The 72,089-nt window shown below is 42.6% G+C and overlaps 2 protein-coding genes across 6 annotated transcripts in view; both read right to left on the bottom strand.

The window, feature by feature from the left end:
• Positions 1-49,106: 49,106 nt before the first annotated feature.
• LOC131705059 (tetraspanin-1-like) lies at positions 49,107-62,427 on the bottom strand. 3 transcript variants are annotated; one of them, XM_059007180.1, is made up of 8 exons: positions 62,162-62,330; positions 57,503-57,601; positions 55,521-55,718; positions 55,288-55,362; positions 54,460-54,567; positions 54,031-54,183; positions 50,663-50,746; positions 49,107-49,847 (listed from the first exon to the last, which is right to left on the bottom strand). In XM_059007180.1, exons 2-8 carry the CDS (start codon positions 57,569-57,571, stop codon positions 49,782-49,784), a joined length of 753 nt encoding a protein of 250 aa, XP_058863163.1. In that variant the 5' UTR covers positions 57,572-57,601; positions 62,162-62,330; the 3' UTR covers positions 49,107-49,781. The 3 variants fall into 3 exon arrangements, 1 of the variants encoding a protein (XP_058863163.1); XR_009310148.1 differs by lacking the exon at positions 57,503-57,601 and having other exon boundaries at positions 62,162-62,427; XR_009310149.1 differs by lacking the exons at positions 55,521-55,718; positions 57,503-57,601 and having other exon boundaries at positions 62,162-62,323.
• A 4,524-nt stretch (positions 62,428-66,951) lies between these two features.
• The window catches only part of LOC117962674 (tetraspanin-1-like), a 10,201-nt gene continuing 5,063 nt past the window's right edge, over positions 66,952-72,089 (bottom strand). For 2 of the 3 annotated variants that reach the window (XM_059007181.1, XM_059007182.1), the window contains 5 exons: positions 71,204-71,278; positions 70,173-70,280; positions 69,562-69,714; positions 68,813-68,896; positions 66,952-67,783 (listed from right to left, as the gene is read on the bottom strand). In XM_059007181.1, coding sequence (XP_058863164.1) covers positions 67,718-67,783; positions 68,813-68,896; positions 69,562-69,714; positions 70,173-70,280; positions 71,204-71,278 — 486 coding nt within the window. In that variant the 3' untranslated portion in view covers positions 66,952-67,717. The remainder of the gene's footprint in view (positions 67,784-68,812; positions 68,897-69,561; positions 69,715-70,172; positions 70,281-71,203; positions 71,279-72,089) is intronic. The other variant, XM_034913657.2, reaches the window with a different exon arrangement.

The following is a 72,089-nucleotide window of genomic DNA, read 5'->3' as shown; positions in this document are numbered from 1 at the left end:
TATTATAAAGAATACAATACAAATGAGATTGTACACAACATTATTATTATTATTATTATTATTATTATTATTATTATTATTATTATTATTATTATTATTATTGCTGTACTAGTGTATTCCCATTTTAACTGCTGGTTATAATTTTATTTTTGTAATGTTAATATTGAAATCTATAATTTACCGATATAAGTAATTACAGATTCCAATGTATAGCTATTCATTTAAGATATAAGTATAGAACATTCACATTAAAACGTGTGCTTATTTTAAAATATAATTTATTTTCAGTTTTGTAAAAGACAACTATAGGATTGTTTTATGACAAAAACAGCTGGGCTCAATGTTGAAGCGTGTAAACTTTTTTTTTCTGAAAAACAACATCAATATTAAACTGAAATGACTTGGGTAAAATAAGCTGGAAGATTAACCATTTCCTTACGGAAAACAGGCCCCTCAGAAATAATAAGAGCAAGGAGAGCGCATTGAAATTCGGATAGCCTGTATCGGCGCCCCTAGGATCCATTTCACCTCCACTTCGACGTGCAATACCAAAACACAAAACCAAACTATACTGAGGAGAGCAGCTGCGCCATTGAACCATTCCCTATTCTGTGAAGCCAAATTAGTCTTCTTTCCATGCTATGAAAACACGTGTTACCAGGCAGCAAAACACCGAGCATAAACACAACTATACACCGAATGTTTACGAAATGAACAAAAAGGTTATGCACCCGTTTCGGTATATATTTTATACATATGTTTTTACATTGCGGCGTTTATTTAGATGTGTTTAAAAGTCTGTGAAACAATCTGAAGAAATATCTGTCGCGTAAGACTGAGGCTTAATTTTTACAATTAATTAATAAGAACATATATCGCTGACGTCGCATTTTTCATGTATTCACTGGGCAGGTGTTTTCTGTCTTGTTTGCTTCGTCCACCTTTATAAAACTTTATTTCTGTTTGTGTGTGTGTGTATATATAACTTGCCTTTGAAGTATTTCGGACGTCTCGGTGTGTGAAGGGATTTGGAACCCAACCGACCCCGACAGCAAGAACACAGCGCCGGGAATGAAAGCAAGCACGTACCGCAATAATGAATCAGGTCAGACCAACACAACGGTTATTGTTAAAAAATGATGATGATAAAAAAAAATAATAATAAAAAAAAAAACACTAAAGTTTTGGACGGACCCTCGTGTTCTCAGTCCAGGAACCGCACGAGCTGTGTTATACTGCATAACAATCCTGCAAATGGGGTTTTTATTTGAAATTATTTTTGTTGCATCTTAGTGAAACCTTTACCCTTTTTTTCCTTGTGAATATGTGCGTTTTTGTTTAATTTCATAGCACACACACGAACAAGAATATAAACATCTATTGGGACTTTCTTTTGTAATTCCCTGCTATGTATTCAGCCAGGCGTTGACAGTCTGATAAGGAGCGCTCGGTCGGCAGGGGCTTTCATATTCAATACTGTATACATGACAGTTATTTCTAAGAGACTTTTCTACAGATTTTCTACCACTTACTCCTCTGAAGGAATTAGAGGCTGCTAGTCACTGGGAATTGATTACCCCGGTAAACACAATGCAGCTGCGGCCCCAGCCTCAAACAAACCCCGTGCGGATCTGCAGGCTCTGCCCGGCACCCCATTGACAATGCGATGGCAGCGCTTCTGTGTGTGTGTGAGCGTGCCTTGTTCATTTTCCCATCTGTGTTTCATAATGCATGTTTTTTTGTTTCTTTTTTAATGTCGGTTTTGGCAGGGTAACATCTCATACCCCAATAGTTCACATAAAAACGCGATTGAAGGGGCTGTTTTGAAATTAGATTGGCTCTTGTTATGCTGAATTCTGCATTTGCCGATTACCCATAATTCTGTATTGTTCTCACCTTGACTTGAAAGCTGCTTATAACATTCAATGCCATTATTTTGGAGGTACACAAAAGGTGCACATAATGAATATGCATTTAATAAATTATTTTAATCGCTTAAACCTTGTGTGTGTGGTTAGGGCTCTGGACTCTTGACCGGAGGGTCGTGGTTTCAATCCCAGGTGGGGGGCACTGCTGCTGTACCCTTGAGCAAGGTACTTTACCTAGATTGCTCCAGTAAAAAACCCAACTGTATGAATGGGTAATTGTATGTAAAAATAATGTGTAAAAAATAATATAATTGTATGTAAAAAATAATGTGATATCTTGCAACAATTGTAAGTCGCCCTGGATAAGGGCGTCTGCTAAGAAAAAATATATATTATTATTAGTATTAGTTTATTTAGCAGACGCGTTCATCCAAGGCGATTTACAGAGACTAGGGTGTGTGAACTATGCATCAGCTGCAGAGTCACTTACAACTACGTCTCACCCGAAAGACGGAGCACAAGGAGGTTAAGTGACTTGCTCAGGGTCACACAATGAGTCAGTGGCTGAGGTGGGATTTGAACCGGGGACCTCCTGGTTACAAGCCCTTGTCTTTAACCACTGGACCACACAGCCTCCTATATATACTTGCAGGTGTTGCAGGGCAGTACAGGATTACAATGCAAAATCATGTTGAAGTACAGTAGTTTACAGTAAGCGCAAATTACACTACTAAAATGAGATCAGATAGGATGCAACAAGTTACGATTGAAACAAGTTATATCTACAATGACATGTTAGTAGTGCAATAGCGCAAGGAGAGAGCATCAGCTGAGGATCCGGTATTAGTGACGTGTGCTGACGTCATGTGAATATGAGGTGTAGATCTGCAAGTGCAGTCTGAACACGTGAGTCTTGAGGAGGAAGGCAGTGATGTCATTTGCTGTCTAGTTATTGATGCAACGATCTGCTATTCCTTATTTAAACCTTTATCCATCATGGTATTGAGTCTATGTATCCGTTCATGGATTTCAATAGAAATAAGTGAGTGTGGTTGCCATGGCAGCCAAAGCCTATCAATACCTCCGCTGTTTGTTTTCAAACACACTTTCCCGTGACACAGGTGTGTTAAACACACCGAAACGCTGGGAAGTTGGCTTTTGAGCAAAAACTATATCTATATAATAAACGCAGCTCGCTGTAGGATATAGCTTTATACACACACACAAAAAAATATAATTGTATGTAAAAAATAATGTGATATCTTGTAACAATTGTAAGTCGCCCTGGATAAGAGCATATGCTAATAAATAAATAAATAAATAAATAAATAAATAAATAAATAATAATAATAATAATAATAATAATAATAATAATAATAATAATAACAACATACATAAATACCCACATATATAGAACGATATTAATTTATGATTGTAACGGAGCGCTCGTTTGGAACAGACACGCGTCAGCTGTTACGTCAGCGTTCTTCGGTGTGTGTTTATCACGTTCCCGTTTCCATCAGACCTCTTAAAACAATGCGAGCTCTGAAGCACGGTTCAGTTTCACAATACCAAACCGTTCACAGACCTCCTTTTACTGCACCGTGCCATTACGCGTGAGAAAAGCTGAACAGGGTTTTTCCATGCAGTTTTACTGTTTTTTTTAATATGCTTTCCATGCCTCTTGAATTGCTTTGCCATGCTTGAGTTTCACTGTTTTATTACATTGTGCTATGCTTTTAGCACGGTGAACTTTTACAACAGTCTGTTTAGTTTCCATTTAAAACATGTATGTTTTAAACTTCTTATAGGAGACATACTCATCAGGGACCAACACCTTTCATCAGTTTATGAATGTATTATATAAAATAAAAACACGAGGGGTTATTGAATGTGTGAATGTGATAAGGCCTAGTTGGTGTGTTGACTTCTGCAGTAGTCTGCTGTTTACCTCTGAGCGCTAATATCTTTTCATTTCTGTAGTTTGTGTGTGTCTGTGTTTGGTTAACGTTTAGGTCTACTTTACCTGACTGAAAAACGCGCCAATTTTTTTATTTTCTTTTTTTTTTCTCAGCAAAAAAGACCACCAACATGATCCAGTTTTGGGCGCGTTTTCCTGCGGCTTACACCGGAAATACCTGGGCTGTCCAGCTTTTAAAAAACGCTAAACAAATTTAACCCTTCAGTAGCCTCGCCACAGACCTGCAATAAGTTTTGAAAACAACAAAACAATTGTCATAACACAGAGTAAGTAATGGATACAACATTTTTAACGGGTCTTTTTTTCTCTTTTTGTATTTTTGTTGCTGCAGTTGAATTGTAACTTTTAATAAACTATTATTTTGAAATAACAGTCGTCAAAAAGCTGTCTTTCGCGTTGTTTGTTTGTATTGATTTCGTCTCCAATGGACCGGTAACAGCGGGTAACGAGTCACTGGGAGTATTCAACACTGCTTACAAATTAAATACAATTAAGAAACATACAGGTGATATTTTGGTAGGCCGTTTCTAAAAAAAATAAAAAATAAAAATGGTATAATTATTTTCTTTTCTAAAATGTTTTATTGGTTGTGTTTATTATTATTATTATTATTATTATTATTATTATTATTATTATTATTATTATTTGATACTAAATCTTCATGTCCCCATTTTCCAACACCAGACGTCAATGGCGGTGCAGCGACTTCATAGCTTGCCTGATTAATAGGGAATTGATTGATTCATTTGTTTCCATGGTGACCTGTGTTTTGACTGTACGGGCAGCAGTGTGGAGTAGTAGTCAGGGCTCTGGACTCTTGACCGGAGGGTCGTGGGTTCAATCCCAGGTGGGGCACTGCTGCTGTACCCTTGAGCAAGGTACTTTACCTATAAATGGGTAATTGTATGTAAAAATAATGTGGTATCTTGTAACAATTGTAAGTCGCCTTGGATAAGGGCGTCGGCTAAGAAATACATAATAATAATACTGACACCTGTAATGTCAGTGTTTTATTTATATATTTTTAAATATCACAGCCAAGCTGGTCACAGTAGACTACAATCCACCGTCGCGTTTAATAGGAGTTGATATAAAACAGAACTGATAAATTACTGTGTGGAAAAATATTCAAAAGGAAACCAATGCACGAATCACGTCTGAAACACACAACACGCGTTCTGCTGTACAGGAGAGAGAGCTGAAACCAGTTATGCAGCCGATAAGTGAACTTATTTTGTACATTTTGTGGGGCATTTTTAACTGGCATCGTCTGCCTGTTATTTTAATTTTCATATCAAATCAAATTACAGAAACACAGCCTGTGTTCGCATTTGTTTCAAAAGGTACTAACGGGTCGTTCGACAGGGTAGCACGTTTATTTTATTGTAACGTGAGACAAATAATTACTTTGTTTTCCAGCGGTTTGTAATTTGCTTGGATAGTGATTTTCAATTTGAAAGGGGTATTGGACACGAGAAGACCCAGGTCCGAAGACGACGACACGAAAGCGAGGTCTGCAGGGATAACCCGTGAAGCTGGCGGACGGGGGGCTGGATGCAGCCTCTCTAATCCGCTTTTCTGGCGGGTTATGAAAGGCAAGCCCTGTGAAGCCTGCAGATAAAGAGCAGGCCGGCGGGCTCCGGCAGCTTTGTGATCTTCTGCCCTGACTCTCAGTGTGAGAGAGAGGGGGAGAGAGAGCGGGGAGAGGGGGACTGGAGTGAGAGAAGGAGAGAGAGGGGGAGAGGGAGAGAAAAAGAGGGGGGAGAGAGGGAGGGAGAGGGGGAGAGAAAAAGAGAGGGTAGAGAGGGAAAGGGAGAGGTAGAGGGAGAGAGAGGGAGAGGGGGAGAAAAAGACAGGGGGAAAGAGAGAAAGTGAGAGGGGGAGAGGGAGAGAGTGGGAAAGGGAGAGGGAAAGAGTGGGAGAGAGAAAGTTAGAGAGGGGAGAGAAAGTGAGAGAGGAAGAGGGGAAGTGAGAGGAAGAGGGGGAGAGGGAGAGATGAAGAGGGAGAGGGAGAGAAAGGGAGAGAGGGAGAGAGAAAGTGAGAAGGGGAGAGAGGAAGAGAGAAAGTGAGTGGAGGAGAGAAAGTGAGATGGGGAGAAAGGGAGAGGGAGAGAGAGAGAGGTTGAAAGAGAAATAGGGAGAAGGGGTGAGAGAGAGAGAGAGAGAGAAAGTGAGAGTGGGGAGAGAGGGAGCAAAGCTACTGGGGCTAAGAAGAGGAAGTCACGGCCAAGATCATCCCATGCATGTTCTACAGCCAGGGTGTGTGAAACCAGGGCAGTTGGGGTTACTTTATCATTGCTATTCTATGAATCAGAAGCAGCCTCAGCAGGACAGCTCCCCGTTACAACACTGTAGCTTGTGACAGACCATGCCATTTGTTTTACTGCCTTATAATGAGAATAGGAATGCTGGTGGAATGGCGTTACGGGAGCCAGGACAAAGCTGCCTTATATAACCTGTTCCTCTATAGAAAGACACACCTTATAACTCAGGAGCACTCTACTCTTCCCTGTGTAAACTGCTTAATGATTATTATATTTGGTATTTAATTAGCCTGTGATCATTCAGTGCCACCATTCTGCAATGCATTACTCTGTTTACAGTGTATTCCATCACGCAAGATATTGCATAACCAGGGTCCTGGTCAGACTCTGGCTTCGCTCTTGTGTTTATCATGTCAGCAGAGGCCCTTGATGAATTTACTGCCTCACTATGCCGTTTAGGTATCCCAGCGTAGGCACCTCATGAGGGAACATTATGCAAAGCTGTTGATCACACGTCCGAGTGATTTTAAGTCCTAGTGCAGTCGGGAGAGACTGGGAAGAAGACGGCTGCAGAGGATCGTGACCAGGCCTAACCGTGAATCAATGCTGGAATAAACGCTTCAGTATGAACGGCTTATTAAAGGAATGAAGTCTTTGAGAAAGACCTCTAGTCTGCCATCGAATTACTGATGACTACACTACACAGCCTACATGAATGGTAACATGCACAGGGTGCCCCATTAGTCAGGCGTCGTGGGCAGTATCTTACGCTATGACGATTAGGATGTTCTCTGTTAAATCGGGCTGCCACGCTCCATTGACTACACTTCAAAATGCTCCTCTTCACTTAAAGACTCTTCACACGTTAGAAGACAAACCCATTTACAACAATGACGCCTGACCCACGGGACCCCGCTCCCCCTGTTGTGCACCGTCTCCTCTCCGTCACCTCTCTCTCTCTCTCTCCCCCTCTCTCTCTTTCTCCCCCTCTATCTCTCATCTCTCTCTCCCTCTCCCCCTCTCTTTCTCCCTCTCTATCTCTCCCCTCTCCGTCTCTCTCTCTCCCCCTCTATCTCCCCCTCTATCTCTCTCTTCCCCCTCTCTCTCCCTCTCCCCCTCTCTCTTTCTCCCTCTCCTCCCCTCTCTCTCCCTCTCCTCCTCTCTCTCTCCCTCTCCTCCTCTCTCTCCCTCTCCTCCTCTCTCTCTTTCTCCCTCTCTGCTCCCCTCTTTCTCCCTCTCCTCTCCCCTCTCCCCCTCTCCCCTTCTATCTCTCCCCCTCTATCTCTCCCCTCTCTCTCTCTCCCGCTCTATCTCTCCCCCATCTCTCTCTATCTCCCTTCTCTCTCTCCTCCTCCTCTCTCCCCCCCTCTCTCCCTCTCCCCCCTCTCTCCTCTCTCTTCCCTCTCCCCCTCTCTCTCTCCCTTCTCTCTCTCTCAGGCTGTGCTGTATGGCAGTGCCAGGCTCCTACACACTGTGGCATCATGAATATTCATGCCTGCTCCCGTTTGACAGCAACACTTGGTACAGCACATGGCTGGCCAGCTGTTCAGGCCGAGACGGGCATCTGTGCAAGAGGCAGCAGGCAGAGCACCAGCACCTGTGTATTAACCCTTCCACATCCAGACCCGAGCCCTGAGCCAGTCATCCATAGCACACCACACAGCGCCACCTGCAGGCGCTCGAACATAACAACAGCCTCTTCACAATACCTTTTTCAAAATCACTCTGAGATACTTATTTTAAATCTGACCAGGGTTGCAAATCCAGGACCACGTACACTGTTTTTTTTAAGATGATTGTTTTAAGTGAATTTGAATTTAACTTTTCCAATTAACGAAATCAGAGGAAGTTATCATTATACTATAGTTAAAGAGACATTGGGCAGCAGTGTGGAGTAGTGGTTAGGGCTCTGGACTCTTGACCGGAGGGTCGTGGGTTCAATCCCAGGTGGGGGACACTGCTGCTGTACCCTTGAGCAAGGTACTTTACCTAGATTGCTCCAGTAAAACTCAACTGTATTACTATCTAAAAACAATGTGATATCTTGTAACAATTGTAAGTTGCCCTGGATAAGGGTGTCTGCTAAGAAATAAATAATAATAATTTAAAATACCAGGTCGATGCTGACAGTTAAAAAAATGCTCCAAAAAGTCACAAAGGAAAATGAGATAGGAAGCCCTTTTTTGCACAGTTATAAATGCATGGAATAGCTACCAGGTGACATAGTAGGATCTAAAACACAGGTAAAACTAAGAAGGGACGAGCCCTGATGGGCTGAAAGCTCCCACACTTTTCTTATGTAGAGGTTATATAAATGGCAAGCTGTGCTCCAGCCCAGCGGATAGTGGAGCAGTGTGTACAGCACATGGCTTTCACTCCGCAGCACGAAATCAGGCACTATCCCTGCTTAACCCATGAAGAACCAAATTAATTCCTCTTTGGAGTGAAGTTCCACGCCGGCTGTGAAGCTCAACACATAGGAAATGGAGCTTGATCATCACTGTGGGGAGGAAAACACCAAGACATGGATCATATTAAGGCTTCAGTTTCTTACATTGAGACGCCATAAAAGCATCTGAAGGGCTGTATTTGCATTTACGTTTAGACTTCACTTTTGCGGTTAACAAGATGAGAGTAAGTTATCTTAACATAGTTAAACAGAAAATGAAAATAATAGATGCCAGTTAAATATTACAAAGTAGCCTGTCCTCAAATCAGAACAGCGGACACGCGTGTCTCCCCTGGGACAATATTTCAATAATGACTTCCAGCAGCTTCTTATAAAGAAAACAAGCAACGACTACAGAGTAAAAGAAAACAGAAGAAATTCAATGGCAGGCTTAAAAAAAAAACAAAAAACAAGACGCGACCCCCGTGTCACTGAATGTGAAGTTTCTTATACAGCCGGCGATCACGCACGCTGCAAACGAACGCCTGTCACTCCCCTGCAGAGCATGCCTGTAGAGCATTGAACCTCACCTCACCCACCAGGGATTGAATCCCTATCACACAACACTGCCCGATACATTAGCACTGTTCAGTGTGCTAGCTATAGCATTAAAAAAAAGAAAATCCCAATTCTTACACTTGTTTTCTTTGAGGGATTTAACTGTAGGCTGTACCTTTAACTAACACAAGGCTTTAGCTGTGCCTGCCACCCTCCCCCCTGCATCTGTGCCCAGCAGGCTGCCTGTGAAATCCGCAGCTTGCATGCAGGCTGCCCGGGGGGGGGGTGGGGGGTGGGGGGAGCAGGGATCTTGCCAACGAGCCCCTGTGCCAAACAGAGAGCAGGGAGCAGTCTCAGCACAGCCAGCCCTGCACCCTGCCTACTGCTGCCCTATACAACTATTCCAGCTCCAGCTCTCCCTGCAGGGAGACCGCCCCGTTTGCACAGCCCAGGAGTTGTTAGAATGGTGGGGGGAGCAGCTGGCTGGCAAGCCATCACAAGCTGGTGCTCCACATTCATGCATCCACCCTCACACACACACACACACCTCGCAGAGCCCTTGGTGTGTGACATTGGGTTAGGAAGCGACTTATTTTTTTACAGAGCCAAATACTCAAGAGGCTTTTATAATGTGCAGCAGTGTGGAGCACTGGTTAGGGCTCTGGACTCTTGACCGGAGGGTCGTGGGTTCAATCCCAGGTGGGGGACACTGCTGCTGTACCCTTGAGCAAGGTACTTTACCTAGATTGCTCCAGTAAAAACCCAACTGTATAAATGGGTAATTGTATGTAAAAATAATGTGATATCTTGTAACAATTGTAAGTCGCCCTGGATAAGGGCGTCTGCTAAGAAATACATATATATATAAACAGCTCTTACACTGTCCTCCCTTACAGTCTCTCTGCTCTCATGCTCAGAGCTTCATGCCAGGTTTGGTGAAGGTGGACAGACTGAAGCATCTGGAACTGCCAGACAGATTGAATTTTGATCCTCACTGCAGGAGAGGGGCTGTTATGTACTTCTTGCTAATATTGGACTCCATGGTGGTATAGTGGTTATATCTTCTCTGTAATAAGTTTTCCTCCAGGTAACGTGGGTGTTCTATTGCCCCAGCGTCAGCGGCGACTCCAGGATTCTTGAAGAGGAGAGGTGAAGGGGCGGCAGACATACGGGCTTGGGGGGGCAGAGTTTATTTATCCCTGACCCTGACCCTAACCCAGCACACACACACACACACACACACACACACACACACACACACACACACAATATCAGAACCCTAACCCAACACACACACACACACACACACACTATCAGAACCCTAACCCAGCACACACACACACACACACACAATATCAGAACCCTAACCCAGCACACACACACACACACACACACACATGGATGTTTACTTGACAAAAACACATTTCTGTATGACAAGTAGCTCTATTACTTACTGTCATGTGTAAAATCAAATCAAATCTCACTGCAATAAAGTAGACTTTTAAAATAGTTTCACCTTACAGATCAAACGGATAACCAGAACTCCTCTAAATGTACCGCAGACTGAATCAGAACATTATCCATCCAATCAAGACGCATTCCACATTATCAAGAATGGACAAGCCACAGCTCCTTAAGATAAATCTATTTCTATGAACAATTGTTTCAAATGTTATAAAGTGAATTAGCCTACATTTATTAATACATTTGTCAATTGTTTTTAATTAAACATACCCCCTTTTCAAAAGTCAGCCTGCCTTTTGATGTGTACAGTATTCTGAAGTCTACACGCAAATACATTTTCAGTGGCTCAGCAAGAGCAAATGACATATTTTGCAAGAACGCACATTTCAACAAATCTGTGTCTACAGGGCCTGGAAAAAGAAAGTAACGAGGAAGGCTTGTTAAAAACGACAGTATTATTTATTTATTTGTTAATCACATCGACTGACATTAGCTAGTCGACATGAAACTTAATGCAATGTAAATTTCTAAACCCCCCCCCCCCCCCCCCCCCCCGAATACGGGTCCCGTTTCATCTCCAGTAACGCATCAATACTCACCACAAACCTGTGAGCCATTAAACAAATCAAACTGCGGGCCGCATTCCAGCAATGTGGTTTTCAAAGAGAACGCAACACATGCATCTGTTTTTTATTATTTTCCAAATAGCATTTGTAAGTCTTTTTTTTTCATAATAGCTTACTCTAACATTAGTTTTTTTTTACGCGTTTACTTATTTCCAAGCAAGACAGAAAATGCGCTCTCCGTAAACCGGCACACAGTGACATGCTCTCGTGTTTTTCCTAGAATGTTTGTTCTCTCTAATGGAAAATAAACTAGACAAATTCATAAATATGTACCTTTATACTGGCATCTGGAGGCTGTGTGGTCCAGTGGTTGAAGAAAGGGGCTTGTAACCAGGAGGTCCCCGGTTCAAATCCCACCTCAGCCACTAACTCACTGTGTGACCCTGAGCAAGTCACTTAACCTCCTTGTGCTCTGTCTTTCAGGTGAGACGTAGTTGTGACTCTGCAGCTGATGCATAGTTCACACACCCTAGTCTCTGTAAGTCGCCTTGGATAAAGGCGTCTGCTACATAAACAAATAATAATATCATTTTGAATGGAAGATGGACACATATGAACAGATCCTACGAGTTCTATTCTACTCAATCCATTACACACCAAACTCTTCGTGTGTCAGCAGCGTTTTTATCAGTAGCCCCTTTGCGGTGCGTACTTTCAGAAGCATTCATGCAAACACCACACAAAGCTGCTGGGTTTCTTACAAACGCGTGCGTGTGCGTGTGCGTGTGCGTGTATGTGTGCCGCACCATGTTCTCTATGGGCTCGGCGGCACATGTTTGAGTTTTGACACAGACTCTGGAAATAATTACGTTACTTGGGTCCTGCATTTAATATTGAATTCTAACTTGTTAAAATGTACAACACCATGGAACAGCTCGCAAGCTCACAACACAGCGAAATAAAATAAGGAAATAGATCAATTAGAAAATCTATATGTTATAAAGCAGTTTAGTTTAATATTATTGGCACCTTTCTCACTGCGGTCGGTACGTCGCAGGTCCAGTTCCGTTTGAGAGTCTGAGTAGCTTTCAAATGTTCTGAATTCTCACTCTGATTGGCTGTAAATGTAACGAGGCTAACCACAGATTGGATAATGCTTTGTTGGGTGCTGTTTTCTAGTGTGCTGTTACCGTGTAACGGAAGACATGGTATTCTGGGAGATGTAGTTTTTAGAGGATATTTTAGGGGTAGCGGGAGGGAAGGTGGACACATTTCAGGGGTGGCGCCCGTCACTCCTCACCTGGACCGTCAGCATGGCAACTATCTTGAGAAACTGTCAATCCATCTGCGATGACACTTGCTGTGGACATTCGAACATCAGACGCAAATATCAGAAATTGGTATCAGCTGTAAATTCCACGGCCGCGTGGTGTGCAGGGGGAGTCATACAGTCAGGGGAGCGCAGGGGTCCACCAGGGTCTCCCCTGGTAAAGGCACGGCCGCGTGGTGTGCAGGGGGAGTCACACAGTCAGGGGACCGCAGGGGTCCCCGAGGGTCTCCCCTGGTAAAGGCATGGCCGCGTGGTGTGCAGGGGGAGTCACACAGTCAGGGGAGCGCAGGGGTCCCCGAGGGGCTCTCCTGGTAAAGGCACAGCCGCGTGGTGTGCAGGGGGAGTCACACAGTCAGGGGAGTGCAGGGGTCCCCTGAGGGACCACATCGTGTGGTGAGCTCTGACTGGACTGAAACTGCACAGAGATAAGAAACTTTAATATCCAAACATGGACTAACTCCCTAACCCGTCACTGAAGCTTCATCACTCCATTCATATGGAAATAGTACAGTATTCAAAATTGATATACAAAGTTCAGGACGATTTGAGGGAGTCAGTGATCTATTCAGAGATACCGGGGTATTTAGTAAGTAAGGGGTCTGAGTGAAGAAACATGAGCAATGCAATGCAGCCCTAGACTTGCTGAAAATCATTTGTTGTTTCCAGACTTTTGAACACTACTGTAATATATGGGCACACACGCACGCACGCACGCACGCGCGCGCACACACACACACACACACACACACACACACACACACACACACACACACACACACACACACACACACACCACGAGACATGCAAAGTTGAAAATAGTGCACCAGGCCAACTGTTTAATTGAGACTCACAGAGTTAAAGTCAATGCCAATCAATAACTGATAAATCAATTCATTGCTGTTTCTCTGCAGAAGCGCTAAGCCCGGGCGAAGAAAAAGTTAACTTCCTACCATCATCCACCAGGAGCTGGCACAGAAGTCATGGCACAGCTGCCACCTGATCCCACGCTCCGAGGCTCTCCATGCCATCCCAGAGCCCAGTGCTTAATCACAAGCTTTCAGGTCTCCTGGAAAAAAACACATGGAGCAGGGTTCAGCAGGGAAGAGAGGTGGGCAGTGTGTGTGTGTGTGAGGGAGAGGGGGGAGAGAGAGAGAGACAGAGAGAGAGAGAGGGAGGGAGCGAGGGAGCGAGTGAGAGAGGGAGGGAGGGAGGGAGAGAGGGAGAGGGAGGGAGGGAGAGAGAGAGAGAGGGAGAGAGAGAGAGGGAGGAAGGGAGGGAGAGAGAGAGAGAGGGAGGGAGGGAGGGAGAGAGAGCGAGAGAGGGAGGAAGAGGGAGAGAGAGAGAGAGAGAGAGAGAGAGAGAGAGAGAGAGAGAGAGAGAGGGATGGAGGGAGGGAGGGAGTGCCACTGCTAAACACCTATGATTCTGAACAGCTGTCTGCAAACACTCTGGCCAGCTTGAAGCCATATGTAATGTTGAGAGTCCTGCACAGTGTCTTCAACACAGTACTTCCAGTAACGTTCTGTTTCAGCTTCGCTCAACACTGCAAACACAGTGCCGCTCCAGATCCGTGTAGTTTCAGCCGGACTTGATTTGAAACCTGCTTTCTCGTGTATGAAGCTCTACCATGCCCATGTACACAGCTCCCAGCATGTGCAAGCGCCCCAGTGCACCTTACACAAATACAACTCAAGAGCTGATCGCCAGCGAAATGCCAATACATACATTTTACGTTTAAAAATATTGATTTGGAGCTCGAGACTACATACATGTGTCTTACATCTACTCGGAGCAGGGTGTTGCTGGGGGGACAGGTTAGTAGGTTACACTGTGGTGTGCCAGCTGTACCTAGAGAGTAGACATCAAAGCTGGCGTTAGGTTTTTTGTGGGCCCCAGGCAATGGACCCCCAAGTAAGTGCTAATTATAGAATGTCTTTAAATGGCACATTTGTATAATTCTAAATAGATTAGTTAAGATAACTCTTAACTAAGATAGATGGTTCGTACCCAGTCGCTAGTTAAACGCATCGCAGTTCCTCTCAGCTTTAAAGAGTTCATTTGTTTGGCACAAACTGTAAACGGATTCAAACTAGTTCTGCAATTACAGTCATTTTCAAACCACTTAAAGGATCAAACTGGATCTGTTTCTTAGCCCGCTGCTCCTTTACCAGTCAATTTAAGTAATGTTTTCATAATAATTCTTTACAAGGAGGAATTAAACAAATCATTTTGCGCGGCTCAGCCGAGAATTTCCCTTCTATGGGGAGAGCACGTGATCCTGTGAAAGCACTTCCAGAAAACTCCCCTGAACTGAAAAGTGTTCAACTCAAAATGAAACAAGCGTTTCTTTCCATGCTTTAAATAAAGTTGTAAAACGACTGTATTTTTTTTAGAATTACCTAAGAGAAGTCTTGAGTTCCAGTAGATCAGAACTCTAGCGGGTCGTATCCTTGTACAGATGTCATCAAGGACGCGCGACCCAATTCTAAAGTTACAAATCGTTACACGCTCTTGTGATTCGTAATAACTTTTAATAAGTTCGATTTACTATAAGGAAAGTCGCTCCGCGCTCAGTATGAACAGCCCAAACCGTCCTGTAACACAGAGACACAAAACGAATTACTTTACAGAATTGTTTTCACCGTGCCCAAGCACAAAAATTAAAATGAAAAGAAAGTAATATGACCAGCATTGGCGTTAACTAGAAATACTGGAGCCAACCAAGTTTGGGGGATTCTGCAAGAACAACAGCACTACAGATCAATGAGATACACAAGAGACCAGCATCTAGAGAGGTGCTTCCTCTCCATTTGCTGTTGATGATGCATAAACCACACGTGACAGAGACAAGGGTTCGAGGGGGGCTGTTGCGTGTGTCAGAGGCAGCGTCGTGTGGCGCACCTCCTTACAGATCTGATCCCCTGCCGGTGAGATGAGACGAGCTTAAAATATTAATTACGTGGTTTTTGCCCTACTTCTGGAACGACCCTATAGGAAAGCTGTACTTTATAATTCAGCACTCCCCTTTTAAATTCAATAACATCACACAGCACTCCCCTTTTAGATTAAATAATATCACACAGCACTCCCCTTTAGATTAAATAATATCACACAGCACTCCCCTTTTAGATTCAATAACATCACACAGCACTCCCCTTTTAGATTAAATAATATCACACAGCACTCCCCTTTACAATGCTTCCCTGTGCTTTACTAGACCTCTCTGTGCTTTACAATGCTTCCCTATGCTTTACCAGACCTCTCTGTGCTTTACAATGCTTCCCTATGCTTTACCAGACCTCTCTGTGCTTTACAATGCTTCCCTGTGCTTTACCAGACCTCTCTGTGCTTTACAATGCTTCCCTGTGCTTTACCAGACCTCTCTGTGCTTTACAATGCTTCCCTGTGCTTTACCAGACACCTCTGTGCTTTACAATGCTTCCCTGTGCTTTACCAGACCTCTCTGTGCTTTACAATGCTTCCCTGTGCTTTACCAGACCTCTCTGTGCTTTACAATGCTTCACTATGCTTTACCAGACCTCTCTGTGCTTTACAATGCTTCCCTATGCTTTACCAGGCCTCTCTGTGCTTTACAATGCTTCCCTATGCTTTACCAGACCTCTCTGTGCTTTACAATGCTTGTCTATGCTTTACCAGACCTCTCTGTGCTTTACAATGCTTGTCTATGCTTTACCAGACCTCTCTGTGTTTTACAATGCTTCCCTATGCTTTACCAGACCTCTCTGTGCTTTACTATGCTTGTCTATGCTTTACCACACCTCTCTGTGCTTTACAATGCTTCCCTATGCTTTACCACACCTCTCTGTGCTTTACAATGCTTCCCTATGCTTTACCACACCTCTCTATACTTTACAATGCTTCCCTATGCTTTACCATGCTTTACCATGCTTTCAGTGTACTTTATGACACTTAGCTTTTACGAGGGGAAACTTTTATAATGGAAGCGTTGCTGCTTGGTTGTTTCTGACCAGCTGAGACCCAGACTGATCCGAGTGTAGCTCAGGCATCTAACACTGTAAGAACTGGGCGTTGCAAAGCACGCTGATAAGAAAATGAGACAGCAAAACTGAAAGCTGAAAGACACGCAGAATGAATAATGACATGAAATGAATACATAAGAATATAAGAACATAAGAAAGTTTACAAACGAGAGGAGGCCATTCGACCCATCTTGCTCGTTTGGTTGTTAGTAGCTTATTGATCCCAGAATCTCATCAAGCAGCTTCTTGAAGGATCCCAGGGTGTCAGCTTCAACAACATTACTGGGGAGTTGGTTCCAGACGCTCACAATTCTCTGTGTAAAAAAGTGCCTCCTATTTTCTGTTCTGAATGCCCCTTTATCTAATCTCCATTTGTGACCCCTGGTCCTTGTTTCTTTTTTCAGGTCAAAAAAGTCCCCTTGGTCGACATTGTCTATACCTTTTAGGATTTTGAATGTTTGAATCAGATCGCTGCGTAGTCTTCTTTGTTCAAGACTGAATAGATTCAATTCTTTTAACCTGTCTGCATACGACATGCCTTTTAAACCCGGGATAATTCTGGTTGCTCTTCTTTGCACTCTTTCTAGAGCAGCAATATCCTTTTTGTAGCAAGGTGACCAGAACTGAACACAATATTCTAGGTGAGGTCTTACTAATGCATTGTAAAGTTTTAACATTACTTCACTTGATTTAATACGCAAGGGTTCCATTTGAAAACCGACAGATATCGTACCCAGCCGACTCATTCACTTCCCTGCAGTCTACCTGCATTCACCTGCTGGCTGTTCCATTACGTGGGCAGGTTTGAAAAGGGGCTGCATGTAAAACCTGAGTCAGATTGAAACAAATGCTTCACAACAGAAGAAACGTTTGGCAACAAGAATCAACCCATCAAGGCTGGGCTCCTCCTAACACGCTGTTTGCCTTGACTAACCCAATTCACATCTTATTGGTTTTAAACGTTCTGAGTGTTTTAGACTCTGCTTCTTCACCAGGTTCACTCCCCTGAGCACTTAAAGGGGAAGTGGCTTTAGCCCTAGTGTTAGATCGCAGTCGAGCGAGTTCACTACGCCAGAGGGGTGAATTCAGGGCAGGGATTTTCGTAGGGCAGCTGACCACATGGCGCTGAGATCAGACCAGCTGGACCGGCAGGCTGTGGACTCTCTGCAGCCAGAGCGAGGCTTGACCCCTATCCACTGGCTAGCTGAGCACAAGGAGAAAAAAACTTGCACACACACAACAGAATCATATTTATTTCAATCACACCGCAGCGCAGAAGGCAAGCACGCAGCCGTGAAGATGATCATGGCAACGTTTCAGAGTTTCAGGTAACGTCGCATTGGGAATACCTGGGACACGTTTCAAGAGAAAGACCCCGTCCTGGTGCCAGCAGCATTCGAGCAAAGTACAGTGCTTGAATACAGCACGCTGTGCCAGCGCAGGAAGCGAGGGCTCCAGGGTTCAGCTATGTGGTGGCATCAGTAACTCTTCAGTTTTAATATCCGTAGGTCTGTACAGTATGGGTGAAGTGAGGGTAGCCAGCAGAAGAGTTCTGTGCATTTTTTTTTGTACTTCCATAGGTCTCAAATGTGCAGTTTTGAAAGAAACACGCGTTAAAGCAAACATTCTCGTTTTAAAACACGATACCTGGAACGAAGTTACCGTGTCATTCCCCCTCGTCAGTGTCTTTGGGGTCAAGGTGTGTTACCGGATGAAAGCATGTGTTTCTTTCGAAACTGCACATTTGAGACCTATTAGGGAATTATTTGTGCGCTACAATCACTTTAAGCACAGTTTTTGTTGAGCAGAGGGAGGCTGTTCAGAGAGTATAAGAGCCTCCCTTTCTCTTTCTCTGCTCCGCCAGCACAGAGCAGAGGGAGGCTGTTCAGAGTGCAATATTATCACAGTAAATGTGCAGTTTTCTAGTGCATTCCCTATGGTTATTAATATGCTTTACCAGACCTGTCTGTGCTTTACAATGCTTCCCTATGCTTTACCACACCTCTCTGTGCTTTACAATGTTTCCCTATGCTTTAGCAGACCTCTCTGTGCTTTACAATGCTTCCCTATGCTTTACCAGACCTCTCTGTGCTTTACAATGCTTCCCTATGCTTTACCAGACCTGTGCTTTACAATGCTTCCCTATGCTTTACCAGACCTTTCTGTGCTTTACAATGCTTCCCTATGCTTTACCACACCTCTCTGTGCTTTACAATGTTTCCCTATGCTTTAGCAGACCTCTCTGTGCTTTACAATGCTTCCCTATGCTTTACCAGACCTCTCTGTGCTTTACAATGCTTCCCTATGCTTTACCAGACCTGTGCTTTACAATGCTTCCCTATGCTTTACCAGACCTCTCTGTGCTTTACAATGCTTCCCTATGCTTTACCATACCTCTCTGTGCTTTACAATGCTTCCCTATGCTTTACCAGATCTCTCTGTGCTTTACAATTCTTCCCTATGCTTTACCAGACCTCTCTGTGCTTTACAATGCTTCCCTATGCTTTACCATACCTTTCTGTGCTTTACAATGCTTCCCTATGCTTTACCATGCCTCTCTGTGCTTTACAATGCTTCCCTATGCTTTACCAGACCTCTCTGTGCTTTACAATGCTTCCCTATGCTTTATCATACCTCTCTGTGCTTTACAATGCTTCCCTATGCTTTACCAGACCTCTCTGTGCTTTACAGTGCTTCCCTATGCTGTACCAGACCTCTCTGTGCTTTACAATGCTTCCCTATGCTTTACCAGACCTCTCTGTGCTTCACAATGCTTCCCTATGCTTTACCAGACCTCTCTGTGCTTTACAATGCTTCCCTATGCTTTACCAGACCTCTCTGTGCTTTACAATGCTTCCCTATGCTTTACCAGACCTTTCTGTGCTTTACAATGCTTCCCTATGCTTTACCAGACCTCTCTGTGCTTTACAATGCTTCCCTATGCTTTACCAGACCTCTCTGTGCTTTACAATGCTTCCATATGCTTTACCAGACCTCTCTGTGCTTTACAATGCTTCCCTATGCTTTACCAGACCTCTCTGTGCTTTACAATGCTGCCCTATGCTTTACCAGACCTCTCTGTGATTTACAATGCTTCCCTATGCTTTACCAGACCTCTCTGTGCTTTACAATGCTTCCCTATGCTTTACCAGACCTCTCTGTGCTTTACAATGCTTCCCTGTGCTTTACCACACCTCTCTGTGCTTTACCAGACCTCTCTGTCCTTTACAATGCTGCCCTATGCTTTACCAGACCTCTCTGTGCTTTACAATGCTTCCCTATGCTTTACCAGACCTCTCTGTGCTTTACAATGCTTCCCTATGCTTTACCAGACCTCTCTGTGCTTCACAATGCTTCCCTATGCTTTACCAGACCTCTCTGTGCTTTACAATGCTTCCCTATGCTTTACCAGACCTCTCTGTGCTTTACAATGCTTCCCTATGCTTTACCAGACCTCTCTGTGCTTTACAATGCTTCCCTATGCTTTACCAGACCTCTCTGTGCTTTACAATGCTTCCATATGCTTTACCAGACCTCTCTGTGCTTTACAATGCTTCCCTATGCTTTACCAGACCTCTCTGTGCTTTACAATGCTGCCCTATGCTTTACCAGACCTCTCTGTGCTTTACAATGCTTCCCTATGCTTTACCAGACCTCTCTGTGCTTTACAATGCTTCCCTATGCTTTACCAGACCTCTCTGTGCTTTACAATGCTTCCCTGTGCTTTACCACACCTCTCTGTGCTTTACCAGACCTCTCTGTCCTTTACAATGCTGCCCTATGCTTTACCAGACCTCTCTGTGCTTTACAATGCTTCCCTATGCTTTACCAGACCTCTCTGTGCTTTACAATGCTTCCCTATGCTTTACCAGACCTCTCTGTGCTTCACAATGCTTCCCTATGCTTTACCAGACCTCTCTGTGCTTTACAATGCTTCCCTATGCTTTACCAGACCTCTCTGTGCTTTACAATGCTTCCCTATGCTTTACCAGACCTCTCTGTGCTTTACAATGCTTCCCTATGCTTTACCAGACCTCTCTGTGCTTTACAATGCTTCCATATGCTTTACCAGACCTCTCTGTGCTTTACAATGCTTCCCTATGCTTTACCAGACCTCTCTGTGCTTTACAATGCTGCCCTATGCTTTACCAGACCTCTCTGTGCTTTACAATGCTTCCCTATGCTTTACCAGACCTCTCTGTGCTTTACAATGCTTCCCTATGCTTTACCAGACCTCTCTGTGCTTTACAATGCTTCCCTGTGCTTTACCACACCTCTCTGTGCTTTACCAGACCTCTCTGTCCTTTACAATGCTGCCCTATGCTTTACCAGACCTCTCTGTGCTTTACAATGCTTCCCTATGCTTTACCAGGCCTCTCTGTGCTTTACAATGCTTCCCTATGCTTTACCAGGCCTCTCTGTGCTTTACAATGCTTCCCTATGCTTTCTCTATTTCACTTTGGTGGGCTTTTACTCTGGAAAACATGTATAAGGGGGAGCAGAGGGAGGCTGTTACTCATTTGCAGTTGTTTTTCTTTTTTTTTTTTTAAAGCACACCAGGGAGAAGCGGAGAGAATTCAGAAGTGGAACCGCTCCCCCAGCATGCTGCGTGTGAAGCTACTGGGGGGGAATGAGCCCAGACTCCAAGGGCTTCCTGTGCAGGAGGTCTGCCAGCACTAATTCCCTCTTTCAAGGAATTAAAAAGCACTAGACGGGACCCTTTTGTGTGATTACCATTTAAAACAGGCGGTAATCCTGCCTCGCCTCAGTGTAGTCCACCTTGGACTGCCGCCCTGACCCACACTGGCATGAGCTCCTGCGAGAGAATCGCTCAGGACCAGCCCGTCGAGTCTCTCCAGCACCACCTGCCGGACCCCTTTGGAACAACACGCCCACTCCTCTAAAACTGTCCAGATGACTGTGTAGATTTGGAGAGTCTGCTTCCTGTGCTGTAGGTCACGTTTGTCTGTTTTTTTAAGTTTTAGACTACCGGCATGACTTGCATTGCTGTTTAAAAACGGCATTTAAAAGTTTAAAGGGCCCTTTGTCCTTTTTAGCACCAAGTTTTATTGAATATTATTTTTTTGGTGTGTTTATTTTATCAGATTCCTTCGGCTGTGAAAAGCTCTAGACAAGTCATGTATGTATGTATGTATGTACGTACATAGCCCCTCAATTAAAAGTCTTGGTGGTTTATTTCTGGTCTGGTAAATTTACTCTCACCTCTCTCACAGTTTCACTAAAGAAGCAGGATGCAGGAAAGGGAAGCTGGATCCTAATCCCTGCAGATCGACATGGGAAAAGAAGCTATAAGCAGCGAGAATAATACTGAAGCTATAAAAAAATAAACAGAACTAAAATACACGTTTATAAAGAGACTGCACCTTTAAACGATGTAATTAATCCAGGAAAAGCTGAAAAAAAAGAGTCATTTCATTTGGAAAAGTACAGTGCTCAGCCATTGGGAGGAAAAGGGGTTGGGGGGGGGGGGCTCTGGATAAAGTATTTTTTATTCAAGTCTCGACACAAAGCCTAATTTTCGCCTGAGAAACACTATACACCAAACTTTCGAGTTCTACCCTCCCCTCCTCCTCCCCCTCGCCCCCTCGCCCCCTCTCCCTCTCGCTCTACCCACTGGTTTCACTTATTAGGTTTCAAAGGGTTCCGGAGAACATGGTAAAAAGTAACCATGGCATTTCTTTGGCACAGTGCAGTCCCCCTCTTTGGGACTCAGGGTTGCCATGGCATCGCAGGGCACCTTATGAAGCGAGGCATTGTTGTTGATTTCAGAAAGCGCTCGGTGCCAGCCATCTAAATGCCCAGACGAGGGCCCGCGGCGCCGTGCCAGTCTCCGTTCATTGTGCCAGCTCTGAGAGGGCACCAACTCTTCAATAGGGGAGAGGGGTGGCATCAGATAGGGGAGCGGGCTTAGCCTCAACGCCAATGGCTCTACATTCAACTGCGGGATGATTCTGTATTAAAATTGTATTCCTTCGTGTGTCTTTTCTATGCTGACAGATTAGCGTTTGCTTCTGGGATGTGGATTACACATAAATCTACATGCTGTTTTTGCGGGGGGGGGGGGGGGGGGGCACCCAATTTCAATTGTGACCCGAGCAGAGGCTTGCTGTTCTAAAACGACGCAGGTTTTCACGTCTCCTTACCCATTTTACAGCCCGTTAACTAACAGCTAACTGCACCTGAAAACAAAACCATGCTTGAAACTCTGGACCTGATCCTTGTGACCAGAAAAAACAAACCCCAGTGACATGGTGGCTGGAGATCTCATCCTACCAGTCTGTGCATCCCTCAAACCCCAGTGACATGGTGGCTGGAGATCTCATCCTACCAGTCTGTGCATCCCTCAAACCCCAGTGACATGGTGGCTGGAGATCTCATCCTACCAGTCTGTGGATCCCTCAAACCCCAGTGACATGGTGGCTGGAGATCTCATCCTACCAGTCTGTGCATCCCTCAAACCCCAGTGACATGGTGGCTGGAGATCTCATCCTACCAGTCTGTGCATCCCTCAAACCCCAGTGACATGGTGGCTGGAGATCTCATCCTACCAGTCTGTGCATCCCTCAAACCCCAGTGACATGGTGGCTGGAGATCTCATCCTACCAGTCTGTGCATCCCTCAAACCAGCAGGTCCTCTGAACCTGTGCATTCCGCTAACAATCACATGACAACACCAGCAAGCTCTTTCCATTCTGTAGCAAGTCCACACCTGCCTTCCAAAATGCTCATTTGCAGAATTATATTTTCAATTGCAGATTCAGGGTCAGGGTCTCCTCAGCTGAACCCCAGCAGATTCAGGGTCAGGGTCTCCTCAGATGAACCCCAGCAGATTCAGGGTCAGGGTCTCTCAGCTAAACAGCACGGGTCATATTGACTCGAGGCATAATGTTTGCATACAAGAGAAGAAAAACTAAACAGAGCAGAGCTGTTACTGTCTGTGTATGAGGTCATGACCCCAGCTTAGGATCAGTCATATTACAGGAAAACTAAACTGTAACATTGAAGCTTAATGGGAGCCAAAGTCATATCAAATAGCCCTGAAAGACTGAAATCTACCTGGAGTCTTTGGTGGAAACAAGTACAGTCAAAATGCAGCAGAACTCGGTTTCTCTGCTACTTTTCAGTGAGATGTTTTGGTTTTTTCATAAACTGATTTGAAGTGATTGCAGCTCACAGAATAACCCAGTCTTCCACAGCCATTCCCTTTATACTGTCTGTCTTAAACATGCAGGTTTTAAAATAAATCTTTATTTTATCAAACAATTTCGTTTTAAAAGATGACATCTGGCACTGCACCAGGTTAAACATAATCACTGCTTGCAGGCCTTGCTTTGGTCATTTCACCGGAGAGTGAAACTGTCCCCACACCTTCTCTCATGTCAGGAACCAATCAGCTGCTCCCACTACTGACTGACAGGCTTTGCAGCCAGTAAGATGCTTGACCCCCCTGAAGATAATGAAATGACCCAGGAAGTACAAGCGTAAGAATTTCCTGGAAGGCAAGGCAAGCAGACTGAGTACTTTCTCTAACCAGTGTAGCACCAGGTGTCTGATCGTAGTGCTACAATGCTGGTGACAGAAATGAGTGCTGTATCGTGGGAACAGAAAAATACCAGCATTGTTGCAGGAGGGAGCGTGATCTGGACACACTGCGATCTTTAGAAGACTTTATTTTTCTCCTGGTGAACGCTCCCCAGTAAATGCTGAGAAATGTGCTGCCCAGTTGATTTTTTGGCCCACGATGGGTGATTAAAACTGTCAGCAATATGTTAAAAAAACACACAACGCAGGGCAGGGCAAAGGCAAACAGTGCAGGGGGTACTGGAGCACTACAGAGCTACAATAGGGTTGTTTTTTGGTTGGTAATGAGTTTGGATTCGCCTGTCTCTCGACAGCGTTTCTGCCGCTCTCACCTTGGCAGAGACAGAGCAGGCTTGTTCTCAACATGACCCGAAACCAAACCACACGGCCTGGGCTTGCTGAGGAGGTGATGAGTAAGCCTGGGATTACCTAAAGACTCAAAGAGACAGTATACAGCTCCCCATCCTGCCCCAGAGAGACACTCCTCAGCACACTCATCACAAAGGACTGGCACGCCTTCCCAAACAAGTAGATTCACATCATTTTATTGCATTGCATTTTAACATTTGTTTTATTTGAGGGAGTGGTTCTGTCTCTTCAATGTTGAGTTATCTTGAATCTGCTCTTCCCCTCGTCTTAATTAAGCTGCAGAATTTGGATGTTAGCTTCAGATTTAGCTTGCAAAAACAGATTTCTTTTTGCAGATTTGATTGTTAAAGACCAAGATTAAACTTACTTTAAAATGCTGAAAGATCATGCATTTCGGATGGGATCTGTTCGCTAAATGTTGGATGCCGAGTGTAAAATAAAGATTTAAGCTCCATGAATTTTTTTCACTGGTTTATTTGTTAGGTTCCCAGATTTAAGCTAAATGTTATCTAAAAAAATTTAAAGACTGAAGCATTTTTTTCCCCCAGATTTAATTGTCATATTGACTTTAAATGTTGAATTTGCGATACGCGTTTTTAATATTTATATATTATATCTGAAAGAAATTATGTGATTAAGTTAAATCCGGTTAAAAAATACCTGGTAAATATTTCTGTTTGTTTTTTTAACACTTGGTGCCCCAATATCCCTGTCTACATATATATGTCTATAGATATCTATAAAGGATGTAGAGTCTCTTATGAAAGTTTCCCGCAGTGTAACAAAGCATGGTAAAGCATTGATAAGCTTTGTAAAGCACAGAGAGGTATGATAAAGCACATTAAAAAGCATAGTATGCATAGCAGTGTGGAGTAGTGGTGAGGGCTCTGGACTCTTGACCGGAGGGTCGTGGGTTCAATCCCAGGTGGGGGACACTGCTGCTGTACTCTTGAGCAAGGTACTTTACCTAGATTGCTCCAGTAAAAACCCAACTGTATAAATGGGTAATTGCATGCAAAAATAATGTGATATCTTGTAACAATTGTAAGTTGTCCTGGAAAAGGGCGTCTGCTAAGAAATAAATAATAATAATAATAATAATAATAATAATGTACTGCAGAAATAGTTTACAAACAGGTAGGGCAGGCAGAGTTGAAAGGTCACATTGTAACAAGGAAGGGAGTTCCCTGCTGGATTCCTGGATTCTCCAGGCAAGCTGAATAAATACCAGGGAAAGGCAGATTTAGAAATGGGAACTGGACAGCAGAACAACACAACTCAGAACCACTCCGAACATTAGAACACAGCAAGGGGGTTGAACCAGTCTGTCACACAGCATTGGAAGCTGACTGCTCTGTAAAGACTAGCGGAAACACACTGATTGTGTTGGCCGCTAATACCTATAAGCCTAATAGTTTCGTTGCTTATGTGGTGTAGAGGAAATAGGTTTTAATCACATGCCTAACCAAGTAAGCAAATACTGCCGTGGTTTTTCTTGTCTTAGCTCCTTCACACTGAAGGACGACGAGGTATTTTGTGGCACGCCTTTAGATTTATTCAGGCTCTTCCTCATGTTGCAATGCCTGGCAGGTGATAGCAGCAGCTTTGTGAAAATATGTCACATGTGAAGGGAATGTGCTTGTAAAGGAGAGACTCTATTCATAACGCTTTATGGAGCCGTGTAACAAGTAAGAAGATTCACTTTACTGTCTGAAGAGCTTTTTTTTGCTTCACTGCTGTCGTTTTTCGGTGGCTCTTATTGAAATGACTCTGCAGCGATGTATTTTGTTTGATGGGTCTTGTGTTCAGGTTTCTTCCTCTGAGTTCAGGAGCTGCCCTTCAGTTCTCCTGCGCTGGTTGACAGGCTACATCTTTCCGCAGTAGAAGAGACAGCGCCAGCTAGTGATCTGCCTCTTTGGATCTGCTTTTGTTTTGCTGGCAATACACTAGCTGTGCACTAGGTGGCGCACACACTAACATTAATTATATCCTGATGTAACTATCACTGACACCGTTATCTGCTCCGTTATTGAACAGTATTTTGTCACACTTGTACTTGCTAGAACCAAAGTCATTGTATTTTATCTTGCTCTTAATTGTATTATTACTTGTATTGTGATTCTTGAAATGTATTTTTGTTTACGACTGTAAGTCGCCCTGGATAAGGACGTCTGCTAAGAAATAAATAATAATAATGACGACACATTGGCTAATGAACTGCTAGGAACTAGAACCCTCTTGAACTGTTAGTCAAAGCACCTTGACACAAATGTGCTAAAGTGTGGAGTAGTGGTTAGGGCTCTGGACTCTTGACCAGAAGGTCGTGGGTTCAATCCCAGGTGGGGGGGACACTGCTGCTGTACCCTTGAGCAAGGTACTTTACCTAGATTGCTCCAGTAAAAACCCAACTGTATAAATGGGGAATTGTTTGTAAAAATAATGTGATATCTTGTAACAATTGTAAGTCACACTGGATAAGGGCGTCTGCTAAGAAATAAATAATAATAAACCATTATTCATATTTTTTATTTTCATGAAACTGTTCTGTTGTTCATAAAAACATATAGTGGCTGATCACTAAAGCAATGGCTTGAACAGTATAGCGTTATACAGTCTATAACGATCAATCGCTTTTAACCTCATCTATATTATTATTATTATTATTATTATTATTATTATTATTATTTAACCAAAGCTGTGACGAGATTGCTGTGGGCGTTACAGCAATTATAACAAACTATATTAAGACTCTGCTCTGTGGTAATTATTTGAAGGAGGCGGCATGTCTAATTGAGATAAATGCTCTCCTACCATCGAGAGGCACAGGTCAGCTGGAAGCAAAAGAGAACTCCGGCGCCCTCTACCGAACAGAACCGGCCACTGCAGCTTGTTAACGGCCCAGTAGGCGGGGTGGTGATAATGAACCGGTTCTGAGTAATCTAGCGCCGTGTTTGCCTATCAGCGCTGGGCAGCGCGTTTCTGTGCGGGGACCCTTATTCCACAGCATCGTATCAGAAGCACGTCGTTTCTGAGACGAGCAGAGTGTAACACCACAGAGGCTGATGCTGCTGAGCATGTCCTGGAGCGCTATGAATATTTGGCCGCTCTACAAAATTATGAAGTTTTGCAGGATAATGAATATTGGGTACAAAAAAAATACTACAAATCTCAACGTTTGAACTAAATATGTAGCGCAGCGTTTAAGACACTACCCTTAAGTACACCTTTATAAAATTGTTTTGTAGAGGTATTATTATTATTATTATTATTATTATTATTATTATTAGAGATATTTCCTGGTGTGAATTCTGATCATGTTTATTACATTATTTTAGTTCTGATATATATATATATATATATATATATATATATATATATATATATATATATATATATATATATATATATATAGCATCTTTTCAAACTACTCTCTATATAAGCACCGAGATGAATTGTTGAACTGTTTTAACATTTTTGGTACGGGTAGCAGATTTTGACAAGGTAGCAAAATTTGACGAAGTAGCACAAATTGACGTTACACCTTTTTTGAGGGGATTTCAGTATGCCTTCCCTGGACACTGAAATATCCTGGTTTCTAATGTTATGCCTCCACATCCACGATGCAGGACAGCTTACAATAATCAAGTCAGACACATCGAGGTACAGTAGCACGGCAACAGACGCGCACACTGTGACGTGTTTGTCAGCGTACTGTAAGTGTACCGGAGAGTTCAAACTTTTAACACCCGCTCTACTGTTTACTTTCTGTTGCTGTTGCTGTTTTTGACCTCAGAAGTGGCAATTCTGAGATCAAAATAGCCCTGCTAGCTAAAACAGAAATCATTTCGCACCATTTTGAGCAGCCATGAGTTGAAGCAGTAAGAGACGGCCAGCGCACCACGTATGAACATTAAAAAGCGTAGATATTACATACAAAAGATTTTGTAAAGCAGTAACCTTGAGGCTGCACCTTTAAAAGCCGTCTGACAGCTCGTTTGTTTTGACTGAGGCGTGCGGTGCTCCCCGAAGGGGTTAACGCGGTCCTGTTGGCTGCACTGCGCGCTCGGGAAACAGTCCTGGGAAGCAGGGAACAGATTTCGGTGCGGGACTGGTTCCAGCTCAGCCATCTGCTCGGAGTTTCTCCCCGATCGCAAAGCTGCTCCGTCTCCACACAAGGCTGTGTACCCCAGAATGCTGGCAGGCACTTCTAAAGCTACCTGAATGAAACCGAAATTAATTAATTAATTAATTAATTAATTAATTAATTAATAAGTATCGCAACAGATACTGAGTGGATTAGGTGTGTGTGTGTGTGTGTGTGTGTGTGTGTGTGTGTGTGTGTGTGTGTGTGTGTGTGTGTTGTATTCACTGTCCTGTAAGCAAACCCTTATAAAGGTTTAGCAAATGCATTAACACAGCACAGAGAAATGGCACTGCTAGGGTAAGCCCAGAAGGGTATAATAAAGCATATTTAAAAAAAAAAAAAAAAAAACTATTAAACTGTGATAAATGCCTAGTGTAACCATGGTAAAACTACAAAATTACCGTGCAATTTCACTGTACGCAATTACTAAGTAAAGCTGACAGTCTGTGATTCTAGGCCCCCCTAGGCCCTTCTTGGCCGTTCTAGAACAGTACGGTCTCCATAAAGCCTGTAAAAGGTTAAACTTTTAAATGGAAACCGGAAATACACATTCTAAAACGGCATTGTAGTGTCATGCAGCGACGAGGCTCAGCAAAGCCTGCTGTCAATGGCTTACATCCATGGATTGCTTTATTATTAAGATTATTATTATTATTATTTTAAGAGAACCAAGCTTTCAAAGCCAGGAACCGCTTTCTCCATCGCTCCCGGCTTCACCTGTCATCACAACTGCCAATGGAGAAAACTAATGTGTGTTTCACTGCCTTGTAGCGGCTGTTTACTTTAAGCAGAGAGATCGGGTCACGTGGGTTATTATCACACCCTGGGACTCCACAGGGAGCAGACAGATCGGATCACATGGGTTATTATCACACCCTGGGACTCTACAGGGAGCAGACAGATCGGATCACATGGGTTATTATCACACCCTGGGACTCTACAGGGAGCAGACAGATCGGATCACATGGGTTATTATCACACCCTGGGACTCCACAGGGAGCAGACAGATCGGATCACATGGGTTATTATCACACCCTGGGACTCTACAGGGAGCAGACAGATCGGATCACATGGGTTATTATCACACCCTGGGACTCCACAGGGAGCAGACAGATCGGATCACATGGGTTATTATCACACCCTGGGACTCCACAGGGAGCAGACAGATCGGATCACATGGGTTATTATCACACCCTGGGACTCCACAGGGAGCAGACAGGTCGGATCACATGGGTTATTATCACACCCTGGGACTCCACAGGGAGCAGACAGATCGGATCACGTGGGTTATTATCACACCCTGGTACACGATAGATGTCACTCGATGTTTCTTTGAGAAAGAAAAGCCTCCAGGTTAGGTGAAAGCGAGTGGCTCTGTGCTACTGTTCTGACGTGTAGCGTACCCCACATGCACACGGCTCTCTGAGGGTTTGCATTGTTACCTCATGCTCTATGTTTACAGCGCAGTGGGTTGAATATTGAAAGGTCTTAATGTTTTATTAACAAACACTGCTGTCATCAGTCTAGTGCAGCGGTTCCCAGCCCTGGTCCTGGGGGACCCCCTGTGTCTGCTGGTTTTCATTCCAGCTGAGCTCTCAATTACTGAACCAGACCCTGAATTGAATGGATAATTTGCTTAATTAGACCTTTTTCTTAATTGTTTTCAGCTCTTAAACAGTTGCAGGTTTGATGTTAGCTGTAACATTGTATAACTTCCAAGCAGTTTTGAAATACAGCACACAAACAGCAGAGCATTACAGAACAGTACAGTCACAAACAGAGCAGCAGATATGAATTCATGTATTTCTATACTGAAGAGGCGATCAGTCGACCTCTTCTCCTAATTATAACTCAACTGTTCAACACGCTGTCCAATCAGCAGTCGCTCCAGTCCTGAATGCGGACTGCATGGCATATTGGTTGTATGTTCTGTGTTTTAACACCCATTTTGACAAGTCCTGATAAAGTCAACCACACAGAGCCCTGTATCACATCTCTCCCCTCCTTCCTCAGTTTACAGCACAATGCCATGACCGTGAAACCAACTGTTACCTCCGGGGAGTAATTAAAGAACGGACTGGGACCAGTCAGTATCAGAGACAAGTGTCTCATATGCACAGGCAGGCAGACAGACAGACAGAGAGACAGACAGACAGAGAGACAGACAGACAGGCAGACAGACAGAGAGACACAGACACACACACACAGATAGACAGACAGACACACGGACACACACACAGACAGACAGACAGAGAGACAGACAGGCAAACAAACAGACAAACAGACAGACAGGCACACACACACACACACACAGACAGACAGAGAGACAGACAGAGAGACAGACAGACACGCAGACAGACACACACACACACACACACACAGACAGACAGACTCACATACGCACGCGCACACACACATAAAGACAAACAGACAGAGAGACAGACACACACACACACACACAGACAGACAGACAGACAGACAGACACACAGACAGGCACACACACACACACTGACACACACACACAGACAGACAAACAGACAGACAGGCACACACTCACACAGACAGACAGACAGTCAGACAGACAGGCACACACACAGACACACACACACAGACAGACAAACAGACAGACACACACACAGACAGACAGACACACAGACAGACACACACACACAGACAGACAAACAGACAGACACACACACACACACAGACAGACAGACAGACACACAGACAGACACACACATACAGACAGACAGACAAACAGACAGACAGACAGGCACACACTCACACAGACAGACAAACAGACAGACACACACACACACACAGACAGACAGACACACAGACAGACACACACACACAGACAGACAAACAGACAGACACACAGACAGACACACACACACAGACAGACAAGCAAACAGACAGACAGACAGACAGGCACACACTCACACAGACAAACAGACAGACACACAGACAGACACACACACACAGACAGGCACACAGACAGACGGACAGATAGACAGGCACACACTCACACAGACAGACAGACAGACGCATGCACGCACACACACACACACACACACACACGCACACACAGACAGACAGACAGACAGACAGGTCCCTAGATGTTTCTCCACATTCTGATACTCTCAGTAACTTGTGCCCGTGGATGCCCAAACCAAGATCCTTCGCCTTTGTGCATCTTTTTTAAAAGTTCGGGGTTAGTAATCTCCACTTCATTTTGAGTTCTGATCTCTCAAACTCCTGCAATTCCTTCAGAACTACTGCAGATCGGACCGTCCAAGGCGCTACAGGCAGCTATGAAAGGTCTGCTGGATACAGGGCTTTCCACGAGTGGAACTCTAATCTGTGCGAAAGCCATCGCCAGGAGGAGGGTTCTTTTATCTGAAAAGTATCCACACCAGGGACTGAAAAATACCCAGTGCCAAAAACCAGTGGCATCCATTCCTTCAGCCCGTCACTACAAAAGGATGACAAGACAGCTGCCAGAACCTTGTGACAATCTCTTAACAGGATCTGAACCTTGTGACAATCTCTTAACAGGGTCTGAACCTTGTGACAATCTCTTAACAGGATCTGAACCTTGTGACAATCTCTTAACAGGGTCTGAACCTTGTGACAATCTCTTAACAGGGTCTGAACCTTGTGACAAATCTCTTAACAGGATCTGAACCTTGTGACAAATCTCTTAACAGGATCTGTACCTTGTGACAATCTCTTAACAGGATCTGAACCATGTGACAATCTCTTAACAGGATCTGGAGTATGTGATGGGGAGGGAGCTCCTGGCAGGGGGGTTATTTGTCACACAGATCTCCAAATCTCCAAGCCAACCCATTCTGAATGAACGTCATCAAGGAATTTCCTAGTATATATAATGCTGTCAGGAAACAAAAGGAATGTGAACTTATTTTCAAACTAGGCACTTTGGAGCCATTTGGAATGAACATTCTATTCTGAGGTCGTCATCATCATCATCATCATCATCATCATCAACATTCTGGAATTCTGTTTAAAAGACTACTTGTTTGTTTTTTTATCAGCTTCTTAAATTACTGTGTGTTTTTGTATTCAGCCGATGAAGGACTTGTAGTCCGAAACGTCCTGAAAATTGATTTGTAATCAATTATTCTACCTTTTTAAGTACCTGAAATATCCTTTTCTCTTTTTTCTTTTTTCTTATATATATATTATCGAATTGTATGCCTTCTAAAACTACAAATTGTAGCTCTGTGTGTGTGAGTGTGTGTGTGTGTCTGTGTTTGTGTGTATGTCTCTGTGTGTGTGTGTGTGTGTCTGTGTGTTTGTATGTGTCTCTGTGTGTGTGTGTGTGTGTGTATCTGTTTGTGTGTGTGTCTGTGTGTTTGTGTGTGTCTGTGTGTGTGTCTGTGTGTTTGTATGTGTCTCTGTGTGTGTGTGTGTCTCTATGTGTGTGTGTGTGTGTTCAAGCTCATCCCAGACATGCTCAATCAGATTGAGCTCTGTGTATTGCGGTGGCCATTGAAGATGCCCGAGGTCTCTGTCATGCTCCTCAAACCCTGCTGGCACAGCGCTGGCACGGTGGATCTATGTGCTACTGTCACCATCGGGGCACAAGGACAGCATTGTTAGGAGGACGCGATTCCCAAAGCTGTGCAATACTTTACAATGTGGAAGTGTCAGCGCAAGCACAAAGAATCAGACAGATCTTTACTGAACATCCAGCTAGCATGAGAACAGATGAATGGAGGCAGGCTGGGTGTTTCTTGTCTGTTTTATGGCTGAACGAAGCACGGATTTACAGTGTGGTTGGAGGCAGAGGTTTTACCCAGCGATAATCAAGCCTTTTAAAGCTAACTCGTGTGCAGCAGGCATGCTGTCGATGAAGGCTGCATTCCTAATCAAATACCCCGCATCTTCTCAAAAAAAACACGATGTTTATGAAAAGAAATAAATCATAAAAATAAACGAAATCAATAGCAGTGCCCTTCTTCCTTCGTTCTTCCTTCAGATGTCATATTAATATTTTTTGTTCTTTTATGGTGTTCGCAATCTATCTGTGTCACTCTGGGTCAAGTCCAGGTGTAAAAGAATATTGGTTCCCCTGAATATGTGTTCCCCGCTGCACGCATGCGTGTTATTTACCCTGGTGTGTGGATTCCGCGTGTGTGATGCTGGTAAACGGGAGCGATGTTTGCAGGCTGTTATCGTGTATTATTGTAGGTGAGACTGGACCTGTCAGAGGGGACTGGGCGGTGCAAGGTTAGGGATGGGGAAAGTGGAAAATTAAGGTTTTAGTTGAAAGGGCACATTTTCGGAAGAGGAACCGATATTCCCGAATATGGTTCCTAGGGGGAACAAAATATTTTGGCGGACAGGGGGGAACGTATTCTCTAACAGCCTTCCTCGTTCCAGTCACCTGACAAGAGTGACCTTTCAACTGCAGCCCCACCTCTTCTGTCTGAAAGGTCACACTGTCACATGACTTAAATGGTGAGGCGGGCTGTACAGTTTAAAATGACAGCTGTCAGTGCGATGAAAAAGTGGACACAGAGTCTCAGTGTGTTCAGAATGCTATGGAATAACAATGACCACGTTTCGTGACACAGAGGCCCCTGACACAGAGTCTCAGTGTGTTCAGAACGCTATGGAATAACAATGACCACGTTTCGTGACACAGAGGCCCCTGACACAGAGTCTCAGTGTGTTCAGAACGCTATGGAATAACAATGACCACGTTTCGAGACACAGAGGCCCCTGACACAGAGTCTCAGTGTGTTCAGAACGCTATGGAATAACAATGACCACGTTTCGAGACACAGAGGCCCCTGACACAGAGTCTCAGTGTGTTCAGAACGCTATGGAATAACAATGACCACGTTTCGTGACACAGAGGCCCCTGACACAGAGTCTCAGTGTGTTCAGAACGCTATGGAATAACAATGACCACGTTTCGAGACACAGAGGCCCCTGACACAGAGTCTCAGTGTGTTCAGAACGCTATGGAATAACAATGACCACGTTTCGAGACACAGAGGCCCCTGACACAGAGTCTCAGTGTGTTCAGAACGCTATGGAATAACAATGACCACGTTTCGAGACACAGAGGCCCCTGACACAGAGTCTCAGTGTGTTCAGAACGCTATGGAATAACAATGACCACGTTTCGTGACACAGAGGCCCCTGACACAGAGTCTCAGTGTGTTCAGAACGCTATGGAATAACAATGACCACGTTTCGAGACACAGAGGCCCCTGACACAGAGTCTCAGTGTGTTCAGAACGCTATGGAATAACAATGACCACGTTTCGTGACACAGAGGCCCCTGACACAGAGTCTCAGTGTGTTCAGAACGCTATGGAATAACAATGACCACGTTTCGAGACACAGAGGCCCCTGACACAGAGTCTCAGTGTGTTCAGAACGCTATGGAATAACAATGACCATGTTTCGAGACACAGAGGCCCCTGACACAGAGTCTCAGTGTGTTCAGAACGCTATGGAATAACAATGACCACGTTTCGAGACACAGAGGCCCCTGACACAGAGTCTCAGTGTGTTCAGAACGCTATGGAATAAAAATGACCACGTTTCGAGACAGATGAATAAGCGGTTCTCCAGATCGATGCAGAAGTGCCTGCAGCCCAGATGCTGCAGTGATCGCTAATGAAATTGGACGGGCTCTTCAGAATATGCTGGGCAGATGGATTCTGTGCGGCTGTGTGTGTGTGTGTGTGCGTGCGTACGTGTGTGTGTGTGTGTGTGTGTGTGTGTGTGTGTGTGTGTGTGTGTTGAGAGATGCAATCAGCAACAAATCCATCGTCAAATACGTGATAATAGACAGAGATCAACGCACTGAGAACACTTTCGTTTTCAAAAGCTGTGTGTGTGTCTGTCTGTGTCAGTGTCTGTGTGTCTGTGTGTGTCAGGGTGTGTGTCCCTGGGAATGCGTGTGAGTGAATTCTTTTTAATTGAAGTGTTTGATGGCTCACCTGGTTTGACTAAACAATGGAGGTTTGTCAAGAAAATGATCCTTCAGTTGTGGGCTGTGAACACTTTCTTTCCCCACTGTGTTTAAGCAGTGTTTTCTGAGGAATGCCGCGGTAAACGCATCGTAAAGTGTAGTAAAGCATACTGCACGGGTGAAGCAATGCCTGCCTGCCTTTCCTCTCTGCAGCTCAGTCCACTTCCCCGCCTCTTGCAGTCAGTCTCAATGATGCTCCTGCGCCCTCTAGTGGGGAGGTGAGAAAACTGCAGCCTTCTTTACTGTGCAAAAATCCTCCAAATTAGCTACTGTGTGTGACCCTTCACACACACCGGAACACAATGAAAACAATAGCTCTGTGCCTCCGAGCTGCATCTATTCACAATAATACGAAACAACCCCCTTGCTAGAATAAACCGCCTACGAGTGCCAAAAAGGTCATATTCACTATAGTTGTTTCACCTTTTATTGAACAAACACATTTGCAGAACTTGTCTGTTGCCAATTTCTGTACGCCCCCACGTGTGCAATTCTCCCTTTTTTAAGGTAACGTCGCCTCCAGTTTTGCATGCGGTTATTAAGCAGTATAGTCTTTTAATCTCCTAATGCTGAGCGACACACTGACGTGGTTTAAACACAGAATGTAAACACGCCCACTTTGGCAGTTCCATTAAAGGTGAAACACCTTCCAGAGGAAATATGTCATTTTTGAAACTTCACCGACGATGCATCGCGCTTTACCCGTGATTTATTCTTAACTACACTTTGCTCTGCTTTTAGTGTGGCGTTCCTCAGAAAACACGGCTAAACACCTTGGAAAAAAATAAAAATGCATTCACAACCCAGAACTGAAGGAGTATTATTTTCTTGCCAAATCTCCATCGTTTAGTCAAACCAGCTGAGCCATCAAACACTTCAATTAAAAAAGAATTCAATGCACAAACGCATTCCCAGGGACACGCACAGAAAAAGAGCTTAAAAAAAAAAAAAAACAGGTGTGATTCTGTGATTCTAGTTAGTTGCGCACCTGCTGTAAAAATAATAAGACACACATAAAAGAAGAGACGCCATCTGGAGAGAATAAAAACGCGTGGAGAGAGAAAACAAAACAACCAGCCTTCAGCGTGAAAGAAAGAAAGAAGGAAGGTGTGAGAGAAAGAGAGAGAGAGAGAGAGCCCTTGGCAGCGTTACAATTAATTTCAAATGAACAGCCCAGCTGAGCTGTTGTCTGTAAAGTGGTCCGATGATTGCCGTTGATTGCTTGATTTCTCCTTTCTCCCCCCTCTCTCTCTCTCCCCCTCTATCTCTCCCCTCTCTCCCCCCTCCCTCCCCCTCTCTCCCCCTCTATCTCTCCCCTCTCTCTCTCTCTCTCCCCTTCTCTCTCCCTCCCCCTCTCTCCCCCCTCTCTCTCTCCCCCCTCTCTCTCTCTCCCCTCATCTCTCTCTCTCTCCCTCTCCCACTCCCTCTCTCTCTCTCTCTCCCTCTCTCTCTCTCTCTCCCCTCTCTCCCCCCTCTCTCTCTCTCTCTCCCCCTCTCTCTCTCTCCCCCCTCTCTCCCCCTCTCTCCCCCTCTCTCTCTGTCTCTCTCCTCCCCCTCTCTCCCCCCCCCCTTCTCTCTCCCCCCCCCCCCCCTCTCTCTCTCGGGCTGCTGTTGGTATAATTGAGATGCCAGCCTCGTAACTTTAACACTGGGCGACAAGGGCACCTTGGCTTGCAGATGTTCATGCCGCTGACAGATGGTGCTGGCAAGCCCAGGATGGGACGAGACTGCCAGCCTAGTGCCACCTGCCCCCCACACCCCCGCCTCCCCCCTCTCTTTCCCCCCTCTCCCCTTCCAGTGTGTGCAAAGCAGTGCCTACATTTTTGGGCGTCCAAAAAAAACCAAAAAACATAGCAGTTGAACTAGAAGATTTGAATTGAAGATGATTTTACCCAGGCAAAACCGGAACAGAATATTTCAACTAAAGATAGTTGTTGCTGTTTCGTTCCGTGGATCTAGCCTATAGAGGAATCGATTATCGACCGCCCTGGTTTTAATTGATTAATCATAGATGCATTGTTTTAGATTCTTGTTTTTGACTGATAAAGTGATCTCAATGCATTGAGTATCGCCTGTCCGATATTGCATCAGGACAGTGCTTGCAGAGGCAGCTCTGTTATTGAGAGACACGCTTTCCCGCGCATCTATGTCATCTGTTAACTGCTCTGCTATACGCTTGTATACTGAGCTGCAACAATGCATGCAATATGTAGCACACACTTAGCTGACAATGGTTTCTCTCGAAATGTAAACACCTTGCAGATTCGAATCAGTGCCGTCCAGACCCGATGTTGGCCTTACACCCTATTGACAGTGTTATGGCAGGAGTTCCTTTTTATCATTATTATTATTATTATTATTATTTGAGAATGCCACTGAGGGATTCTTATTACAAGTCGAAGATGTTTCTGGCGATCTAATGCACAGGGTTTTGCAATCACTCCGAGCGGTTCCGCAGACTCCAGTATTATCGTTTTCTTTCTTTCTGGCTTTGAGCTCGACCCGATGTCAGACAGACTTCCCAACTCCATTCTGTGTATGTAAACCAATGTCGGTTCCCCCGACTCTGTGTTCCCACCAGCGGAACACGTGTTCCCCGCTGCACGCATGCGTGTTATTTACCCTGGTGTGTGGATTCCGCGTGTGTGATGCTGGTAAACGGGAGCGATGTTTGCAGGCTGTTATCGTGCATTATTGTAGGTGAGACTGGACCTGTCAGAGGGGACTGGGCGGTGCAAGGTTAGGGTCAGGGCTCGGGGAAAAATATGCATGGACTTGTAGAGCAAAGAAAGATGAGAGGTACAAATATTCAGAAGGGGAGCATATATTCTGTGACACCGGCACTTGGGACTCTCCAGGCAAGCTCAAAGCAGGTTCATGAATGTATGTAAAAATGTATTTGCATTTTTGTAAAAAAAAAAAAAAAAAAGAAAAGTATTTAATGTACTTAATTTTAATAATAATATTTCATTTTATGTGCCGTATTTCACTGTATTTAATGTATTATGCATTGATCCTCACTATCTTGTAAAGCGTTTTGTGATGGTGGTCCACTCTGAAAGGCGCTATATAAAATAGATTGATTGATTGATTGATTGATTGACTGATTGACTGACTGATTGACTGATTGACTGATTGATTGATGTAAACAGCAATTCAGATACACCTGAATTGACTTACTCTTTCTAATGACGCATCCACGTTAACAAAGCATTGCGTGTGAAGGTTTACGCGCTTCAGGGATTAAGCAGCCGTGGCGCACACTTTTCTGGACCCGATCTTCGTCTGAAGAGAAATCATCTGGGTTTGGAATAAGAGCTCGTTCAATTGTAAACGCTCAAAGCTGTGTTCGTTCAACAGCTTTTACTTGGCGTTTATAGCTGCGTTGGAGTTCGCCAGTTCTCAACCACCGTCATTTCTGTGATGAGTAATTCTGTGTCCCCAAATTGCCCCTCTTCAATGCCCAGTCCTGAACACAGCCGGATACTTCCTCAATCCAATCCTGCTCAGAAGCGGCTGGCCGCAGACAGAGACACACTTGCCCTCCGGATTCCCCTCGTTCCCTCTTATAACCTCGATTAACATTATCGCCTACCCGCTTTTATTGTACAGAAAATCCGTTCTGCTTCGATTTTATTCAGGAGATTTTAGGGCTTTGACGAGCAAACTTTTTCATAACATTCTTTAAAAAAATGTAATAGTGCGATTCAAATATTCTTTAGTTTCTAATTCCCTGGAAAGTATGACTTGCACCGTCCCGTATAAGCGTTTACCCCAGTGAAAGCATAGCACAGTGTAATACAGTACAGTGCAAGCATAGCAGAGTGTAATACAGCACAGCGCAAGCATAGCAGAGTGTAATACAGCACAGTGCAAGCATAGCAGGGTGTAATACAGTACAGTGCAAGCATAGCAGAGTGTAATACAGCACAGCGCAAGCATAGCAGAGTGTAATACAGCACAGCGCAAGCATAGCAGTGTAATACAGCACAGTGCAAGCATAGCAGTGTAATACAGCACAGTGCAAGCATAGCAGAGTGTAATACAGCACAGTGCAAGCACAGCAGAGTGTAATACAGCACAGTGCAAGCACAGCAGAGTGTAATACAGCATAGTGCAAGCATAGCAGAGTGTAATACAGCACAGTGCAAGCATAGCAGATTGTAATACAGCACAGTGCAAGCATAGCAAAGTGTAATACAGCACAGCGCAAACATAGCAGAGTGTAATACAGCACAGTGCAAGCATAGCAAAGTGTAATACAGCACAGTGCAAGCATAGCAGAGTGTAATACAGCACAGCGCAAGCATAGCAGAGTGTAATACAGCACAGTGCAAGCATAGCAGAGTGTAATACAGCACAGCGCAAGCATAGCAGAGTGTAATACAGCACAGCGCAAGCATAGCAGAGTGTAATACAGCACAGCGCAAGCATAGCAGAGTGTAATACAGCACAGCGCAAGCATAGCAGAGTGTAATACAGCACAGTGCAAGCATAGCAAAGTGTAATACAGCACAGTGCAAGCATAGCAGAGTGTAATACAGCACAGCGCAAGCATAGCAGAGTGTAATACAGCACAGTGCAAGCATAGCAGATTGTAATACAGCACAGTGCAAGCATAGCAAAGTGTAATACAGCACAGCGCAAACATAGCAGAGTGTAATACAGCACAGCGCAAGCATAGCAGAGTGTAATACAGCACAGTGCAAGCATAGCAGGGTGTAATACAGTACAGTGCAAGCATAGCAGAGTGTAATACAGCACAGCGCAAGCATAGCAGAGTGTAATACAGCACAGCGCAAGCATAGCAGTGTAATACAGCACAGTGCAAGCATAGCAGTGTAATACAGCACAGTGCAAGCATAGCAGAGTGTAATACAGCACAGTGCAAGCATAGCAGAGTGTAATACAGCACAGTGCAAGCACAGCAGAGTGTAATACAGCACAGTGCAAGCACAGCAGAGTGTAATACAGCATAGTGCAAGCATAGCAGAGTGTAATACAGCACAGTGCAAGCATAGCAGATTGTAATACAGCACAGTGCAAGCATAGCAAAGTGTAATACAGCACAGCGCAAACATAGCAGAGTGTAATACAGCACAGTGCAAGCATAGCAGAGTGTAATACAGCACAGCGCAAGCATAGCAGAGTGTAATACAGCACAGTGCAAGCATAGCAAAGTGTAATACAGCACAGTGCAAGCATAGCAGAGTGTAATACAGCACAGTGAAAGCATAGCAGAGTGTAATACAGCACAGTGCAAGCATAGCAGAGTGTAATACAGCACAGTGCAAGCACAGCAGAGTGTAATACAGCACAGTGCAAGCATAGCAGAGTGTAATACAGCACAGTGCAAGCACAGCAGAGTGTAATACAGCACAGTGCAAGCATGCTGAAGCATAGGGAAGCATTGTAAAGCCCAGAGAGGTGTGGTGAAGCATAGGGAAGCATTGTAAAGCACAGAGAGGTCTGGTAAAGCATAGGGAAGCATTGTAAAGCACAGAGAGGTGTGGTGAAGCATATTTAAAAACATGGTAAACTCTGGTAAATGCATAGTATAACAATGGGGCCAGCATGGGAAAACAGCAAAATTACTATGGTAAGATATGCCAGATACCCCATCAAATATACCAGATACCCCATCACATATAACAAATACCCCATCAAATATACCAGATACCCCATCACTTCTCAGAGAAACTGGAGGAACTCTGATCGGTACAGAGCAATGTGTGTTTTTCATTTCAGACCTAATGTATCCGTTATATCTTGTTGACAAATTGATAAAGTCTTTCAAATGAACAAATACTAGGAACGATTCTGTCGTGTGAAACTAGACCCGCTTTGTATGGTGCGCTAGGAAAGGGCGCGCCTTCGCGAGCTTCTCGCTCCCAAACCGTTAGTTTGTCGAGTACAGGACCTGGTCATGTTGCTGTCTGTGGTGAGAGAGTCCAGCAGATACCGGACACACACACACGCACGCACGCACGCACGCACACACACGCACGCACACACACACACACACACACCCGCACGCACACACACACACACACATACACGCACACACACACACACACCCGCACGCACACACACACACACACACACACGCACACACACACACACACACACACAGACGGCAGGACACCCTACCCCCAGGCAGCCTCAGGCAACACCCCCAGGCAGGCAGGCAAGCAGACAGGAGCTGCAGCGTGCGTTTAAATGCGTGAGCACGGAAGGTCACGTTGGAACAGCTACATTAAGTTCTGAAAGACACGGGCAACAACTGAGCGGGTACCAGGGTCCAAACCCCCAACAGCAATCCTTATAGACTCTTAGAAAGGGTAAAAAAACACATGGCTAGGGCAAATATAGAGAGCATGTTGTTTCATTATTCTTTCATTATTGAACCCCCCCCCCCCTCCCTCCTCCCTCCTCCCTCCTCCCTCCTCCCTCCTCCCTCCTCCCTAACACAGTCTAATGACAGTCGAGTGCACCGTGGTCTGGGGGATAGAGAGCTGGCACATCTGGCACATTAAATGCAGCGCTCAAGTGAGCCTCGTTTATTGTAGCGCTCTGCTTTCTTTGCCCGTCTTTCCTTTCTAAATGCGTTCTGTGTTCTTTTTTTTCCTGTGTGCCACTTAGCTCTGGCAAACGCCAAGCTGGGCTGCAGCATCGCCTGAACGCTGAAGCCACCTGCTCTCCAGTTACACAGCATCCCATCGCGACGGCGCTGTCCTGTTTCTTAACCCTTTAAGGGACATACAGCTCTGGCCAAAAGCATTGCCTCGCCCTATAGAATTAACAAATGTTGCTTCATAAAGTCGAATGAAACCTGCTGAATAATGTTACGTTACCATATTGAATTACACACCGCTGCGTGGTTTTCCCATATGAAAAACTGACTTTTTTTTTTTTTTTTTTTAAATGTGACATTTCAAAATCTAACATGAAATACTACTGTTCTACTATTATGGCTTCCGGTAGACTTTTTGCGGTATCATTTTGTAGTTTTTTTTTTTTTTTTTTTTTAATAAAATATCTAAATTATGTTCCTATAGGTTATTATTATTATTATTATTATTATTATTATTATTATTATTATTATTATTATTATTTTATTTTTTTAAATGATGTCTCAATTCTAAAATTCTAGGTATTGCAAAACGTTTGGCCACAGCTGTGTGTGTCCCACAAATGAAACACGATGCTGCCTTTCTCATTTCTGCGATGAGGTGCACGAAGCAACAGGGTTCAAAATGGACTCACAGGTTGGATCCGGTCATCCAAACGGTCAGTTTCCCCCTCGTTCTGCTTGAGTCGCTCTCCAATGTATTTGAAGAAGAACCCGTTAAATAATGTGAATCCCAAACTCCGTGACAATCCGATAAGCGTTTCTCCACATGCATGTCAGAGTGACAGACAGACAGACAGACAGACAGACAGACAGCTGTGTGGACAGACAGGCACCCCCTGTATCCTCGGATTCTGATATTATCAATCATTTCTGCTAACCCTTATAAAAGCTTAGCTCAGTATTTTTGCATGGTGTTGCAGATGCTTTAATCACAATGCATTTATCATAGTTTACCCTGGTTAGCCGTGTTTTTTAATATGCTTTTGCTATTCTTTGCAATGCTCACCTGTGCTTTGCCGTGCTTTCAGTGCGCTTCATTACACTTTGCTATGCTTTTACTACAATAAAATATTATAACGGTTGGTTTACCATGGTTTGTTTTTCAATATGCTTAACCATACCTCTGCGCTTTACAATGCTTCCCTATGCTTAACCATACCTCTGCGCTTTACAATGCTTCCCTATGCTTAACCATACTTCTCTGTGCTTTACAATGCTTCCCTATGCTTTACCAGACCTCTCTGTGCTTTACAATGCTTCCCTATGCTTTACCAGACCTCTCTATGATTTACAATGCTTCCCTATGCTTTACCAGACCTCTCTGTGCTTTACAATGCTTCCCTATGCTTTACCAGACCTCTCTGTGCTTTACAATGCTTCCCTATGCTTTACCAGACCTCTCTGTGCTTTACAATGCTTCCCTATGCTTTACCAGACCTCTCTGTGCTTTACAATGCTTCCCTATGCTTTACCAGACCTCTCTGTGCTGTACAATGCCTCCCTATGCTTTACCAGACCTCTCAGTGCTTTACAATGCTTCCCTATGCTTTACCAGACCTCTCTGTGCTTTACAATGCTTCCCTATGCTTTACCAGACCTCTCTGTGCTTTACAATGCTTCCCTATGCTTTACCAGACCTCTCTGTGCTTTACAATGCTTCCCTATGCTTTACCAGACCTCTCTGTGCTTTACAATGCTTCCCTATGCTTTACCAGACCTCTCTGTGCTTTACAATGCTTCCCTATGCTTTACCAGACCTCTCTGTGCTTTACAATGCTTGCCCATGCTTTATTTCACTTTGCTATGCTTTTACTATGGGGAACTTTTATAAGGGAGCTAATGTTACGAGCAAGTTTCATGCCAATGGGACGAGCAGTTTTTCAGATATGGAGAGAAATCTGTGAAGTGTGACCTACATAGTTATATCTGTACTACCAAACAAACTCTTAGAGAGTGAAACAGAAACAGTGCCTGTTCCCTTCTCGTCTGATCCTGACGTGTGACGTGCCAGTGCCTGCTTAATGAGGAGGGGCCGATAGAAATACACCGAATGAGTACTTACAGCTGGCAGGACCGCTAAGTATCCACAAAAAAAACTAAACCGAAAAAAAAACACTCACTACTTTCAATAACAAACGCGCACCTGCACCCTGTCGCTGTATCGCTTCGTGTTTGTAGTTCGTTTTCCTTGAATATTCTGTTTTATAGCAGAACACTTTAGAGATTAGCTCCCCAATCCCCCAATTATGGAAAGCGCTGTCTTTTTTGTCAGAGAAGCTCGAAGTCTTTCTGTATTTAACTCAAGAGTGACGGTTTATTTATACACACAGGCCTTTTTAATATAGTCTTTTTAGTATTACAGTTTTTTTTTTATAAATATGATTGGAAATGTATTGACTTTTATTTGAAATAGTCTTTATTATCATTTTTTATGCTATTTTAATGTTTTATTACGCTGTGTGTGTATTATGTTTTCTGTAAAGCACCTTGGGGTCTATGACGTAAGGTGCTATATAAATGAAATAAATAAAAAAATTAAATAAATAGTGAGATTTTAGGAACAAGTATTCAGTGCTAGTGGTGGCCTGTGAAATCTAGCCATTGAAGTGATTTCCAGTGAGCAGGACCCAAATTCAATTAAATCTTAGCAAGGAAGTGACGAATTCATGCAGCAAACACAGAGGTCCGGGGTGTAAAAGACGGGCCCAAGTGGCCAACACTGAATCCCGCATGATAGACGCTGTTTCATCGTTAACTGAACTACCAAAAAGTACCATATAATCTGAACGCCGTCTCTAAACAACATCGTCTTTTCATAACACAGCCCTTAATGCTCGCGTTAGAAATGGATGCAGCAACTCAAAAATTACTTTAAAATGAGCTAAACTGTAGCTATAGGCAAGCTCTGCAAAACACACCCTGGTAGTTAAAGATTAGGCCTACTGCTGCTTTCGCGTTCACAGTATATATATATATATATATATATATATATATATATATATATATATATATATATATATATATATATATATATATATGTTGCCAGGCAAACGTCTGTGTGGCCAATTGTCTGGTAAACAAATAAAACGCTGTTGTCAAGGTTTGACTACCGAATAGAACATTACATTGGATGTTTAGCATGTTTATCTTTCAACGTTTCGATTATCTACGGCGCTCACTTGCAGCAAATTCATGAAAATGAACGACATTTAATTTACAACAATGTTAGCAGCATGGAACGGTTCACTTGTATCCAAAAGAAACTTCGGTTTGTTTTGAAAACATAGACTCTCTCTCTCTCTCTCTCTCTCTCTCTCTCTCTCTCTCTCTATGTAAAATGGAGTTGTATAATAATAATAATAATAATAATAATAATAATAATAATAATAATAACTTAAACTGCAAACTTAAGCGCGCAAATATACCAATATGATAAACTTTTATAGAAAGCTGGCACTATCGCACTGCAGTGTAGTTGGTGTTTTTTTAATGGATCTCTAAGGGAACGTAAATGTTACATGACAAGCAAATTGTTTCCACTCATGTTGCAGTAATTGCCGTTAAGTACCCTTATCTCTCGACGCTGAACAAAACCTGACTCCGCCGCTAATAAGCAAAAAACAAACCCCAAAAAAACAAGAGTTAACCTCGGGAGACGAGCTGCTAGCGCGGAGATGAGTTGTTCCTATCTTATGCCAAAGACGAGTCAATTAGAGGTGCAGGGATGTTTGCTGACATGGAGAAAGTGCAAAGCAATCGTCTCTAAATTGCCAAATAGCTTGAAAAAACTAAATAGATGCCGACAGATGACTGAGTCTACCAGAGCGAGCCTAGAATCACATCTGCCTGAGACAAACTACCTCTGTACCGCTGAGACCCCAGAAAGACGCTCCTCATTAGCCGTGAACAGTTACTTAAACAGAGAAGAGGGGTCACTCGAACCAAAGGCTTGATACAATACGGAAATCCCGTAAGACATTGTACCCTCATGGGCCGACAGGAAAAGCGGTTTTTTTTCCTCCAAGTGTAAGCTCGTGTTTCGTCTCATATTCTTCAGGGAGTCAATTATGCTGTTAGTTAAACAGAAATTACGGGGCCATGATAAATTGCACGTCGTGTAATGTGGGGTATTTAGTAAGAAATGTTAAATAGTGGGTAGCTTCAAATGTTCTTTTAATTTGCTGCATTTTTACTTTCCCCTCACTGAGTGGTTAGGTTCTCTCTCTCTCTCTCTCTCTCTCTCTCTCTCTCTCTCTCTCTCTCTCTCTCTCTCTCTCTCTCTCTCTCTCTCTCTCTCTCTCTGTTATTTTAACCACACAGTAACGTGTAGGAATAAAAGTTGAAAAAAGCAGTCAAGTTTGCTTTATCAACATACTTGAAACAATTATAAATATTCTTTGCAAAGAAAAAAACCCAACCAAGTAGAGCAGGAAGTGTAAACTACAATACAAAACATGCCACCTGCTGACATATTGCAGTAAGGAAGTGCATGTTAAATAATAATAATCTTTAATAATCTTTATATAGCGCCTTTCATAGTGGACCTCCATCACAAAGCGCTTTACAGAGGCAGGCTGTGAAATGTGCATTACACGCAGAGTCACTTCCAATAGGACATTGATTTAACATCTCATCCGCAGGACGGAGCACAAGGAGGTGAAGTGACTTGGTCAGGGTCACACACAGTGGCAGAGGTGGGATTTGAACCGGTGACCTTCTGGTTAAAAGCCCTGGACTTTAACCACTGGACCGCACTGCACATCATCACGCACAGGTTTCTGTGTCTCAGAGCCGGATCACTGACACACCTAACGAGGTATTACAGTATTACAATCTTGTAAATGGCCAGCAGCAAGCTATTTAATAAAACTTAAGCTTAACTTAGTGAATTGGGTAAAAAGTATAAAAAGGATTTTATTGTACAAGACATTCTTGATTAAACAGGTTATTTATAATGAATAACTATATAAGCAGTATATAATAATGTTATTATTTATTTATTGCAGGGTGATTAGAACAGGACCTGGGGTTCACACCTCACCCTGAAGACAGAGCACAAGGAGGTGAAGTGACTTGCTCAAGGTCACACAGTGAGTCAGTGGCTGAGGTGGGATTCACAGCCAGCAGCCTCCTAGTTCCAACCCGTTTCTTTAACCGCTGGAGCACACAGCCTCCACACAATATAACTATTAACAGAAAATAATAACAATTAAAAAAAAAACTGTTGTAAAAACATTTTCAGCAAGTGGTCTGCGCCATCACACATAAAACTAAGCAAGAAAAAAAGATAGTCACAGTTGGGCATTCACATTGTAAGAAATCTGATTTAATGCACTGCTTCAAGCAGATGCATTTAAAATCAGACGATTTAAATGCAACGCACACAAAATAACTTTGGTAAAAGGTACAGAAAGTACAAATGCATTTACCTTTGTATATGTTGCTCTTTGTGAAAGAAGGAATGCTTTAAAAGCTGCTTGCAGATCCACAGAAGAATAAACACAAAATAGTACAATATAGCCCCTCTTATTAATGCACAACGTCAGAATAGGGCTAGGCCTCTTAAAAAAAAAAAAAAATAAAGATCTCCAAAACTGCACGTCTGACTGGAACGAATTCAGCCACGTCGAGAGACATTTACCCTACAAGACCATCCGTGCAAAATGTTGTGCCAGTCCATTTAACAGGCTCGAAATTCTTAAAGTGCAAAAGTTGGTGTTTAACAATAAAGAGAACTCAACCCTGTGGTGATACCGCATCACTAGAATTAACAGTTCAGTTTATACTGCAATACCCGACACACTCAGCTGTATTTACAGTAGCATTTCATCTGCGAGTAGAAGCGACAGAAAATCAAAGTTTACATTTTTATAAGGTACATCACATACATGTGCACAGAAATCAGCTAAAACAACATCTGATGAAGACCAGTACTGTAAATGTGCCTCCAGAGACTCCAGAGATTATCAAATTCAGACTAAAGAAGCTCATCAAATACAGAGTACAAGTATTTGATCTAATAAGGTACTGGTCCTGATTTCTTCACGCTCCTGGTTGTCTGAATGTGAGAGTTCTTTAGCGTCACACTGCCTTTCTGTTCCTGTAGTCTGCACTACTGAACACGCAAGTTATTTCCCGCCAGCGAAAAAAAAGTCTGCCCCGTCTTTGAGCAGGACAGCCAGCTCGTTATCGTTTTGATCAGCTTGGTGTGCTTTCCAATAGCTTTGAAAAACATTATTCCATCACCCGAATAGACGACTCCCATGTACCACTGTGTACCGCTAACTGAGAGAGTTAAATTAACTTGATATTCTTCAGGAGTCGTTTACTTGCCTGGTGCCGGTCGGGTTCCAGCTACTCTTCATCTACCTTTCTGTTTTTTGTAAATTCGGATTCCAGTGCCTCCCCTTGCCCTCCCCTGCGGACACCCATGTTAACATGCACAGTATCTTTTATTATTATTATTTATTTCTTAGCAGACGCCCTTATCCAGGACGACTTACAATTGTTACAAGATATCACATTATACATTATTTCACATTATACAGATAACACATTATTTTTACATACAATTACCCATTTATACAGTTGGGTTTTTACTGGAGCAATCTAGGTAAAGTACCTCAAGGGTACAGCAGCAGTGTCCCCCACTGGGGATTGAACCCCCAACCCTCCGGTCAAGAGTCCAGAGCCCTAACCACTACTCCACATACCAAAATGTTATGTACGTAACTTAAAAATCACCACACATGCCTTATCATAAGCTCTTACCACCAGTTTTAACTCATTATTTTCTATGAGCTGTGCAACAACGGACGATAATACACAGGCTTCTCTCAAGAAACACAACAGCGCCACCCAGTGGCAAAAACACGTACAACAATTGACAAACTCACTGACTTTCTGCTTAGCTCACTCTTATTTGATCGATATTTCCCATGCTTTACCAAGTAAGATGTTTTCTCCAAAAAAAGTCTTACAGCATAAAATAAGTTGTAAAATGCTATGCAATATATAACAAACGTTTATTAAGTATTTTGTTAACAAATATTACAAAGACTTACACAGATACATACAATTTAAAAAGTTAAAGCTGCCGTTTAAAAAGCTAGAAACCTTTGTTTTTAATATAAATTAGTGGTGAGACTAATATTTGAATATTGAAAGTGCTTGAAATGTATTTGGTGGCTAAAATGACCATGTTTGTATTCACTCATGTAACAGAATCTATAAATTACTGTATGAAAAAGATGCAAAGGAAATCAATGCATGAATGACGTCTCAAATAAATAACATCCATTCTGCTGTGCAGAAGAGAGGGGTTCTTTCATTTCTTTAGTCGGCAATTTGAAGAGGTACCACCAGATTTATTGGTATTATTTAAAAACAGACCTACAACGATAAACAGAATACAAAAGGGGAAAAATAATCTGTTTTAAAGCAATTACATTTTTGTATGTATCGTTTGAAACTGCATAAGCAGCACAATGGTCACTGGGGGTCAAATCACTAAATAAACAGTAAGAACTGCTTTGGAAAAGGTGAAGAAACTGTGCAAGTATTCAGAAAACATCCTGGAATGTCTTCTGCTATTAGTCCTCTTTTCTAGGTTGTCCAATTCTTACAAACAAGACCGCGGACACGATCATAGTCCCCACCTTTAATAAAAAGAAAGAAATGGCATTAGATCTGAAGGTTCATTTAATAAATACTTCTGAAGTTAGGAACACACCTGCAGATCCCCCATAAACTCCATGATTTCCAACACAGGGGAGGGCTGAAAAGGACAGCTGTGTTTTGTTTCACCTGATAGGCACATCAGTGTTTTGCTACATTAGAAATCAGTAATTTGCAAAATTGAATCTCAGATGTATTTTCCAAAACGGTAAAGTGAAATGCTGTATAAAATACAACTTATATGACTTTGAGCGCTGTCTTTACACAGTATCATCTTTTAATATTCATCACAGCTTCCACAATATGAAATATACAAAACAGCAAAAGTGGACCTATTCGAAACATTTCTGCATATGTTAGTAGTGTGCTGATACTGGGACTTGTAATTGCCTTTAAGAAGAATTTATCGTCGGGTATTAAATAAATAATATTATAATACTGTCAGTTTATGGACTCGCTAGGGCAGTAAAAATGCCAGCTTCCAATCTGTAAAACATTCCAATCTTTAAAACATTCAATTGTGGAAGCTGTTTGACATTGATTGGCACTCTGTTGTAAAGTTGAGGGAAGGACGGGTTTTCTTGTTTTGAAATCAGCACATTAATGGATGGATTTATTTAATAAATTCTTCTTTAAAGGCAATTGGGAGTACGAGTGCGAGTATCAGCACACCGCTGGCGAATATATCCTGTGGTAGTTCCATTTAAAGGGGAAACAACTTCCATTGTAAATATCCCATGTGTGTCCCTTATGGGCAGCATTCCCAAATCACAGATCTTCTTCTAACTACACAAACCTCTAGTACGCAAATTCCAGCTGCCGTCGAACCAATAATCGTGCTTTGTTGCTGAATCACTGAAATCATCGTTCGGAAACAACCCTAAAATAAGAAAAAAGAGCTCATGGTGTCTGATATAATGTCACATGACGAACACAACAACTCGTTAGAAACAATGAGATGTACTCATTAGTGAGACAGTATGACAGCTACATAGAGGAGACAGCACGAGCATTCAGAGTACTGTAGTTACTCCGCGAGGGAGGATAGCTGCAGGCTGCATGTAACGTAATGTGACTTAAGAAGGAGACCACTTTCATATGCATTACAAGGCAGTACATATACAGCATCGCTTTCCTATGGTGCAACCGGAACATACACATATATGTGCAGCAGTGTGTAGTGGTTAGGACTCTGGACTCTTGACTGGAGGGTCATGGGTTCAATCCCAGGTGGGGGACACTGCTGCTGTACCCTTGAGCAAGGTACTTTACCTAGATTGCTCCAGTAAAAACCCAACTGTATAAATGGGTAATTGTATGAAAAAAATAATGTAATTGTATGTAAAAATATAATGTGATATCTTGTAACAATTGTAAGTCGCCCTGGATAAGGGCATCTGCTAAGAAATAATATATATATATATTATATATATATATATATATATATACATACACAGTAGATGTCGGTTATTAGCAACTCTGATAAAGACAACTTTCGGTTATTAACAACATTTTCATGGGAACCAATCCCATCCCACAGACTTCAATGTTAATGGTATTCGGATATTAGCAACTGCCTGCCGCTTAATGACAACTGTTTTACAGTTTCTATGGCTACGGCACACGAATACATCGCGCGCACGCATCGCAGCGTCTATTTATGTATCAGCTTTCACAACGCAGCTGTAAATTTATTAAGTCTGATTGTTGTCTGTCATCATGGCTTCAGAACGTGGAGACCTTTCTGTAGCCGATGAAGTTCAGATTCCGGAGGCACTACGTGAACAAGTACAGGCAGCCGAAAAGCTTGGCATCTCAAAACCTGTTGTGTCCTGCATTTTGAAATTGGAAGCTGCACGCACAACTGAGAGTGATTTACAGCTGGAGGTGGCGAACCGTAAAAAAACAAACAACATTGGACAGCTACTTCTTTTAAAATGATGCTTCTGTATTAAATGAACCCTTAGGGTTCATCCTAAGGAGGGAGGTATGTAGCAGGGCGATTGCCCTGCACGTGCGTATTTAGTGTTGGTATCATTTGTATGGGGAAATGGGTTTATTGTGTGTGGTTTTGGAGTTGATTTGTTTAATTGAATTATTGTTTTACAGACGGGCGCTCGATTGAGACTTGCTGCCTGCTAGGCTTGGTTGAGGGGAAGGGCAGCAGGTGATTGGCTGTGCTGGACCTCAATCAGCAGGTGGGCGGGTCTTGACCGAGTTTTCGTCAGTTCAAAAGCATCTGCGGGAGATGGTTCGGGGGACTGCAACGCCATGCCAGAGGGGAGCGGCGTGATACTCGGGAGGAGAGGGTCCGCGCTGCAGGAACGACAGCTACGCAACCCTGAGACTGCAAGCGGTGCTTGTGAAGGCAATGCCCAGCCAAGGCCGTATGAAGCAGCACGAGTCGTTGTATGAATACCGGCTCATGAGTAGGTTAGTTAGGGGATTGTGATCCCATGTGATGTATAGCGAGGGTTACGTAGTGTAGCCGGTTCCTGGAGCGGGACGCCTCGTTTATAAGGCTAGTGCTCGCCCTCTGGGGCACCTTTTATTTGTAGTTTTTGTACTGTGTTTTATTTTGCCTTTTGTACAGCTTGCTGTATGTGTCCTCTGTGCGTTACCATGGCTGGTAACGTCACATGACCACCTTTACTTTCGTTTCTGTTTGTATTAATAAATCCTGCGCGCCTGTGCCGGTGTTTCAACTCCACCCCCCCAGTGTCTCTCTGTGTTGTAAACAGCTGCTATCCACGCAAGTGACGTAAGACCCGGTTACACACTGTAAAGAACCAAGACGTGTTTTTCAGTGCTCTGTTTCTACAACTACAGTATACATCGTTTTTCCAGATACATACACTTGAAAATGTGGCCTTTCGCTTTATAACAATGTTCGGTTAATAACAACTTTTCACTGGGAACCGAGAGGTTGCTTCTAATCTGCTGTATATATATAATCTAGGGCTGGCAATGGAACCTGAAACAAGCAATGCGATTGGTCGAGCAAGGTTCCAGCTGTCTGTGTATTGGACGGATACGGACAGCTGGAGTCTTGTCACATATTCTAAATCACTGCGCTGCCTCACAGGACTTAAAGTAACGGTAGCCATCTTGTTTACAGTTACAGATGTACAGTAACTATCAAACTGAGTGACCAATTACCAGCAAAAAAATCCCAACAGTAGCAAGCAGACGTGAGATTTGGATGAAGAACAATTAAATGTACTGGAAGAAGTCAAACGGTAATTCGGGGGGTGGTGTCTGGCCTTGTCTACGAGCTTTTCTAAAAGTTTTCATGACTGACGGTTCTTGTTGGTTTTAAACTCGCTGTCAGCAGAGATGTTAAAACTTCTACTGTTCAAGTATCTATTTAGTCCAGCTCAGCGTTATAAAACTGGAGACTGAATACTGGTCCCCAGTTGAACTTCTTGCACTAGCATAAAATTCCCTTATGTTGTTGATTTTTTTTTTTTTTTTAAATTATTTCCTTAAAAGGAATGTCCATATTTTTAACCAGTCTTTAAGTACATTAACAGCCCATGCTGCAGTTTTTTCAATCTTTGTTTTCTTCTGTTTGATTTAGCTGTTCCTCATCTACTGTTATGTGTCTACTCTTGCTGGTGAACTTATTTGATTTATTTATTTTTTTCAGGTGGACTGCTGTCTTCACCCAGCAAGTTGGTGTTGTACCAGTTACCTAGAGTTTCATCCCCAAATATATTAAAGGAAACAGGTGGAATGTCACTCATTTTTTGGCAGTGGTTTTGTAACTAATAACAAATAAAATGTCAGTTTGTCATAGACTTTAGAATGCAGTGGTGCGTAGTGATTTATTAAGTGTGAAGTGGCTCATTAGTATGCAAGCAATGCTATACACTATATAGACGCACAGTCATGTGATGCTGTTTAACCAATCAGAGGTTACTTTTCCAAGCCATGTTATAAAAATGCAATAAGACCCTTCAGGGTGTCCGTACACGTCAAATATACAGACTTCATCTCGTGCCGAACAACGACCCGAGGTGTTTGTATATTAGACGTATACGGACACCCTGTCGGCCCTTACTGCATACATATATGTATATATATATTAAGAAGATATAAATCAATACATTTTATGTTTAAAACAAAAAAAAAAAAGTTTTTTTATGTAGAAAGATAAAATACCTTTGCATGAATGAGAGTCGTTTTCATATTCTTTCCATCACATGCTGGTTCTTTTAGGTTCACACAGCAGGTCTTGGGGTAAGACAGCCCTGTGGAGGTACTGAACTGGGATCCAGTGAAATCTGTATAGTTATCGAACCCACAACAATGATACTGAAGGGGGGGGTAAAAAAAAACATGCTTTTAAATTTTCATGTGGTAAAGCATGTTCAAATGATAAACTATGGTAAAGGGATCATATAAGTGCAACATCACTGTGGTAAACTTGTATAGAGTTGTGTCAAATTCTGGTAAACTGTATATTTGTTTGGCAATGTCAATTGCACTGCTGTCTCCTGAAAGCAAACTTGTGATCGAAGAAGCTAATTAAGCCACTGCCCTGCTATAATTAAATATTTTGTTATTGATGCAACTAGTATTTTTCCTTACCTTTAACATAATGAGGTTCCATGACTGCGATATTGTATCTGTTGCGACAGGACCAGCGTAGGCATTCATTAAGGAGTCCCGGCTGGTGTTACGCACAACAGACTCCACCTGAAATAACAGTAATTATATGACTGAGAGAACATTCTCAGAAATGACTTGCATATCCATCTGAGTAGTTTCCTTCACTAGGATGGCCCCAGGTTTGTTTGTTTGTTTGTTGCTGCAGTGCATTCTGGTACTTGTAGTCCTGCTTGTAAAAACATAAAATGAAAGATGCTAGAATGCATTGGGGTGCGATTTAAACAAACCGAATTGTCAAAGCTGCCCTGTGAACTGTGTGAGTCATATAGTCACCCTGGCCAGGTCATATTTATCTTTAAATAACTGAGGTGTTTTTGCATAAATACGCGTGCCTGTTGTCTAACCATGACTGCTGGGTGTTTAACGAGCTGAAGAACTTCATTTTGTAATTTAGACTGATATTTATATGAACGTAATTAAGAATTCATCTTGATCTGGTGAACCAGAAAGCAGTTCTGTATGTTTGTGTTAAACAAGCACTAACCAATGTTTTAACATTCATGTTCCTACAACTTACTATTAGCCATCCATAACTTCAAAACGCTCAATCACAATTCTAAGGTAAAACTATATACCTTGTATAGAATCAGCAATATATTCACACTATTGTGACTTTTTTTCTGTTGATGCTAGCTTGATTCTGTGTATTTTTTCAACTCAAGCCATCAGTTCGTTCACAAGTCATGTGACTTTTATAGAAACAAACATGTAAGTGCAAGCTTTAAAATAAAAAAAAAATCCACTTACTATATCCTTATAGATGAAGATGAGCACAGCTCCAACAACCTCAGCAATGTATATAATTGAAACTACGCAAAAGAACTGTTGAGAAAAACACAAATGTCATTATGCATTAATACAGCAGGGAGGTGATAAAGTTCTTGTGCTGTCGAAATTATATTTACATCATATAAATATGTCACAGTACACGACTGCAAAACACTATCAGAATCTCTTAAACAGCAATACTGCAATCTTACTAGCAGAAGAAGGCATCGGTTCTCTTTCCATGCTCCACAACACCCAATAAGACCAATGACTACAAGCACAGATCCAACACCGATACAGATGTACCCAATATTGATAAACTGTGTTGAGAAAGACCCTATAGCTTGTATGAAGGAGCCTGCTCCATATTTAATCCAGAGGCCTAGTCCAAACAACACACCGCCCGCAATCTGGAAAACAAAGACAAGGGTCAAGACACGAAATACGAGGAGGGTTACCTGAGAATGGATAGGTGCAGTAATACCACACTGATACCAATACTTCTGATGGAAGTGGAGGCGAATGTGTGATTGTTACGGATAGAAAATCGAATTCACTTCTCCTAAATGAAACAGTCTTCTAGAGTGCAAGAATCAGCATTTTAGAGTTTGTAGCGATGGGTGGTAGATAAATAATAATGCTCTAAGGCCCTGTCCACACTATGCCTTTAAACCGGCTTAAAAGTGCTAAATACGGTCAGCGTCCACACTGCACAGCGTTTAATACCGTACTTGAGACCACCTCAGTGGGCAGTCTCGAGTCCGGTTCTAAATTACATCACATCAGGTAGTGCGGTTTGTCAGAAGTGTGGACACTGTAATACCAAACTACTACATTTTTTGTGTAGCCTCCAATATCCCAGAATGCTTTGTGATGTTTGGCTACATACTCAGAGCAGGCACCTGAAGGACTTGCTGTCAGTGTACACTCCGCACAGTGTATTCATTTTTATGCTTACTAAAAAAAAAAAACTGTCCGGACATCTCTGTTAAACTAGTGGGGAAAATAACAAAAGCACAACGTTAAATTAGGAGACAACAAAAATGAAATGCGAGTTAAAAATAGGATCGGGGATGAACAATTCACATCACGAGTGTGTGTGTGTGAGAGTGTGTGTGTGAGTGTGTGTGTGTGAATATGTGTGTGTGTGAGTGTGTGTGTGTGTGTGAGTGTGTGAGTGTGTGAGTGTGTGTGTGTGAATATGTGTGTGTGTGAGTGTGTGTGTGTGTGTGAGTGTGTATGTGTGTGTATATGAGTGTGTGTGTGTGTGTTCGCATTTACTTTTTCCAAAATACTTTTATTTATTTTTAGCAAAATGCACTTCTATTCATTTCCATTGTTCATTGCGCTGCTAGGAACTGTAACCGAAATGTTCTAATAGTGTGTGGAAGCATTACGCCCGACTAAACATGAAACGGTACTTCAGTGTGGACGCTTGTGCTGAATTCATGAAAACGTTTCTTAGTATGTTTCTCAAGATCGGTGATGTAGAGTGGACAGGGCCTAAATCTTATCTCGCATGTTCTTCTATTTGAGACAGGTCTGCTCAAGTTTTGAAAGAATTAAATGAACTGCAAGTTGAAGACATGTTTCATTTTAAAAGATGGAATCTGGTACTCCACTAGGTTACAGCAAACTATTTTCAGGGATTCTGTATCACTTCCTTATTATTATTATTATTATTATTATTTATTTCTTAGCAGACGCCCTTATCCAGGGCGACTTACAATTGTTACAAGATATCACATTATTTATTTATTTTTACATACAATTACCCATTTATACAGTTGGGTTTTTACTGGAGCAATCTAGGTAAAGTATCTTGCTCAAGGGTACAGCAGCAGTGTCCCCTACCAGGGATTGAACCCACGATCCTCCGGTCAAGAGTCCAGAGCCCTAACCACTACTCCACACTGCTGCCTTAGCCATTTCAATTCAGCAGTGTGTTGGGCAGTGGGGTGGGAGGAGGGGGTGCTGGTTGGTATTGATGGGGTGAGGACAGTGTTACTGTTTCTATGAAATGATAAAAAGAAATCTACACTACCTGAGGCATGACTTGGAAACAATCATTTCTTTAAGTGTAGAACCAGATATCATGCCTTAAAATGCATCTACTTCAAAACTGAACATTTGAGCAACATAGTGAATGTAAACTGGGTATCCACTAGGTTATATAAAGTTATGGACTACTTACAAAAATGACTCCAGAGAAGAACATCATCAAGTATTTGAAACATGCATACAAGTTAGTAAATTCAGCCATTTTTATGCAGTCCCTGAAGGTTCAGTTAATCTGTAAATATATATATATATACATATAGATTAAAACTGGCTGCACATTTGAACAACAGGCGTGTTTTAAACACATTATTAAAGCTCTATTTCATACATTTTGACTGCTAAGTTGTAAACACACTCTGGACGCGGTTTACCTAAAAACAACACGGCAGATGTCTTCAAAACCAAACCTTGTATGCCAGAATGCAGGTTTATTAATAATAGGCTTGTGTTCATTAATAACGTGATTAATTATCGGTATGTAGCCTAAATGCTACAAAACACAATGGTTGTTACATTTCCCTAAATCAATACTTCTAAATAATTGCAATGGGTGGTTGGTAGGTAGGTTTTAAAAATGTTTTTGTTTAAAGTAGAGCAGAAATATGAAATGTATAACAATCTAACAAAAATTGTACATCTAAATGTTCCAGAACGACTCTACTGGGGTTGCCACCTGTCTGGGTTTGACCCGGACAGTCCAGGAACTGGCATCAGTGTCCAGGTGGCAGGAATTAACAAGCCCGGATGCCCTAATCTCTGTGTTTAAGTGAAACACAAAAGAAACACCAACCTTCCTTTCATATTTTCTTTGACATACATTAGTTGCTTAAAGGATTTCCACTCTTATGAGAAATGTACTGTTTAGTACTGACTAACGAACTGACTTGACTCATTTTGTCTCTTTTTACCAACACACAACCACTGTGCTGTCGTTTTGTAGTTTTTAACATGTACTAATAAAATTTGTTAATATTTATTAGAGGGGGTGAAGTTTGCCATGACATAACGGCTGTAAAATAATTCTGACCGTCACAAACAGGCTTTTCATGATAACGGATGGATGAACAAACAGGCTTTTCAGGCTCAGAAATCCAGTGACTGTCTGGAAAAATTACTGGTAAAAAAAAAAAAAAATCTGAGGTAGTCGCTTCAGAAATTGCATTGAGTCACCATGGTGTTACTCATCACCACGGCTACTGGTTGATACCGCGCACCAGCGACCCCTGTAGTCTGGCCGGGCGCCTGCGGGCTTGCCTGTAAGCTGCCCGAGAGCTGCGTTGTCCTCCGACGATGTAGCTCTTGGGTGGCTGCATGGTGAGTCCGCAGTGTGTAAAGAAGCGGTCGGCTGACGGCACACGCTTCGAAGGACAGCGTGTGTTCGTCTTCGCCGCTCCCGAGTCAGCGCGGGGGTGGTAGCGGTGAGCCTAAAAATAATTGGAAATTCTAAATTGGGAGAAAATAATAAATAATTGCCGACTACTACATTTAAAATATATATATATATATATATATATATATATATATATATATATATATATATATATATACACACTACCGGTCAAAAGTTTTAGAACACCCCCATTTTTCCAGTTTTTATTGAAATTTAAGCAGTTCAAGTCCAGTGAATAACCTGAAATGGTACAAAGGTAAGCAGTAAACTGCCAGAGGTTAAAAAAAAAAAGTTTAGGTTACCAAAAACTGAAAAATAATGTACATTTCAGAGTTATACAAAAAGGCCTTTTTCAGGGAACAAGTAATGGGTTAACAACTTACAGCTGTTCTGCAGCAATGGAAGTAAATTAAGCCTTGAAAGTTGATGCTAACAATTCCTACAGGTGTCCCAACTTTTGTTGATTACTTACAAACCCTCTGTCTGTATAAAAGCAGTGTTGGAACAGACTGTGTTACTACACCCTCTTAAGCATTATTTGGACAGTATTGTACTGCAGGAAGTAGTATATTGCTCTCATAATGGCGAGAAAAAGGCAATTAACAAAGGAAGACAGACAGACCATTATAACCCTTAAAAGTGTAGGTCTTTCCTTTAGAGAAATTGCAAAGAAAGCCAAGGTGTCAGTGAGTACAGTTTCCTACACCATCAAAAGGCACTTGGAAACTGGAGGAAACTCTGACAGGAAGAGGTCTGGCAGACCCAAAGCCACAACAGAATCAGAAGACAAGTTTCTGAGAGTCAACAGCTTGCGTGATAGGTGGCTCACAGGACAACAGCTTCAAGCACAGCTTAACACTGGTCGAAGTAAGCAAGTCTCAGTTTCAACTGTGAAGAGAAGACTTCGAGCTGCAGGTTTGACAGGTCGAGTGGCAGTAAGAAAGCCATTGCTAAGATGGCAAAATAAAAAAAGAGGCTTGCCTGTGCCATGAAGCACCGCCAGTGGACTACTGAAGACTGGAAGAAGGTCTTATGGACCGATGAATCAGATGAATCGGTTCATCACGCAGGGTTTTTGTACGCCGTCGAGTAGGTTGGTTCCTCGGTGTGTGACACCAACTGTCAAACATGGAGGAGGAAGCGTAATGGTCTGGGGCTCTTTTGCTGGATCCAGAGTCGGCGACTTGCACAGAGTGAGTGGCACCCTGAACCAAAACTGCTACCACAGCATTTTGCAGCGCCGTGCAATACCCTCTGGTATACGCCTAGTTGGTCAGGGGTTCATCCTACAGCAAGATAATGACCCAAAACATACCTCCAGGCTATGTCAGAACTACCTTAGAAGAAAAGAACAAGACGGTAGGCTTCAAATCATGGAATGGCCAGCACAGTCTCCAGACTTAAACCCCATCGAGCTGGTTTGGGATGAACTGGACAGAAGGGTGAAAGCAAAGCAACCTACAAGTGCAACACATTTGTGGGAACTTCTGCAACAGTGTTGGGAAGAACTTTCTGAACAATATTTGATTTCCATTGTAGAAAAAATGCCATGAGTGTGTTCGGCTGTTATATCTGCAAAAGGTGGCTACTTTGATGAGTGAAAAATTTAGATTAAATTTTGTTAAACAAAACGATTCCATGATTTCTTTTTTATCTCCAATTGTTTATTTGTTCTATGCTTTAATTTCAGAGTACATTGAGACATTAAACTGCGTAAATTTCAATAAAAACTGGAAAAATTGAGGTGTTCTAAAACTTTTGACCGGTAGTGTATATATATTCTCCATATGAACTCATGACCTGAGTAAGATCATGGCAAGTTATTTGGCAACTTTGGTGCCACTCATTATTAAACTAATCGGGCAGTTTCATTTTGGCGGGCGTCACAAATCTCCGCCCATTTTGCTTGGTGAAAACAGCGGTATTGATTAATGTTTTCTTTAGTGTGGAGCAACGAGCTGAATATGTGAACGAACATTGCTGCACATTATTGATTAGAAGGCAAAAGTCCACTTCTGGGTCCCCGCCATAACTACTTAATAGATATTAGAAATATGTACCACAATGTGTTTTACACTGTATACTGTTACATATTATTATTATTATTACTTATTATTATTACTTATTAGAAGATGCCCTTACCCAGTACAGTGATCAATGTTTTACTTTGTTCCGATCCTATTTTCTGTTATGAGGAGGACTAATAAACGAATCAGGGTTTGATGAAAAATCAATTTAAGACGGTGTACAGTATATGCAACACAGAATCCCATCACATTCCCTCTTACTCAGCTTTGAGCAGCCGTGTCATAAACTTTTTTTTTTCTAGTTAATGGTAATTCATCTAAACAGAAACACAACAGAGAAGCAGACAGAATATATTACTGTAGATAAGTAATAAGAAAAAAAACCTAAAAACTAAAATAACAAGGATTATCTGTTCTAATCCAAGGCTATCAGTGTAGCATGGTCAGGTCCTATTGTAGGTGAGTACCCAGGGTCTGGAAAGTGTGATTTCACAGAATACTATGGATTTGAAACTGGTCAAGTCAAGTACATTTTTTTAAGTAGTGTCTGATACATTTAAATAAAACAGAGGGGTATTTCAGCCCCTTATGCACTGTTTATACTTTTGAATAATTTGTTCATAGCACAGTTGTTATTTTTAATACATATTTTGTATAACATCACCCCTTTTTTAGGATATCTTGAAACAAAACTCCCTCTCTACAGCAGCTACTCCACAGTGTAGTATTTCTTAACGCCTGTAATTTAAGGTTTAACACTGGTGTTATTTTACACCTCATGACTGAGTGATAACTGCAGAGGGTACTACAGCGTTTGTTATTAAAGTTTCAGTATTTCCTTGTTTACGGTGAATTGGTTATCATTTATCAGTTATTTTTTAAGTCTTATTTTGTATTTTAAAAATGTATCGTCTACCGATATCTCTCGATTTTAGAAGTGTTTATTAATTGGCACTCAAATTGTCTTTTATGTTTACATGTCGAAAATAAATTAATATTAACCACACGTCTGCTCCAGGCGGCTGCGCATTTCTGAGTACCTGAACTTTTTTGTTGAGAATTTCACAATACTGTGTATACTGCATGCGTATTGATTTGTACCGATATCTGGTGGTATTGTGTTAAATTGTACTACAGTATACTGCAGTTTAAATAGACCAAGGCTGACTCACAGAAATATGTCCGGTTTACATTTTGTGTGTGTGTTTAGAAAATATGAACTGTATAATATCCATTTCATAACAAAAATAATATATAAAAATGTTCCTGAACGACCCTACCCTCGAATTCAGCAGGTCAGACAGTACGGGTACATGGTCCTAAAAAGTGTACCGCGTCGTATGAAATTATAATAAGTTACTAGAAATTTACTTACCGTTTTGTTTATATTTTAAAACAGTCTGAGATTTGCAGCCGCGGTCCAGGCTTCACGCATGCGCAGTGACCGGCAGGGCGGGCTTCGTCTCAAACGGCTTTTCGCGTCGAGTCGCGCGTGGCGGCGCTGTTGCAGGCTCGAGCGCGCACGCGTCCTGGTTTCTGAACGGTTTTTTTTTTTTTAAATACGCCTCAGACATCGTAAATAAACCCGCCGGCGTTTTAAAAAGCAGAGCTTTTTTTTCGATGGATTAACTTAATAAAATGTATTCAAAATAGGTTTTCAGTATAATATTACAAAAATAATAACGGAGTTAGTCATAAATACGCTAGACAATACACACGGCTATCTATGGCAAAGCAGGAAGGTCAGCAGTCGCTACAGACAAGAGAGAGAAGAAAAAACAGGATAAATATCGGGACACACCCGGGACATTTGCACGTAAATCGGGACTGTCCCGACCATGATATAGGGACTGTTGGCATGCATGATAAATCTGTTACGCGAAGTTTCAAGAAGTAAGCCACTAGACCGCCATTGATTGTAGCCGTCAGAATAAGAATTGCGTAAGTTAAAAATTTAAACTTCACGGTATTTTGACAGTTTACCAATGTTAATAAAACGAGTTCAATTCCGATCTCGGAAGTCCCGAATCAATCGATAAAAAAATTAAAAATAAATAAATAATCAAATCAGAACTTTGTCTATCACATGACACTGGCTATACAACCTGTAAATACACTAACACTATGGGACCCGAACATGAGCTGAATTCAGCGTTAATTTTTATTTATTTATTTATTTATTTATTTATTTATCTATTTTAACTGACTAGCTAAGCTATTGTCGTCACATTCAAATCCTCCTACTTACCCATTGTAAGTCGTTATTACTCGGGTGGCGCTTTTCTAGCGAAGACATGTGTCAGAACAGAGGGAGTTCAGCTTCACAGACTCTCAGCACCGATCCGTTTGAAGACATGTGTCAGAACACAGGGACACGCTGAGAGTTCAGCTTCACAGACTCTCAGCACCGATCCGTTTGAAGTCATGTGTCAGAACACAGGGACACGCTGAGAGTTCAGCTTCACAGACTCTCAGCACCGATCCGTTTGAAGTCATGTGTCAGAACACAGGGACGCGCTGAGAGTTCAGCTTCACAGACTCTCAGCACCGATCCGTTTGAAGACGTGTCAGAACACAGGGACACGCTGAGAGTTCAGCTTCACAGACTCTCGGCACCGATCCGTTTGAAGACATGTGTCAGAACACAGGGACACGCTGAGAGTTCAGCTTCACAGACTCTCAGCACCGATCCGTTTGAAGACGTGTCAGAACACAGGGACACGCTGAGAGTTCAGCTTCACAGACTCTCGGCACCGATCCGTTTGAAGACATGTGTCAGAACACAGGGACACGCTGAGAGTTCAGCTTCACAGACTCTCGGCACCGATCCGTTTGAAGTCATGTGTCAGAACACAGGGACGCGCTGAGAGTTCAGCTTCACAGACTCTCAGCACCGATCCGTTTGAAGACATGTGTCAGAACACAGGGACGCGCTGAGAGTTCAGCTTCACAGACTCTCGGCACCGATCCGTTTGAAGACATGTGTCAGAACACAGGGACACGCTGAGAGTTCAGCTTCACAGACTCTCGGCACCGATCCGTTTGAAGACATGTGTCAGAACACAGGGACACGCTGAGAGTTCAGCTTCACAGACTCTCGGCACCGATCCGTTTGAAGACATGTGTCAGAACACAGGGACACGCTGAGAGTTCAGCTTCACAGACTCTCGGCACCGATCCGTTTGAAGACATGTGTCAGAACACAGGGACACGCTGAGAGTTCAGCTTCACAGACTCTCGGCACCGATCCGTTTGAAGTCATGTGTCAGAACACAGGGACACGCTGAGAGTTCAGCTTCACAGACTCTCAGCACCGATCCGTTTGAAGACATGTGTCAGAACACAGGGACGCGCTGAGAGTTCAGCTTCACAGACTCTCGGCACCGATCCGTTTGAAGACATGTGTCAGAACACAGGGACACGCTGAGAGTTCAGCTTCACAGACTCTCGGCACCGATCCGTTTGAAGACATGTGTCAGAACACAGGGACACGCTGAGAGTTCAGCTTCACAGACTCTCGGCACCGATCCGTTTGAAGACATGTGTCAGAACACAGGGACACGCTGAGAGTTCAGCTTCACAGACTCTCGGCACCGATCCGTTTGAAGACATGTGTCAGAACACAGGGACACGCTGAGAGTTCAGCTTCACAGACTCTCGGCACCGATCCGTTTGAAGACATGTGTCAGAACACAGGGACACGCTGAGAGTTCAGCACCGATCCGTTTGAAGACCATGTGTCAGAACACAGGGACACGCTGAGAGTTCAGCTTCACAGACTCTCGGCACCGATCCGTTTGAAGACATGTTTCAGAACACAGGGACACGCTGAGAGTTCAGCTTCTCAGACTCTCGGCACCGATCTGTTTGAAGTCATGTGTCAGAACACAGGGACACGCTGAGAGTTCAGCTTCACAGACTCTCGGCACCGATCCGTTTGAAGACATGTGTCAGAACACAGGGACACGCTGAGAGTTCAGCTTCACAGACTCTCAGCACCGATCCGTTTGAAGACATGTGTCAGAACACAGGGACACGCTGAGAGTTCAGCTTCACAGACTCTCAGCACCGATCCGTTTGAAGACCATGTGTCAGAACACAGGGACACGCTGAGAGTTCAGCTTCACAGACTCTCAGCACCGATCCGTTTGAAGACATGTTTCAGAACACAGGGACACGCTGAGAGTTCAGCTTCACAGACTCTCAGCACCAATCCGTTTGAAGACCATGTGTCAGAACACAGGGACACGCTGAGAGTTCAGCTTCAGACTCTCAGCACCGATCCGTTTGAAGACATGTGTCAGAACACAGGGACACGCTGAGAGTTCAGCTTCACAGACTCTCAGCACCGATCCGTTTGAAGACCATGTGTCAGAACACAGGGACACGCTGAGAGTTCAGCTCACAGACTCTCAGCACCGATCCATTTGAAGTCATGTGTCAGAACACAGGGACACGCTGAGAGTTCAGCTCACAGACTCTCAGCACCGATCCATTTGAAGTCATGTGTCAGAACACAGGGACACGCTGAGAGTTCAGCTTCACAGACTCTCAGCACCGATCCGTTTAACAGACACGTGTGTAGGGTTATTCCATTAATTCATGATAACAAATACCTTTGCCCAGACATTCATTTGAAACCAGTACATTTTGTTTCATATTACAGTTTTTGATGTTACTGAAATTATGAAACAGTAATTTAAATATCCCATATCCTGTGGGAAACCCAATTTGTACTGCAGCATTTTTCAAAACAGAGACCGGGTTATATACGAGCACACAGAGCGATTGCACAATGAAGTTGAATAAAAAACCTGTTGATTTTAAAAATAAATGAAATAATCACATGATGATATAAAGTTGCCATAGGCTTTAGCAGCAAGTTGCCCAGTACTGGCCCGGTTTCCTGTCCAGCCAATAACTACCGTGAAGTAAACTCATCCCTCGACACCGAACAAAACCTCGCTAATAAGCAACAAAAAAAAAAAAAAGTGCAGCTAGCGCAGAGATGAGCTTTTCCTATCTTATGCCAAAGACGAGTCAATTAGAGGTGCGGGGATGTTTGCTGACATGGAGAAAGTGCAAAGCAATCGTCTCTAAATTGCCAAATAGCTTGAAAAAACTAAATAGATGCCGACAGATGACTGAGTCTACCAGAGCGAGCCTAGAATCACATCTGCCTGAGACAAACTACCTCTGTACCGCTGAGACCCCAGAAAGACGCTCCTCATTAGCCCATGAACAGAGTTACTTAAACAGAGAAGAGGGGTCACTCGAACCAAAGGCTTGATACAATACGGAAATCCCGTAAGACATTGTACCCTCATGGGCCGACAGGAAAAGCGTTTTTTTTCCCTCCCGGAGTAAGCTCGTGTTTCGTCTCATATTCTTCAGGGAGTCAATTATGCTGTTAGTTAAACAGAAATTACGGTGCCATGATAAATTGCACGTCCTGTAATGTGGGGTATTTAGTAAGAAATGTTAAATAGTGGGTAGCTTCAAATGTTCTTTTAATTTGCTGCATTTTTACTTGCCCCTCACTGTTTTACTGTATTTCAAATCATTATGTGGTTCTAGGTTATTTTTGACCCATATTGAGATTTTTTTTTTAATTCTCTAAGTCCTTTTACTCTTACTTTAAGCCTCTCTCTCTCTCTCTCTCTCTCTCTCTCTCTCTCTCTCTCTCTCTCTCTCAACCAATTCCAAACACGTATAAGGAATGCCCGTACCAAGATTCAAGCTACACAGGTATAAATATAGCCAAAACACTGTAACTGGGAAATAATTATGTTGCTGTTCAAGTTAATTCCTTGCAGATGCTTGTTAACATTTTATAATACACGTGTAAACATGTACAGTATCTTATACCAAAATGTTATGTACTTTACTTTAAAAAGCACCGCCCATGCCTTCTTAGCTTACCACCAATTTTAACTCTGCCTTTCTTATTTTATATGAGCTGTGCAACAACGGACGATAATACACAGGCTTCTCTCAAGAAACACAACAGCGCCACCCAGTGGCAAAAACACGTACAACAATTGACAAACTCACTGACTTTCTGCTTAGCTCACTCTTATTTGATCGGTATTTCCCATGCTTTACCAAGTAAGATGTTTTCTCCAAAAAAAAGTCTTACAACATAAAATAAGTTGTAAAATGCTGTGCAATATATAACAAACGTTTATTAAGTATTTTGTTAACAAATATTACAAAGACTTACACAGATACATACAATTTAAAAAGTTAAAGCTGCAGTTTAAAAAGCTAGAAACCTTTGTTTTTAATATAAATTAGTGGTGAGACTAATATTTGAATATTGAATATTTGGTGGCTAAAATGACCATGTTTGTATTCACTCATGTAACAGAATCTATAAATTACTGTATGAAAAAGATGCAAAGGAAATCAATGCATGAATGACATCTCAAATAAATAACATCCATTCTGTTGTGCAGAAGAGAGGGGTTCTTTCATTTCTTTAGTTGGCAATTTGAAGAGGTACCACCAGATTTATTGGTATTATTTAAAAACAGACCTACAACGATAAACAGAATACAAAAGGGGAAAAATAATCTGTTTTAAGGCAATTACATTTTTCAGTGCAGGGCAAAGTAAATGCATTTTAAATCAAGGGCTCCTATGAAGTTTCATATGATACAGAACAAATATACTGAAGAAGGTAACTTGCACTGTTCAGACTTGTTAGTTGTCCTATATATGTGTTAGTTTGATTGAATCTACCCATGTCTGTTTTTTAAAAATAAAAAAAGTTTATGAAGCTTAAATAAGGTTTTATATTGTTTTAAACTACATAAGCAGCACAATGTTCACTGGGGGTCATATCACTAAATAAACAGTAAGAACTGCTTTGGAAAAGGTGAAGAAACTGTGCAAGTATTCAGAAGACATCCTGGAATGTCTTCTGCTATTAGTCCTCATTTCTAGGTTGTCCAATTCTTACAAACAAGACCGCGGACACGATCATAGTCCCCACCTTTAATAAAAAGAAAGAAATGGCATTAGATCTGAAGGTTCATTTAACAAATACTTCTAAAGTTAGGAATACACCTGCAGATCCCCCATAAACTCCATGATTTCCGACACAGGGGAGGGCTGAAAAGGACAGCTGTGTTTTGTTTCACCTGACAGGCACTGTGACAAGGATGGCTTGTGGGTGACATCACACCAGTACTGTGATGCGCAGATTTATTATAAATAATAAGAATAAACAAACACTAGACAAAACACAGAACAAAACACATTAGCAAAATAACCAGCGCAAGGGCCAAAACAACAGGACTACACAAAACACTCAAGGAGTAAATAACATGGGACAAACGAGACAGCAGAACAGGAAAAACACTCACCGCATACCTCTAACACCAACATTACCTCTAACACACTAACCCCGAGTGAGGCATTCCTGCTGCTTTTCCAAAACGGCAAGCTGAAACGCTGTATAAAATACAACTTATATGACGCTGAGCGCTTTCTTTACACAGTATCATCTTTTAATATTCACCACAGCTTCCACAATATGAAATATACAAAACAGCAAAAGTGGACCTATTCGAAACATGTTCATTTCTGCATATGTTACTAGTGTGCTGATAGTGGGACTTGTAATTGCCTTTAAGAAGAATTTATCGTCAGGTATTAAATAAATAATATTATAATACTGTCAGTTTATGGACTCGCTAGGGCAGTAAAAATGCCACCTTCCAATCTGCTTTTAAAACATTCGACTGTGGAAGCTGTTTGACATTGATTGGCACTCTGTTGTAAAGGTGAGGGAAGGACGGCTTTTCTTGTTTTGAAATCAGCACATTAATGGATGGATTTTTAAAATAAATTCTTCTTTAAAGGCAATTGGGAGTACGACTGTGAGTATCAGCACACCGCTGGCGAATATATCCTGTGGTAGTTCCATTTAAAGGAGAAACAACTTCCACTGTAAATATCCCATCTGTGTCACTTATGGGCAACATTCCCAAATCACAGATCTTCTTCTAACTACACAAACCTCTAGTACGCAAATTCCAGCTGCCGTTGAACCAATAATCGTGCTTTGTTGCTGAATCACTGAAATCATCGTTCGGAAACAACCCTAAAATAAGAAAAAAGAGCTCATCGTGTCTGATATAATGTCACATGACGAACACAACAACTCGTTAGGAACAATGAGATGTACTCATTAGTGAGACAGTATGACAGCTACATAGAGGAGACAGCACGAGCATTCAGAGTACTGTAGTTACTCCGCGAGTGAGGATAGCTGAATAACCCACAAGCTCCCCGAGGGAAGGAGTGAAAATAACCACAGCACTCGACGAGGCTTCATGGAGCATTCTGTTTGTGCAATGTACCAAACAAAGTGTGCTTAACCCAACCCTCAGCAGCTGGATTTGCACAATGACTTTCCTTAGACCAAGCTCTGCATCTGCTGCTAAGCAACGCTAGATGTCTTAATACTTGTTGTGTAATATATGACATACAGGCTGCATGTAATGTAATGTGACCACTGTCATATGCATTCATACAAGGCATTACATATACAGCATTGCTTTCCTATGGTGCAACCTGAACATCTTTATATATATATAGATATAGATATAGATATATATATATATATATATATATATATATATATATATATATATATATATATATATATACATATATATATATATATATACAGTATATATAGATAGATAGATAGATAGATAGATAGATATACACCAATGCATTTATGTTTGTAGAAAGACACAATACCTTTTCATGAATGATAGTATTTGCAGTATTTTTTCCATCACATGCCGGTTCTTTTAGGTTCACACAGCAGGTCTTGGGGTAAGACAGCCCTGTGGAGTTACTGAACTGGGATCCAGTGAAATCTGTATAGTTATCAAACCCACAACAATGATACTGAAGGGGGGATAAAAAAAAAACATGCTTTTAAATTTTCATGTTAATAACTGGTTTAACCCTTAATACTCTCAAATATAACAGCCTGCTGCAGCAGAGAGAATGACACAACATGAGCTTCACAAAGACACTGAGGATATTTAATCTTGAACAGACCGTCTGCTCCCTTCTAAAATTTTGCAACAGTAAAATCATGGGTAACCAAGGCCAGAGAGGAGTGGTAAAGCATATTCAAAGGGCAAATGATAAACTATGGTAAAGGGATCATATAAGTGCAACATCACTGTGGTAAACTTGTATAAGAGTTGTGTCAAATTGTGGTAAACTGTATATTTGTTTGGCGATCTCAATTGCACTGCTGTCTCCTGAAAGCAAACTTGTGATCTAAAAAGCTAATTAAGCCACTGCCCTCCTATAATAAATATTTTGCTATTGATGCAACTAGTATTTTTACTTACCTTTAACATAATGAGGTTCCATGCTTGGGATATTGTGTCTGTTGCGACAGGACCAGCATAGGCATGTATTAAGGACACCCGGCTGGTGTTACGCACAACAGACTCCACCTGAAATAACAGTAAGTGGTTACATGACTGAGAGAACATTCTCAGAAATGACTTGCATATCCGTCTGAGTTGTTTCCTGCACTAGGGTGGTCCCAGGTTTCTTTGTTGATGCAGTGCATTCTGGTACTTGTAGTCCTGCTTGTAAAAATGTAATATGAAAGGCACCAGAATGCATTGGGGTGCGATTTAAACTAACCAAATTGTCAAAACTGCCCTGTGAACTGTGTGAGTCATATAGTCACCCTGGCCAGGTCATATTTATCTTTAAATAACTAAGGTGCTTTGCTGGGGACTCCGAAGGGTGCGTCACATTGGCTCTGGCGCTCCCGTGGGTGAAGGAGGCAAAACCAGCAGGGACTGTTTCTCCTCATCGCGCCATAGCGAACCCTGCTGGTCAGGCGCCCACCTGCAGGGCTGGCCTTTGTCCTCTAGAGGCCAGTAGCTCACTGACATCCGCTCTGGAGTTCCTGGGTAAATAAGGAAGCTAGCTCGGTCGTGGGATCGGAGGACGCCCGCTGAACCATCGGGTCTCCTAAGCCACGTGGGGAATCGCTGCAGTGAGGGGACAAGCGACTGGGCATTCCAAATTGGGAGAGAATAGGTGGAAAAATAATAATTGGACACACTAAATTAAAAGAAAATTTTTTAAAAAAACCTGTAAGGAACTAATTCAAGCAGACTTAGGCTTTGCCCAGTGCCTTCTTCAGTGTAATAATGTTAACTAGTCAAAGCCTTTGTCTTCTTGACCTAGTTTTATATAGTTTTACCTTGTATAGAATCAGCAATATATTCACACTGGTGTGCCCTTTCTCTGTTGATGCTAGCTTGGTTCTGCGTATTTTGTTTTTCAAGTTTTCAACTCAATCCATGTAACAAACATGTAAGTGCAAGGTTAAAAATGTTTTTAAAAAGAATCCACTTACTATATCCTTATAGATGAAGATGAGCACAGCTCCAACAACCTCAGCAATGTATATAATTGAAACGATGCAAAAGAACTGTTGAGAAAAACACAAATGTTATTATGCATTATGCAGCACCAGTACAGGGGAGGTGATAAAGTTCTTGTGCTGTCGAAATTATATTTACATCGCATACAGTGCCGTGAAAAATTATTTGCCCCGTCTGATTTTCTGCATTTTTGCACATTTTTCACATTGTATTTGGTCAGATTTTTTTGTGGGTTGTAGCAGTATATAAAGGGAGTCTGAGAGAAAAAATGACACCAAAGTTTGGTGCTTCTTTCATTTGTTTGGTGTGCAAGGTAATCAAACATGCAATCTTCAGGTGTGAAAAAGTTATTGCCCCCCCCTAGTTAACTCAACCCAATTAAAGGCATAATTAGGGTCAGCTGTTTGAGTACTTTGGTTAACAACCAAGCCTGATTTGGGCCAGCCCTGCCCAATATAAATCTGACTAACTTTGGCCCTTACCATCAGAGTGAAGTTGTCAGCACACAGGTTCTAGAGGCACATCATGCCACGAACAAAAGAAATTCCTGAAGACCTCCGGAAAAAAGTTGTTGATGCCTATCAGTCTGGAAAGGGTTACAAAGCCATTGCTAAGGCTCTGGGGCTCCACCGAACCACAGTCAGAGCCATATTGTCCAAATGGAGAAAGTTTGGGACAGTAGTGAATCTTCCTAGGAGTGGCCGTCCTGCCAAAATCTCTCCAAGAGCAAGGCGTAAAATCATCCAGGGTTCTGCAGGCCTCTTTCGCCTCGGCTAAGGTCAGTGTTCATGACTCCACCATCAGAAAGACACTGGGCAAAAATGGGATTCATGGCAGAGTAGCAAAGCGGAAACCATT

This window comes from Acipenser ruthenus, chromosome 34, assembly GCF_902713425.1.
Source record: "Acipenser ruthenus chromosome 34, fAciRut3.2 maternal haplotype, whole genome shotgun sequence".
Taxonomy (NCBI): Eukaryota; Metazoa; Chordata; class Actinopteri; order Acipenseriformes; family Acipenseridae; genus Acipenser; species Acipenser ruthenus.
The sequence above is the reverse complement of the archived record's forward strand: the minus strand, read 5'-3'. Positions and strand labels throughout refer to the sequence as shown.

Bases quoted from the DNA above. Each gene is read 5' to 3' on its own strand.
- LOC131705059 (XM_059007180.1), bottom strand. From the start codon at position 57,571: ATGGCTGAATTTACTAACTTGTATGCATGTTTCAAATACTTGATGATG. The intron at 54,568-55,287 runs GTAAGTGGATTT...CTGTTATTTCAG, and splicing joins TCTTCATCTATAAGGATATA to GTGGAGTCTGTTGTGCGTAA. The intron at 50,747-54,030 runs GTATTTTATCTT...TTCTTATTTTAG, and splicing joins CGACTCTCATTCATGCAAAG to GGTTGTTTCCGAACGATGAT.